The 72,089-nt window shown below is 50.0% G+C and overlaps 1 protein-coding gene across 1 annotated transcript; it reads left to right on the plus strand.

Moving 5' to 3' along the window:
* Positions 1-3,894: 3,894 nt before the first annotated feature.
* On the plus strand, positions 3,895-56,930 carry LOC144486384 (uncharacterized). Its single transcript, XM_078204418.1, has 4 exons — positions 3,895-4,201; positions 5,754-5,902; positions 11,101-11,270; positions 55,772-56,930. The coding sequence occupies exon 4, from the start codon at positions 55,819-55,821 to the stop codon at positions 56,635-56,637; it is 819 nt and encodes a 272-aa protein (XP_078060544.1). The 5' UTR covers positions 3,895-4,201; positions 5,754-5,902; positions 11,101-11,270; positions 55,772-55,818; the 3' UTR covers positions 56,638-56,930.
* Positions 56,931-72,089: the final 15,159 nt, after the last annotated feature.

Genomic DNA, 72,089 nt, shown 5'->3' on the forward strand with positions numbered 1-72,089 from the left:
CCTCTACACTGTCCCCATCAAACACTCCCAGGACAGGTACAGCACGGGGTTAGATACAGAGTAAATCTCCCTCTACACTGTCCCCATCAAACACTCCCAGGACAGGTACAGCACGGGGTTAGATACAGAGTAAAGCTCCCTCTACACTGTCCACATCAAACACTCCCAGGACAGGTACAGCACGGGGTTAGTTACAGAGTAAATCTCCCTCTACACTGTCCCCATCAAACACTCCCAGGACAGGTACAGCACGGGGTTAGATACAGAGTAAAGCTCCCTCTACACTGTCCCCATCAAACACTCCCAGGACAGGTACAGCACGGGGTTAGATACAGAGTAAATCTCCCTCTACACTGTCCCCATCAAACAGTCCCAGGACAGGTACCGCATGGGGTTAGATACAGAGTAAAGCTCCCTCTACACTGCCCCCATCAAACACTCCCAGGACAGGTACAGCACGGGGTTAGATACAGAGTAAAGCTCCCTCGACACTGTCCCCATCAAACACTCCCAGGACAAGTACAGCACAGGGTTAGATACAGAATAAACCTCCCTCTACACTGCCCCCATCAAACACTCCCAGGACAGGTACAGCACGGGGATAGATACAGAGTAAAGCTCCCTCTACACTGTCCCCATCAAACACTCCCAGGACAGGTACAGCACGGGGTTAGATACAGAGTAAAGCTCCCTCAACACTGTCCTTATCAAACACTCCCAGGACAGGTACAGCACAGGTTTAGATATAGAGTAAAGCTCCCTCTACACTGTCCCCATCAAACACTCCCAGGACAGGTACAGCACGGAGTTAGATACAGAGTAAAGCTCCCTCTACACTGCCCCCATCAAACACTCCCAGGACAGGTACAGCACAGGGTTAAATACAGAGTGAATCTCCCTCTGCACTGTCCCCATCAAACACTCCCAGGACAGGTACAGCACGGGGTTAGATACAGAGTAAAGCTCCCTCTACACTGTCCCCATCAAACTCTCCCAGGACAGGTACAGCATGGAGTTAGATACAGAGTAAATCTCCCTCTGCACTGTCCCCATCAAACACTCCCAGGACAGGTACAGCACGGGGTTAGATACAGAGTAAAGCTCCCTCTACACTGTCCCCATCAAACTCTCCCAGGACAGGTACAGCATGGAGTTAGATACAGAGTAAATCTCCCTCTGCACTGTCCTTATCAAACACCCCCAGGACAGGTACAGCACAGGTTTAGATATAGAGTAAAGCTCCCTCTACACTGTCCCCATCAAACACCCCCAGGACAGGTACAGCACGAGGTTAGATACAGATTTGATTTGATTTGGTTTATTGTTGTCGTATGTATTAGTATAAAGTGAAAAGTATTGTTTCTTGAACACTATACAGACGAAACATACTATTCATAGTGAAGGAAACGAGAAAGTGGAGAATTTCGTGTTACAGTCATAGTTCGAGTGTAGAGAAAGATCAACTTAATGAAAAGTAAGTCCATTCAAAAGTCTGACGGCAGCAGGGAAGAAGCTGTCGTTGAGTCGGTTGGTACGTGATCTTAGACTTGCATATCTTTTTCCTGATGGAAGAAGGTGGAAGAGGGAATGTCCGGGGTGCGTGGGGTCCTTAATTATGCCGCCTGCTTTGCCGAGGCAGCAGGAAGTGTAGACAGAGTCAATGGATGGGAGGCTGGTTTGTGAGATGGATTGGGCTTCATTCACGAATTTTATAATTTCTTGCGGTCTTGGGCAGAGCAGGAGTCATACCAAGCTGTGATACAACCAGAAAGAATGCTTTCTTTGGTGCATCTGTAAAAGTTGGTGAGTGTCGTAGCTGACATGCCAAATTTCCTTCGTCTTCTGAGAAAGTAGAGGCATTGGTGGGCTTTCTTAACTATAGTGTCGGCATGGGGGGACCAGGACAGGTTGTTGGTGATCTGGACACCTAAAAACATGAAGCTCTCGACCCTTTCTACTTTGTCCCCATTGATGTAGAAAGGGGCATGTTCTCCTTTGCACTTCCTGAAGCCGATGACAATCTCCTTAACATTGAGGGAGAGATTATTGTTGCCGCACCAGTTCACCAGATTCTCTATCTCATTCCTGTACTCTGTCTCGTCATTGCTTGAGATCCGACCCACTAAGGTGGTGTTGTCAGCAAACATGAAAATCGAGTTGGAGGGGAATTTGGTTACACAGTCAGAGGTGTATAAGGAGTATAGTAGGGAGCTGAGATTAGATACAGAGTAAATGTCCCTCTACACTGTCCCATCAAACAATTCCAGGACAGGTACAGCATGGGGCAAGATACAGAGAAAAGCTCTCTCTATACTGTCCCCATCAAACGCTCCCCGGGCAGGTACAGCAGGGCTTAGATACAGAGTAAAGCTCCCTCTACAATGTTCCCATCAAACTCTACCAGGACAGGTACAGCAAGGGGTTAGTTACAGAGTAAAGCTCCCTCTACATGTCTCTATCAAACACTCCCAGGACAGGAAGAGCACAGAGTTAGATACGGAGTAAATCTCCCTATAAACTGTCCCCACCCAGCACTCCCAGAACAGGTACAGCACAGGGTTAGATACAGAGTAAATCTCCTTCTACACTGTCCCCATCAAACACTCCCAGGATAGGTACAGCACGGGGTTAGATACAGAGTAAATCTCCCTCTACACTGTCCCCATCAAACACTCCCAGGACAGGGACAGCACGGGTTTAGATACAGAGTAAATCTCCCTCTATACTGTCCCCATCAAACACTCCCAGGACAGGTCCAGCATGGGGTTAGATACAGATTAAAACACCTTCTACACTGCCCCCTTCAAACACTCCCAGGACAGGTACAGCACGGGGTTAGATACAGATTAAAGCTCCCTCCACACTGTCTCCATCAAACACTCTCAGGACACTGAGAGCCCAGGGTTAAATGCAGAGTACAGCACCCTCGACACTCTACACATCAAACATTCCCGGGGCAGACACAGCACGTAGTTAGATACAGAGTAAATCTCCCTCTACGCTGTTCCCATCAAACACTCCCAGGACAGGTACAGCACGGGGTTAGATACAGAGTAAAGCACCCTCTACACTGTCCCCATCAAACACTCCCAGGACAGGTACAGCACGGGGTTAGATACAGAGTAAAGCAGCCTCGACAATGTCCCCATCAAACACTCCCAGGACAGGGACAGCACGGGGTTAGATACAGAGTAAACCCCCTCTACACTGTCCCCATCAAACACTCCCAGGACAGATGCAGAATGGGGTTAGATACAGAGTAAAGTTCCCTTTACACTGTCCCCAAGAAGCAGTCGCGGCACGGATACAGCATGCAGTTTGATAAAGTGCAAAGCTCCCTCTCCACTATCCAGTCAAACATATCCAGGACACTTAGAGCAAGGGGATGAATACAGAGTTTAAGAACCCACTACACTTTCCCCATTAAACAGTCCCAGGACAGGTATAGCACGGGGTTAGATACAGAGTAAAGCTCCCTCTCCACTGTCCCCATCAAACTCCCCCAGGGCAGGTACAGCACGGGGTTAGATACAGAGTAAAGCTCCCTCTGCACTGTCCCCATCAAACACTCCCAGGACAGGTACAGCACGGGGTTAGATACAGAGTAAATCTCCCTCTCAACTGTCCCCATCAAACACTCCCAGGACAGATACAGCACGGCGTTAGATACAGAGTAAAACTCCCTCTACACTGTCCCCACCAAAAACTCCCAGGACAGGTACAGCACGGGGTTTGATACAGAGTAAAGCTCCCTCTACACTGTCCTCATCAAACACTCAGTATGCATTGTGTAGATGGAATCTGCTGATTTGGACTGTGCCTTTGAGAAATGGAGGTTGCCATCTCCCACAATGCCAGTGGGATGTGCAAGTGCCCTATCAGTTTGCTGGAGCAGACAGTGACTCTGCAGATTGGTCTGTGTGTGTGTCTGGAAGCCATTTGCTGATTCTTTCTCTGCCTCTCTGCACTGCTGCTTCGAGTGAATCACTGCAGCCAGTCTCTGGAGGCAACATTTACAATCTGGCCTCTTCTCTCGCAGGAGGGAGAGTGAGGGGGAGAGGGAGGGAGAGTAGAGCAGAGGTGTAGGGTGAAGCGGCTTGCACACACACAGCAGGCGGATAGAGAGAGGGAGAGAGCAGGGAGCTGCTGCATTGAAGAGGCCTGGAGCTAACAAAGGGCACAGGGAGCCTGCACATTGCTGGTAGGTTAGCTTTCCCTTAACCACCGACACTGGTACAGGCAGACAGAGAGAACCTCTACCCTGTCTTCCTTATCTCTCTGCAGCTGTCCCGCTCTCTCTCTCCTTCCCTTTCTGCGACTGTCTGTCTCTCTCTTTACAACCCTGTCTCCTCTCTCTCCTTCCCTCGCTGCAACTGTCTGTCTGTCTCTCTCTCTCTTTACTGCCCTCTCCCTCTTTCTCTGCGTCTCTCCTCTGGAACTGTCTAACTCTCTCTCTCTCTCCACCTCCCTCTATCTTCTTACCTCCGTAGAACTGTCTGTCTCTCTCCTTCCATCCATTGAGATGTCTCTCCGCCTCTCACTTTTTCTCTCTCCTTTCCTCTGTTGAACTCTTGGTTTTCTCCTCTACATTGTTGTCTCTCTCTCTCTCTCACCCACCCTGCTCTACAACACTTTGCCTCTCTCACTATCTGTCTCCCATCACCTTCACTATCTCTCTCTGTCCCTCTCTATTTCTCGGAAGTCCCACCAGAACTGTCTCTCTCTCCGTCACCCCATTTCCCTTCATCACCATGTCCTTCCTTCGCGTGCTTCCTTCTCTCACACTTCTGCTCTCGCTCTCTCCCCTTCCCTATGTTACTCTCTCTCATTCCCTCCATCTCTCTAACATTCCCTCCATCTCTCTCTTTCTCCTTCCTTCCATCGCCGTGTCCCCCTCCTTCCCTCCATTGCCCTGACTCTCTCTCTCTCTCTCTCTCCTTCCCTTCATCGTCCCGTCTCTCTCTCGTTCCCTCCATCGTCCTGTCTCTCTCTCGTTCCCTCCATCGTCCTGTCTCTCCATCTCTCCTCTCCATCACCCCATCTCTCTCTCCTTCCCTCAATCGCCCCCGTCCCTCTCTCTCTCTCCCTCCAACGCTCTATCTCTCTCTCTCCTTCCCTCCATCTCTCTCTCCTTCCCTCCATCTCTCTTGCTCTCCATCTCCTTTCCATCATCAAGTTGACTCTCTCTTCCCCCCGATCCTCGTCTCTCTCGCTCAGCCCTCCCTCTGGTGCTCTCATTCTATCTGTGACAAATAACCTGTTGTTAAACTTTGCTGGAGTGTTGATTCTAGTGAATATCTCCATATCTCCCTGTTGATAATTGTTCCCTTGCTGTGGTACTGTTGGAATTGGCGGAGGATTGGATATTTGTGCTATATTGTTCTAAAGCGGAGATTGATTCCCCCTCTGAGAACTAACACCGAAATACCCAAAAAGGACTACCTCACCTGATAATCTGTGAAAAGCGTGTCTGAAGTGGTGTGACCTGATCTTCAGCAACTCCTAGTGGTTAAATAGAAAATAAATCCCTAACACTCACTCTAAAATCAATGAGTAACAACTTATTTATCTAACTAACAGTGAACAAGTTAACTAAACTATTAACAAACTGAATAAATCCCTTCTAGCTATTTACTGTTCCCGGATAAAACAAGATTCTCATGGAATGCTGTTCCAATACTACAATTCCCACTCATTAACAAAAATTGAATTTAGTCACTCTCTAAATTACAACCTTGTTTTGTGTCTTCCAGAATATTTGGCGCTTTCTCTGTTGATTCTTCTGTCTGGAACTCCTCTCTTCTTTGGTACCTTTGCTATCGAGATGGTGCTTACCTTAAGACATAGATGAAGCTATGAGAGCCAGCGATTCTCTCTTGAGAGTTGAGAGTTGTTAGCTCTGGTAAGTAGCAGTTGATCTCCCCTCTTTGCCCCACTGCCCCCCTCTTTTATACCCGTGATGACATGTCAATATTTCCTACAATAGGATTGGTTCTAAGTTGTCAAAACCATCAGATTTAACTTTAATAGATTTTTGGTATCAAAGTGCTTGATTCAAATTGATAGGCTAAATTCCAAAGCCGACTGTCTTGTTAAAAACTGCTGCTTGGCCTTTTGACACTGATGTTTCCGTTTGGGCTCTCTATTGTTACAACACAGAGGTTAATCCCCGTTACCTTGCGTCGTAATCTGGTAAAATATTTGGGAAGGTGTTAACTGTTCTTAATTAACATTTAGAGGTTCATTGACATAAAGGCCTGACACTTGCTTTAAGTGAATAATTAACAAAGTACCTTAATTAATATGTTCCTTGTTTAGTTACAGTTCGACTGAAATGTTGTTGGAATAATACAGGAATCTTCCTTACCAAAACAGGAATAACAGAATTTTAGTCACTCTCAAAGAAATTATGCAACCAGGCTCAGAAACATAGAAAAACTACAGCACAAAACAGGCCCTTCGGCCCCACAAGTTGTGCTGAACATATCCCTACCTTTTAGGCCTACCTATAACCCTCCATCCTATTAAGTCCCATGTACTCATCCAGGAGTCTCTTAAAAGACCCTATTTTGTTTGCCTCAACCACCACTGACGGCAGCCGATTCCACTCGCCCACCACCCTCTGTGTGAAAAACTTCCCCCTAACGTTTCCCCTGTACCTACACCCCAGCACCTTAAACCTGTGTCCTCTCATAGCAGCCATTTCCACCCTGGGAAAAAGCCTCCGAGAGTCCATCCGATCTATGCCTCTCAACATCTTATATACCTCTATTAGGTCTCCTCTCATCCTACGTCTCTCCAAGGAGAAAAGACCGAGCTCCCTCAGCCTATCCTCATAAGGCATGCCACTCAATCCAGGTAACATCCTTGTAAATCTCCTCTGCACCCTTTCAATCTTTTCCACATCCTTCCTATAATGAGGCGACCAGAACTGAGCACAGTACTCCAAGTGGGGTCTGACGAGGGTCTTATATAGCTGCATCATTATCCCCGGACTCCTAAACTCAATCCCTCGATTGATAAAGGCCAGCACACCATACGCCTTCTTAACCACCTCCTCCACCTGCGGGGCTGATTTTAGAGTCCTATGGACCCGGACCCCAAGATCCTTCTGATCCTCTACAGTACTAAGAGTCTTTCTCTTTATATTGTACTCCTTCATCCCATTTGACCTGCCAAAATGGACCACTACGCATTTACCTGGGTTGAAGTCCATCTGCCACTTCTCCGCCCAGTCTTGCATCCTATCTATGTCCCTCTGTAACTTCTGACATCCCTCCAGACTATCCACAACCCCACCAACCTTCGTGTCGTCGGCAAACTTACCAACCCATCCCTCCGCTTCCTCATCCACGTCATTTATGAAAATGACAAACAGCAAGGGTCCCAGAACAGATCCCTGGGGCACACCACTGGTGACCGACCTCCATTTCGAAAAAGACCCATCTATACCCACTCTCTGCCCCCTTTGGGCAAGCCAGTTCTGGATCCACAGGGCAGCAGCCCCTTGGATCCCATGCCCTCTCACTTTTTCTAGAAGCCTTGCATGGGGGACCTTATCGAACGCCTTGCTAAAATCCATAGAAACCACATCTACCGCTTTCCCTTCGTCAATGTGTTTAGTCACATTTTCGAAGAACTCCACCAGGCTCGTAAGGCACGATCTGCCATTGACAAAGCCATGCTGAGTATTCTTGAGCATACTAAACCTCTCGAAATGCTCATAAATCTTGTCCCTCAGGATCTTCTCCATCAGCTTACCAACCACTGAGGTTAGACTCACCGGTCGGTAATTTCCTGGGCTATCCCTATTCCCCTTCTTGAAAACAGGAACCACATCCGCAATCCTCCAATCCTCCGGCACCTCTCCCATCTCCATCGACGATGCAAAGATCATCGCCAGAGGCTCTGCAATCTCTTCCCTCGCCTCCCACAGTAACCTGGGGTACATCCCATCCGGACCCGGCGACTTATCTATCTTGATGCCATTCAAAGATTCCAGCACAACCTCTTTGTTAAAGTCCACATACTCAATCTTTTCAGTCCACCGCACACCCACAGTACATCCACCCAGGTCCTTCTCCTCTGTGAAAACTGAGGCAAAATACTCATTAAGCACCTCTGCCATTTCTACTGGTTCCGTACAGACTTTCCCGCCTTCACCTTTTATAGGCCCTATTCCTTCACGTCTCATCCTTTTACCCTTCACATATTTATAGAACACCTTGGGGTTTTCCTTAATCCTACCTGCCAAGGCCTTCTCGTGACCCCTTCTGGCTCTCCTAATTTCCTTCTTTAGTCCCTTCCTACAAGCCGTATACTCATCTAGACCCCTATCTTTGCCAAGCTCTCTGAGCCTTTTGTACGCTTTCCTTTTCTTCTCGACTAGGTCCCTCACAGCTTTCGTGCACCACGGTTCCTTTAACCTACCAACTCCTCCCTGTCTGCTCGGAACGTTGTCCTGTAGAACTCTAGACAGACATTCCTTGAAAAACTGCCACCTCTCTTCAGTACATTTCCCTGAGAATACCTCCTTCCAATTTACTCCTCTAATTTGCTGCCTTATGTCTTCATATTTCCCCTTACTCCATATAAACGCTTTCCTAGGTTGCCTGATCCTCTCTTTTTCCAATGCAAGCATAAAGGAGATAGAGTTATGATCGCTATCCCCAAGATGCTTTCCCACTGAGAGATCTGACACCTGTCCAGGTTCATTGGTCAGTATCAGATCAAGTACAGCCTCTCCTCTTGTAGGCTTGTCCACATGCTGTGTCAGGAAACCCTCCTGAACACACCTAACGAACTCCTCCCCATCCAATCCCCTTATCCTAGGGATATTCCAATCTATGTTTGGGAAATTAAAGTTTCCCATCACAACAACTCTGCTATTATTGCAACTCTCCAGGATCTGTTTCCCTATCTGCTCCTCCACCTCCCTGTTACTATTGGACAGCCTATAGAAAACTCCCAGCAAAGTGACCGGCCCCTTCCCACTCCGAACTTCCACCCACAGAGACTCTGTGGACAATCCCTCCACAGCATACACCTTCTCTACAGCTGTGACACTATTCCTGATCAGCAGTGCCACTCCACCCGCTCTCTTGCCTCCCTCCCTGTCCTTCCTGAAACATCTGAATCCCGGCACCTGGAGTATCCAGTCCTGTCCCTGAGACATCCAAGCCTCCATAATGGCCACCACATCACACTTCCAGGCATCGATCCACGCTCTGAGCTCATCCCCTTTATTCACTATACTCCTGGCATTAAAGTAAACACATCTCAATCCTTTGATCTGAGCTCTCCCCTTCTCTATCCCCTGTCCATCCTCCCTCTTGCACTGTCTATAACCCTCTTCTGTTTGCGAGCTAACTTCCTCACTCCCAGTCACCTCGTCTCGATCCCCTCCCCCCAACCTATCTAGTTTAAACTCTCCCCAGTAGCCTTAGCCAACCTTCCCGCCAGGATATTGGTCCCCCTGGGATTCGAGTGCCACCCGTTTTTTGTGTACAGGTCACACCTGCCCCTAAAGAGGTCTCAATGGTCCAGGAACCTGAATCCCTGCCCCCTGCACCAGTCCCTCAGCCACACATTCATCCTCCACCTCACTCCATTCCTGCCCTCACCCTCCCGTGGCACAGACAGCAATCCTGAGATTACTACCTTTGCTTTCCTCCTCCTCAGCTGTCTCCCTAATTCCCTATACTCTCTTTTCATGACCCCTTCCCCCTTCCTTCCCACATCAGCGGTACCAATATGTACCGCTACCTCTGGCTCCTCTCCCTCCCACCTCAGGATTTCTGGGACTCGACGGGTGACATCCTGGATCCCGGCCCCAGGGAGGCAGACCACCATGCGAGAATCCCGCCTACCTCTGCAAAAACGCCTGTCTGACCCCCTTACTGTCGAGTCCCCGATTAACACTGCCTTCCTCCTCTTTTCCTTGGCCCTCTGAGTTACAGGGCCGGACTCCACTCCGGAGACACGGCCACTGCTGCTCCCCCCAGGCGGGCTGTCCCCCCCAGCAGTACTCAGGCAGGAGTACTTGTTGTGTAGGGACACATCCACCTTGATGGAACTTGCAAGCTTTTGGAGTTTTTCTGTAGTTGTCCGCTGTCTATAAGATCTTTCTGACTCGGTATCCCTTCTGTTAGATAGCTGGATAATTTTCTTAAGAGATATTTAAACTGGCACAGTGGAGAGCTGCTCTTAGAGATGAATGCTGGCTGCCCTGACCTCCGAGATGTTCTCCCTGGAAATGGCTGTTGCTTTGGCCTTTATACCTGCCATGATCTTGCAATTTTCTCATACCAGGATTAGTTTGATGCTATCAAATTCAAATCTGATAGGCTCATAATAGTTGATGGTTCTTTTTAAACTGATAGGCTGGCAGAATTCAAAAGCCTGTTACCAAGTCAACCCTGATGCTTGGTCCTTTTGAAATAAATATTGCAATCTGGAGTCTTTGGTACCCTGCATTTTAGCACAGAACTCAAAAACAGCTTTTAAGGGGACCACGCACTGTTTTCTTTCCCTCTAACATTTTTTACAATTCTTTCATATCTTTACAACCTCAACTTCACTGTGTACTTGCATTTTAAATCTCTTAAGCGCAGAAAAAGCACCACCTTTTAACAGGACCTCGCAATACTTTCCCCCCTAGCATTGTACAAACACCAATCTAACGTCCTACCTCCCAATCTACCATTACTCTACCCTACTTCGCAACACAATGGTGTTGTCCCTATTGCTGACACGTTTGTAGTTGAATTGAGTGTTTACGATTCTTTCTTCATCTCCCGGGGAGAGGCCTGGTCACTTCCCCGCACCGATTAACCCTTCACTTGTACGGCAGGCAGCTGGCCATTCGGGAATCTGCAAGGCCTGGCATTCGCTGCTGCTGTCACAATGGACAGCATGTTTGCGGTTGAATTGAGTGATTCTTGGTTTTCTCTCCAGTGAATAGACCTGCCAGGGGGCAATGGGAGTTGAGGGAGATGTAAGCCTCGATAACTTTGGTGTTAACACTGGGATTGAGGCTGCACTGGGAGACAGGGGGGTCAGCATGGCTTATAATTGTGATCTTTCTGCTCTGACCCACAGGGTGTCTTGCTTTGAACTCCTGGCAAGAAACCCTTCCTTCAGCACCCCTGGAGCGGAAAGTTGCTCAGCTGGAGGAGACAGGACTGTGGACGGCTTGGAACCCCCAGATCAAATTTGGGGTTCATAGTTCTTTGGGAGAAACACCAGATTGCAGACATCCCGCCTTCCAGGTACGGACACACTGCCAACAGATTCAGAAGCTGCATCTATCCCCAGACTAACCCCACTGCCCCACTCTGTCCCCATAGCCCTGTATCAATCCCCAAACTAACCCCACTGCCCCACTCTCCCCATAGCCCTGTATCAATCCCCAAACTAACCCCACTGCCCCACTCTCCCCATAGCCCTGTATCAATCCCCAGGCTAATCCCACTGCCCCACTCTGTCCCCATAGCCCTGTATCAATCCCCAAACTAATCCCACTGCCCCACTCTGTCCCCATAGCCCTGTATCAATCCCCAAACTAACCCCACTGCCCCACTCTGTCCCCACAGCCCTGTATCAATCCCCAAACTAATCCCACTGCCCCACTCTCCCCGTAGCCCTGTATCAATCCCCAAACTAACCCCACTGCCCCACTCTGTCCCCACAGCCCTGTATCAATCCCCAAACTAATCCCACTGCCCCACTCTGTCCCCATAGCCCTGTATCAATCCCCAAACTAACCCCACTGCCCCACTCTCCCCATAGCCCTGTATCAATCCCCAAACTAACCCCACTGCCCCACTCTCCCCATAGCCCTGTATCAATCCCCAAACTAACCCCACTGCCCCACTCTCCCCATAGCCCTGTATCAATCCCCAGACTAATCCCACTGCCCCACTCTGTCCCCATAGCCCTGTATCAATCCCCAAACTAACCCCACTGCCCCACTCTCCCCATAGCCCTGTATCAATCCCCAGACTAATCCCACTGCCCCACTCTGTCCCCATAGCCCTGGATCAATCCCCAAACTAACCCCACTGCCCCACTCTCCCCATAGCCCTGTATCAATCCCCAAACTAATCCCACTGCCCCACTCTCTCCGCATAGCCCTGTATCAATCCCCAAACTAACCCCACTGCCCCACTCTGTCCCCACAGCCCTGTATCAATCCCCAAATTAATCCCACTGCCCCACTCTCCCCGTAGCCCTGTATCAATCCCCAAACTAACCCCACTGCCCCACTCTGTCCCCACAGCCCTGTATCAATCCCCAAACTAATCCCACTGCCCCACTCTGTCCCCATAGCCCTGTATCAATCCCCAAACTAACCCCACTGCCCCACTCTCCCCATAGCCCTGTATCAATCCCCAAACTAACCCCACTGCCCCACTCTCCCCATAGCCCTGTATCAATCCCCAAACTAACCCCACTGCCCCACTCTCCCCATAGCCCTGTATCAATCCCCAGACTAATCCCACTGCCCCACTCTGTCCCCATAGCCCTGTATCAATCCCCAAACTAACCCCACTGCCCCACTCTCCCCATAGCCCTGTATCAATCCCCAAACTAACCCCACTGCCCCACTCTCCCCATAGCCCTGTATCAAACCCCAAACTAATCCCACTGCCCCATTCTCCCAATAGCCCTGTATCAATCCCCAAACTAATCCCACTGCCCCACTCTCCTCACAGCCCTGAATAAATCCCCAAACTAATCCCACTGCCCCACTCTCCTCACAGCCCTGAATAAATCCCCAAACTAATCCCACTGCCCCACTCTCCCAATAGCCCTGTATCAATCCCCAAACTAATCCCACTGCCCCACTCTCCCCAAAGCCCTGTATCGATCCCCAAACTAACCCCACTGCGCCACTCTCCCCATAGCCCTGTATCAATCCCCAAACTAATCCCACTGCCCCACTCTCTCCCCATAGCCCTGTATCAATCCCCAAACTAATCCCACTGCCCCACTCTCCCCATAGTCCTGTATCAATCCCCAAACTAATCCCACTGCCCCACTCTCCCCGTAGTCCTGTATCAATCCCCAAACTAATCCCACTGCCCCACTCTCCCCATAGTCCTGTATCAATCCCCAAACTAATCCCACTGCCCCACTCTCCCCATAGCCCTGAATAAATCCCCAAACTAACCCCACTGCCCCACTCTCCCCATAGCCCTGTATCAATCCCCAAACTAACCCCACTGCCCCACTCTCCCCATAGCCCTGTATCAATCCCCAAACTAACCCCACTGCCCCACTCTCCCCATAGGCCTGAATAAATCCCCAAACTAATCCCACTGCCCCACTCTCCCCATAGCCCTGTATCAAACCCCAAACTAATCCCACTGCCCCATTCTCCCAATAGCCCTGTATCAATCCCCAAACTAATCCCACTGCCCCACTCTCCTCACAGCCCTGAATAAATCCCCAAACTAATCCCACTGCCCCACTCTCCTCACAGCCCTGAATAAATCCCCAAACTAATCCCACTGCCCCACTCTCCCAATAGCCCTGTATCAATCCCCAAACTAATCCCACTGTCCCACTCTCCCCAAAGCCCTGTATCGATCCCCAAACTAACCCCACTGCCCCACTCTCCCCATAGCCCTGTATCAATCCCCAAACTAATCCCACTGCCCCACTCTCCCCATACCCTTGTATCAATCCCCAAACTAATCCCACTGCCCCACTCTCCCCATAGCCCTGTATCAATCCCCAAACTAACCCCACTGCCCCACTCTCCCCATGGCCCTGTATCAAACCCCAAACTAACCCCACTGCCCCACTCTCTCCATAGCCCTGCATCAAACCCCAAACTAACCCCACTGCCCCACTCTCTCCATAGCCCTGTATCAATCCCCAAACTAACCCCACTGCCCCACTCTCCCCATAGCCCTGTATCAAACCCCAAACTAACCCCACTGCCACACTCTCTCCCCACAGCCCTGAATAAATCCCCCAAATTATCCTACTGCCCCACTCTCTCCCTGTATCAATCCCAAATTAATCTCACTACTCTGCTCTCTCCAAAACTCTGCATCAATCCCCAAACTAACCCGGCTGCCCCAATCTCTCCCTATGGCTTTGTAAGAATCGCCAAACCAACCCCACTGCCCCACTCTCTTCCCATAGCCCTGTACCAATCTCCAAACTAATCTCACTGTCCCAATCTCTCCCCATAGCCCTGTACCAATCTCCAAACTAATCTCACTGTCCCAATCTCTCCCCATAGCCCTGTACCAATCTCCAAACTAATCCCACTGCCCCACTCTCCCCATAGCCCTGTACCAATCTCCAAACTAATCTCACTGTCCCAATCTCTCCCCATAGCCCTGTACCAATCTCCAAACTAATCTCACTGTCCCAATCTCTCCCCATAGCCCTGTATCAATTCCCAAACTAATCTCACTGTCCCAATCTCTCCCCATAGCCCTGTACCAATCTCCAAACTAATCTCACTGTCCCAATCTCTCCCCATAGCCCTGTACCAATCTCCAAACTAATCCCACTGTCCCAATCTCTCCCCATAGCCCTGTACCAATCTCCAAACTAATCTCACTGTCCCAATCTCTCCCCATAGCCCTGTACCAATCTCCAAACTAATCTCACTGTCCCAATCTCTCCCCATAGCCCTGTACCAATCTCCAAACTAATCTCACTGTCCCAATCTCTCCCCATAGCCCTGTACCAATCTCCAAACTAATCTCACTGTCCCAATCTCTCCCCATAGCCCTGTACCAATCTCCAAACTAATCTCACTGTCCCAATCTCTCCCCATAGCCCTGTACCAATCTCCAAACTAATCTCACTGTCCCAATCTCTCCCCATAGCCCTGTACCAATCTCCAAACTAATCTCACTGTCCCAATCTCTCCCCATAGCCCTGTACCAATCTCCAAACTAATCTCACTGTCCCAATCTCTCCCCATAGCCCTGTACCAATCTCCAAACTAATCTCACTGTCCCAATCTCTCCCCATAGCCCTGTACCAATCTCCAAACTAATCCCACTGTCCCAATCTCTCCCCATAGCCCTGTACCAATCTCCAAACTAATCTCACTGTCCCAATCTCTCCCCATAGCCCTGTACCAATCTCCAAACTAATCTCACTGTCCCAATCTCTCCCCATAGCCCTGTACCAATCTCCAAACTAATCTCACTGTCCCAATCTCTTCCCATAGCCCTGTACCAATCTCCAAACTAATCTCACTGTCCCAATCTCTCCCCATAGCCCTGTACCAATCTCCAAACTAATCTCACTGTCCCAATCTCTCCCCATAGCTCTGTATCAATTCCCAAACTAATCTCAATACCTCTTTCTTTCACAACAATCCGATATCGATCCAAAAGTCATCCCACTCTCCATCCCACTCTCCATCCCACTCTCCATCCCACTCTCCATCCCACTCTCCATCCCACTCTCCATCCCACTCTCCATCCCACTCTCCATCCCACTCTCCATCCCACTCTCCATCCCACTCTCCATCCCACTCTCCATCCCACTCTCCATCCCACTCTCCATCCCACTCTCCATCCCACTCTCCATCCCACTCTCCATCCCACTCTCCATCCCACTCTCCATCCCACTCTCCATCCCACTCTCCATCCCACTCTCCATCCCACTCTCCATCCCACTCTCCATCCCACTCTCCATCCCACTCTCCATCCCACTCTCCATCCCACTCTCCATCCCACTCTCCATCCCACTCTCCATCCCACTCTCCATCCCACTCTCCATCCCACTCTCCATCCCACTCTCCATCCCACTCTCCATCCCACTCTCCATCCCACTCTCCATCCCACTCTCCATCCCACTCTCCATCCCACTCTCCATCCCACTCTCCATCCCACTCTCCATCCCACTCTCCATCCCACTCTCCATCCCACTCTCCATCCCACTCTCCATCCCACTCTCCATCCCACTCTCCATCCCACTCTCCATCCCACTCTCCATCCCACTCTCCATCCCACTCTCCATCCCACTCTCCATCCCACTCTCCATCCCACTCTCCATCCCACTCTCCATCCCACTCTCCATCCCACTCTCCATCCCACTCTCCATCCCACTCTCCATCCCACTCTCCATCCCACTCTCCATCCCACTCTCCATCCCACTCTCCATCCCACTCTCCATCCCACTCTCCATCCCACTCTCCATCCCACTCTCCATCCCACTCTCCATCCCACTCTCCATCCCACTCTCCATCCCACTCTCCATCCCACTCTCCATCCCACTCTCCATCCCACTCTCCATCCCACTCTCCATCCCACTCTCCATCCCACTCTCCATCCCACTCTCCATCCCACTCTCCATCCCACTCTCCATCCCACTCTCCATCCCACTCTCCATCCCACTCTCCATCCCACTCTCCATCCCACTCTCCATCCCACTCTCCATCCCACTCTCCATCCCACTCTCCATCCCACTCTCCATCCCACTCTCCATCCCACTCTCCATCCCACTCTACCACTCTCTCCCCATAGGCCTTAACAATCCCAAACTAATTCCACTGCCCTGCGCTCTCTCCATAGCCCTGTTTCATTCCCAAACTAATCCCAATTCCTGCTCTCTCCCCATAGCCCTGTCTGAATCCCCAAACTGATCCCACTTCCCGCTCTTTTACCATAGCCCTATATCAATCCCTAAACTAATCCCACTGCCCACTCTCTCCCCATAGCCCGGTATCAAACGCCAAACTAATCCCACTTCCCGCTCTCTCCCCATAGCCCTATATCGATCCCAAACTAATCCCACTGCCCCACTTTCTCCCCATAGCCCTGTATCAATCCTCAAACTAATACAACTACCCTGCTCTCTCTCCATAGCTCTGTAGCAATCCCCACACTAATCCCACTGCCCCACTCTCTCCCCTTAGTCCTGTATCAATCCCAAAACTAATCCCATTGCTCTGCGCTCTCCCCATAGTCCTGTATCAATTGCCAAACTATTCCCTCTGCCCCACTCTCTCCCCATGGCCCTGTATCAATCCCAAACTAATCCCACTACCCCAGTCGCTCCCCGTATCAATCCCAAATTAATCTCACTACCCTGCTCTCTGCAAAACTCTGCATCAAACCCGAAACTAATCCCACTACTCTGCTCTCTCCCAATAGCCTTGTATCAAACCCCAAACTAATCCCACTGCCCCAATCTCTCCCCATAGCCCTGTATCAATCATAAACTAATTCCACTGCTCTGCTCGCTCCCCTTAGTCCTGTATCAATCCCAAACTACGCCCACTGCCCCACACTCTCCCCATCGCCCTGTGTCAATCCCAAACTAATCCCACTGCCCCAATCTCTCCCAATAGCTCTGTATCAATTCCAAAACTAATCCCACCAACAACTTTCTCCCCACAGCCCTGTATCAATCCCAAACAATCCCACTGCCCCACTTTCTCCCCATAGCCTTGTATTAATGCCCAAACTAATCCCACAACCTCACCGTGTCCCCACAGCCCTGTATTAGTGCCCAAACTAATCCCACTGCCTTACTCTCTCCCCGAGCCCTGCATCAATCCCAAATTAATCCCATTGCCTCAATCTCTTCCCCTGGCTCTGTATCAATCGCCAAACTAATCTCACTGGCCCTCTCTCCCCTCAGCTCTGTATCAATCCCAAACTAATTCCATTGCCCCACGCTCTCCACACAGCCCTGTATCTATCCCAAATTAATCCCACTGCTCCATGCTCTGCCCATCGCCCTGTATCAATTCCAAACAGTCCCACTTCCCACTCTCTCCCCATAGCCAAGTATCGATCCCAAACTAAATCCACTGCCCCACCCTCTCCCCACAGCCCTGTATCAATCCCAAATTAATCTCACTGCCCCATGCTCTTCCCATTGCCCTGTATCTATCCCAAATTAATCCCACTGCCCCATGCTCTTCCCATTGCCCTGTATCAATCCCAAACACTCCCACTTCCCACTCTCTCCCCATAGCCAAGTATCGATCCCAAACTAAATCCACTGCCCCACCCTCTCCCCATAGCTCTGCATCAATCAGCAAACTAATCCCACTGTCGCACTCTCTCCCCTGAGCCCTGCATCAATCCACAAACTAATCCCACTGTCTCACTCTGTCCCCATAGCCCTGTATCAATCAGCAAACTAATCCCACTGTCTCACTCTCTCCCCTTAGCCCTGCATCAATCCCAAACTAATCCCACTGCCCCACTCTCCCCGTATCAATCCCAAATTAATCTCACTACGCTGCTCTCTGCAAAACTCTGCATCAAACCACAAACTAATCTCACTGTCCCACTCTCTCTCCTTAGCCCTGTATCAATCCTGAAACTAATCCCATTGCCCTGCGCTCTCCCCATAGTCCTAAATCAATCCCAAACTAATCTCACTGTCCCACTCTCTCTCCTTAGCCCTGTATCAATCCTGAAACTAATCCCATTGCCCTGCGCTCTCCCCATAGTCCTAAATCAATCCCAAACTAATCCCTCTGCCCCACTCTCTCCCCACAGCCCTGTATCAATCCCAAACTAATCCCACTGCCCCAATCTCTCCCCATGGCCCTGTATCAAACCCCAAACTAATTCCACTGCCTCAATCTCTTCCCATGGCTCTGCATCAATCCCCAAACTAATTCCACTGCTCTGCTCTCTCCCCTTAGTCCTGTATCAATCCCAAACTATGCCCACTGCCCCACACTCTCCCCATCGCCCTGTGTCAATCCCAAACTAGTCCCACTGCCTCACTCTTTCGTCACAGCCCTGTATCAATTGCCAAACTAATCCCACTGCCCAGTTCTCCCCATATTGATCCCCAAACTAATCCGACTGCCCCACTCTCTCCCCATAGTCCTATATCAATCCCGAACAGCCCCACTTCCCAGTCTCTCCCCATAGCCCTGTATCAATCCGCAAACTAATCCCACTGCTCCACTCCCCCGATAGCCCTGTATCAATCCCCAAACTAATCCCACTGCTCTGAGCTCACCCATAGCCCCGCGTAAACCCCAAACTAATTCCACTGCCCCACTCTGTCCCCATAGCCCTGTATCAACCCCCAAACTAATCCCACTGCCTCACTCCCTCCCCATAGCCCTGTATCAATCCCAAATAGTCCCACTTTCCACTCTCTCCCCATATCAATCCCAAGTTAATCTCACTATCCTGGTCTCTCCAAAACTGTATCAATCCACAAACTAATCCAACTGCAACAATCTCTCCCCATAGCCCTGAATCAATCTGCAAACTAATCCCACTGCTCCACTCCCCCGATAGCCCTGCATCAATCCCACTGCCCCACTCTCCCCGTATCAATCCCAAATTAATCTCACAACCCTGCTCTCTCCAAAACTCTGTATCAATCCCCAAATTAATCCCACTGCCCCGCACTCTCTCCATCGCGCTGTACCAATCCCCAAACTAATCCCACTGCTCTGCGCTCACCCGTAGCCCTATATAAACCCCAAACTAATTCCACTGTCCCACACACTCCCCATAGCCCTGTATCAATCCCCAAACTAATCCCACTACCTCAGTCCCTCCCCAAAGCCTTGTATCGATCCCAAACTAATCCCACTGCCCCACTCTCCCTGTATCAGTCCCAAATTAATCTCACTATCCTGGTATCTCCAAAACTGTATCAATCTCCAAACTAATCCCATTGCCCCACTCTGTCCCCATAGCCCTGTATCAATCTCCAAACTAATCCCATTGCCCCACTCTCTCCCCATAGTCCTGTATCAATCCCCAAACTAATCACATTGCCCCACTCTGTCCCCATAGCCCTGTATCAATCTCCAAACTAATCCCATTGCCCCACTCTCTCCCCATAGTCCTGTATCAATCCCCAGACTAATCCCATTGCCCCACTCTGTCCCCATAGCGCTATATCAATCTCCAAACTAACCCCACTGCCCCACTCTGTCCCCATAGCCCTGTATCAATGCCCAAACTAATCCCACTGCCCCAGTCTGTCCCCATAGCCCTGTATCAATCCCAAACTAATCCCACTGCCCCAGTCTCCCCGTATCAATCCCAAATTAATCTCACTTCCCTGCTCTCTCCAAAACTGCATCAATCCCCAAACTAATCCAACTGCCCCGCTCTCTCCCCATAGTTTTGTATCAATCCCCAAATGAATCCCACTTCCCCACTCTCTCCCCATAGCCCTGTATCAATTCCCAATCTAATCTCACTGCCCCAGTCTGTCCCCATGGTCCTCTATTAATTCCCAATCTAATCTCACTACCTCTTTCTTTCACGATAGCCCAGTATCAATCCCCAAAGTCATCCCACTCTCTCCCCGTAGCCTTTAACAATCCCAAACTAATTCCACTGCCCTGCACTCTCCACCTAGCCCAGTATCAATCCCCAAACTAATCCCACTCTCTCTCCATAGCCCTGTCTCAATCCCAAACTAATCCCACTTACCCCTCTTTCCCCATAACCCTGTCTCAATCCCAAAGAAATCCCACTTGCTGTTGTCTCCTCATAGCCCTGGTATCAATCCTCAAACTAATACAATTGCCCTGATCTCTCCCCATAATCTGTATCCATCCCCAAACTAATCTCACTGTCCCACTCTCTCTCCTTAGCCCTGGTATCAATCCTGATACTAATCCCATTGCCCTGCGCTCTCCCCATAGTCCTGAATCAATACCAAACTAATCCCTCTGCCCCACTCTCTCCCCACAGCCCTGTATCAATCCCAAACTAATCCCACTGCCCCAGTCTCTCCCTGTATCAATCCCAAATTAATCTCACTACACTGCTCTCTTCAAAGGTCTGTAGCAATCCCCAAATGAATCCCACTACTCTGCTTCTCCCCAGAGCCCTGTATCAAACCGCAAACTAATCCCACTGCCTCAATCTCTCCCCATGGCCCTGCATCAAACTCCAAAATAATTCCACTGTCTCAATCTCTCCCCATAGCTCTGCATCAATCCCCAAACTAATCCCACTGCTCTGCTCTCTCCCCTTAGTCCTGTGTCAATCCCAAACTATGCCCACTGCCCCACACTCTCCCCATCGCCCTGTGTCAATCCCAAACTAGTCCCACTGCTCCGTTCTCCCCATATCGATCCCCAAACTAATCCGACTGCCCCATTCTCTCCCCATAGCCCTTAATCAATCCCCAAACTAACCCGACTGCCCCACTCTCTCCCCATAGTCCTGTATCAATCAAGAACAGTCCCACTTCCCACTCACTCCCCACAGCCCTGTATCAATCCCAAACTAATCCCACTACCCCACTCTCCCCGTATCAATCCCAAATTAATCTCACTGCCCCGCAGTCTCTCCATCGCCCTGTATCAATCCCCAAGCTAATCCCACTGCTCTGAGCTCACCCATAGCCCTGCATAAACCCCAAACTAATTCCACTGCCCCACACTCTCCCCATCGCCCTGTGTCAATCCCAAACTAGTCCCACTGCTCCGTTCTCCCCATATCGATCCCCAAACTAATCCGACTGCCCCATTCTCTCCCCATAGCCCTTAATCAATCCCCAAACTAACCCGACTGCCCCACTCTCTCCCCATAGTCCTGTATCAATCAAGAACAGTCCCACTTCCCACTCACTCCCCACAGCCCTGTATCAATCCCAAACTAATCCCACTACCCCACTCTCCCCGTATCAATCCCAAATTAATCTCACTGCCCCGCAGTCTCTCCATCGCCCTGTATCAATCCCCAAGCTAATCCCACTGCTCTGAGCTCACCCATAGCCCTGCATAAACCCCAAACTAATTCCACTGCCCCACAGTCTCCCCATAGCCCTGTATCAATCCCCAAACTAATCCCACTGCCTCACTCCCTCCCCATAGGCCTGTATCAATCCCAAACAGTCCCACTTTCCACTCTCTCCCCATATCAATCCCAAATTAATCTCATTACCCTGGTCTCTCCAAAAATGTATCAATCCCCAAACTAACACAACTGCCCCAATCTCTCCCCATAGCCCTGTATCAATCTCCAACGAATCCCACTGTCCCACTCTCTCCCCATAGCCCTGTATCAATCTCCAAACTAATCCCACTGTCCCGCACTCTCCCCAAAGCCCTGTATCAATCCCCAAACCAATCCACTGCCCCAATCTCTCCCCATGGCTGTGTATCAATCCCCCAACTAATCCCACTGCCCCACTCTCCCCATGTCTATCACCAAACTAACCCGACTGCTCCACTCTCTCCCCATAGCCCTGTATCAATCCCAAACTAATCCCACTGCCCCACCTTCTGCCCATAACCCTATATCAATCTGCAAACTAATCCCACTGCTCCACTCCCCCGATAGCCCTGCATCAATCCCACTGCCCCACTCTCCCCGTATCAGTCCCAAATTAATCTCACTACCCTGCTCTCTCCAAAACTCAGTATCAATCCCCAAATTAATCCTACTGCCCCGCACTCTCTCCATCGCGCTATATCAATCCCCAAACTAATCCCACTGCTCTGCGCTCACCCGTAGCCCTATATAAACCCCAAACTAATTCCACTGCCCCACTCTGTCCCCATAGCCCTGTATCAATCCCCAAACTAATCCCACTGCCTCACTCCCTCCCCAGAGCCCTGTATCAATCCCAAACAGTCCCACTTTCCACTCTCTCCCCAAAGCCTAGTATCGATCCCAAACTAATCCCACTGCCCCACTCTCCCTGTATCAGTCCAAAATTAATCTCACTATCCTGGTCTCTCCAAAACTGTATCAATCCACAAACTAATCCAACTGCCCCAATCTCTCCCCATAGTCCTGTATAAATCTCCAAACTAATCCCACTGCCCCACTCTCTCCCCATAGCCCTGTATCAATCTCCAAACTAATCCCACTGCCCCACTCTCCCCATAGTCCTGCATCAATCCCCAAACTAATCCCACTGCCCCACTCTCTCCCCATAGCCCTGTATCAATCTCCAAACTAATCCCACTGCCCCATTCTGTCCCCAGAGCCCTGTATCAATCCCCAAACTAATCCCACTGCCCCATTCTGTCCCCATAGCCCTGTATCAATCCCCAAACTAATCCCACTGCCCCGCTCTCTCCCCATCGCCCTGTATCAATCTCCAAATTAATCCCACTGCCCCACTCTCTCCTCATAGCCCTGTATCAATGCCCAAACTAATCCCACTGCCCCACTCTATCCCCATAGCCAGTATCAATCTCCAATCTAATCCCACTGCCCCACTCTGTCCCCATAGCCCTGTATCAATCCCAAACTAATCCCACTGCCCCACTCTGTCCCCATAGCCCTGTATCAATCGCCAAACTAACCCCACTGCTCCGTTCTCCCCATATCGAACCCCAAACTAATCCGACTGCCCCACTCTCTCCCCATAGTCCTATATCAATCAAGAACAGTCCCACTTCCCACTCACTCCCCACAGCCCTGTATCAATCCCAAACTAATCCCACTGCCCCACCCTCTCCCCATAGCCCTATGTCAATCCGCAAACTAATCCCACTTCCCCACTCCCCCGATAGCCCTGCATCAATCCCAAACAAATCCCACTGCCCCACTCTCCCCGTATCAATCCCAAATTAATCTCACTACCCTGCTCTCTCCAAAACTCTGTATCAATCCCCAAATTGATCCGACTGCCCCGCACTCTCTCCATTGCCCTGTATCAATCCCCAAACTAATCCCACTGCTCTGCGCTCACCCGTAGCCCTATATAAACCCCAAACTAATTCCACTGTCCCACACTCTCCCCATAGCCCTGTATCAATCCCAAACAGTCCCACTTTCCACTCTCTCCCCATATCAATCCCAAATTAATCTCACTATCCTGGTCTCTCCAAAAATGTATCAATCCCCAAACTAACGCAACTGCCCCAATCTCTCCCCATAGGCCTGTATCAATCTCCAAACTAATCCCACTGCCCCACTCTCTCCCCATAGCCTTGTATCAATCCCAAACTAATCCCACTGCCCCACCTTCTGCCCATAGCCCTATATCAATCTGCAAACTAATCCCACTGCTCCACTCCCCCGATAGCCCTGCATCAATCCCACTGCCCCACTCTCCCCGTATCAATCCCAAATTAATCTCACTACCCTGCTCTCTCCAAAACTCTGTATCAATCCCCAAATTAATCCTACTGCCCCGCAGACGCTCCATCGTCCTGTATCAATCCCCAAACTAATCCCACTGCCTTACTCCCTCCCCGAGCCCTGCATCAATCCCAAATTAATCCCACTGCCTCAATCTCTCCCCATAGCCCTGCATCAAACTCCAAAATAATTCCACTGCCTCAATCTCTCCCCATGGCTCTGCATCAATCCCCAAACTAATCCCACTGCTCTGCTCTCTCCCCTTAGTCCTGTATCAATCCCAAACTATGCCCACTGCCCCACACTCTCCCCATCGCCCTGTATCAATCCCAAACTATGCCCACTGCCCCACACTCTCCCCATCGCCCTGTATCAATCGCCAAACTAATCCCACTGCTCTGTTCTCCACATATCGATCCCCAAACTAATCCGACTGCCCCACTCTCTCCCCATAGTCCTGTATCTATCAAGAACAGTCCCACCGCCCACTCACTCCCCACAGCCCTGTATCAATCCCAAACTAATCCCACTACCCCACCCTCTCCCCATAGCCCTATATCAATCCGCAAACTAATCCCGCTGCTCCACTCCCCCGACAGCCCTGCATCAATCCCACTGCCCCACTCTCCCCGTATCAATCCCAAATTAATCTCACTACTCTGCTCTCTCCAAAACTCTATCAATCCCCAAATTAATCCCACTGGCCCGCACTCTCTCCATCGCCCTGTATCAATCCCCAAACTAATCCCACTCCCCCACCCTCTCCCTATAGCCCTATATCAATCCGCAAACTAATCCCGCTGCTCCACTCCCCCGATAGCCCTGCATCAATCCCAAAGAAATCCCACTGCCCCACTCTCCCCGTATCAATCCCAAATTAATCTCACTACCTTGCTCTCTCCAAAACTCTGTATCAATCCCCAAACGAATCCCACTGCTCTGAGCTCACCCATTGCCCTGCATAAACCCCAAACTAATTCCACTGCTCCACACTCTCCCCATAGCCCTGTATCAATCCCCAAACTAATCCCACTACCTCAGTCCCTCCCCAAAGCCTTGTATCGATCCCAAACTAATCCCACTGCCCCACTCTCCCTGTATCAGTCCAAAATTAATCTCACTATCCTGGTATCTCCAAAACTGCACCAATCCACAAACTAATCCCACTGCCCCACTCTGTCCCCATAGCCCTGTATCAATCTCCAAACTAATCCCACTGCCCCACTCTGTCCCATAGCCCTGTATCAATGCCCAAACTAATCCCACTGCCCCACTCTGCCCCATAGCCCTGCATCAATCCCCAAACTAATCCAACTGCCCCGCTCTCTCCCCATAGCTTTGTATCAATCCCCAAATGAATCCCACTTCCCCACTCTCTCCCCACAGCCCTGTATCAATTCCCAATCTAATCTCACTGCCCCAGTCTGTCCCCATGGTCCTCTATTAATTCCCAATCTAATCTCACTACCTCTTTCTTTCACGATAGCCCAGTATCAATCCCCAAAGTCATCCCACTCTCTCCCCATAGCCTTTAACAATCCCAAACTAATTCCACTGCCCTGCACTCTCCACCTAGCCCAGTATCAATCCCCAAACTAATCCCACTTCCCCCTCTTTCCCCATAACCCTGTCTCAATCCCAAACTAATCCCACTGCCCCACATTCTCCTCATAGCCCTGGTATCAATCCTCAAACTAATACAATTGCCCTGATCTCTCCCCGCAATCTGTATCCATCCCCAAACTAATCTCACTGTCCCACTCTCTCTCCTTAGCCCTGTATCAATCCTGAAACTAATCCCATTGCCCTGCGCTCTCCCCATAGTCCTAAATCAATCCCAAACTAATCCCTCTGCCCCACTCTCTCCCCACAGCCCTGTATCAATCCCAAACTAATCCCACTGCCCCAATCTCTCCCCATGGCCCTGTGTCAAACCCCAAACTAATTTCACTGCCTCAATCTCTCCCCATAGCTCTGCATCAATCCCCAAACTAATCCCACTGCTCTGCTCTCTCCCCTTAGTCCTGTATCAATCCCAAACTATGCCCACTGCCCCACACTCTCCCCATCGCCCTGTATCAATCCCAAACTAGTCCCACTGCCTCACTCTTTCGTCACAGCCCTGTATCAATCGCCAAACTAATCCCACTGCCCCGTTCTCCCCATATTGATCCCCAAACTAATCCGACTGCCCCACTCTCTCCCCATAGTCCTATATCAATCCCGAACAGCCCCACTTCCCAGTCTCTCCCCATAGCCCTGTATCAATCCGCAAACTAATCCCACTGCTCCACTCCCCCGATAGCCCTGTATCAATCCCCAAACTAATCCCACTGCTCTGAGCTCACCCATAGCCCTGCGTAAACCCCAAACTAATTCCACTGCCCCACTCTGTCCCCATAGCCCTGTATCAACCCCCAAACTAATCCCACTGCCTCACTCCCTCCCCATAGCCCTGTATCAATCCCAAATAGTCCCACTTTCCACTCTCTCCCCATATCAATCCCAAGTTAATCTCACTATCCTGGTCTCTCCAAAACTGTATCAATCCACAAACTAATACAACTGCCCCAATCTCTCCCCATAGCCCTGAATCAATCCCCAGACTAATCCCACTGCTCCACTCCCCCGATAGCCCTGCATCAATCCCACTGCCCCACTCTCCCCGTATCAATCCCAAATTAATCTCACGACCCTGCTCTCTCCAAAACTCTGTATCAATCCCCAAATTAATCCTACTGCCCCGCACTCTCTCCATCGCGCTGTACCAATCCCCAAACTAATCCCACTGCTCTGCGCTCACCCGTAGCCCTATATAAACCCCAAACTAATTCCACTGTCCCCCACACTCCCCATAGCCCTGTATCAATCCCCAAACTAATCCCACTACCTCAGTCCCTCCCCAAAGCCTAGTATCGATCCCAAACTAATCCCACTGCCCCACTCTACCTGTATCAGTCCCAAATTAATCTCACTATCCTGGTATCTCCAAAACTGTATCAATCTCCAAACTAATCCCATTGCCCCACTCTGTCCCCATAGCCCTGTATCAATCTCCAAACTAATCCCATTGCCCCACTCTCTCCCCATAGTCCTGTATCAATCCCCAAACTAATCACATTGCCCCCTCTGTCCCCATAGCCCTGTATCAATCTCCAAACTAATCCCATTGCCCCACTCTCTCCCCATAGTCCTGTATCAATCCCCAGACTAATCCCATTGCCCCACTCTGTCCCCATAGCTCTATATCAATCTGCAAACTAACCCCACTGCCCCACTCTGTCCCCATAGCCCTGTATCAATGCCCAAACTAATCCCACTGCCCCAGTCTGTCCCCATAGCCCTGTATCAATCCCAAACTAATCCCACTGCCCCAGTCTCCCCGTATCAATCCCAAATTAATCTCACTTCCCTGCTCTCTCCAAAACTGCATCAATCCCCAAACTAATCCAACTGCCCCGCTCTCTCCCCATAGTTTTGTATCAATCCCCAAATGAATCCCACTTCCCCACTCTCTCCCCATAGCCCTGTATCAATTCCCAATCTAATCTCACTGCCCCACTCTCTCCCCACAGCCCTGTATCAATTCCCAATCTAATCTCACTGCCCCAGTCTGTCCCCATGGTCCTCTATTAATTCCCAATCTAATCTCACTACCTCTTTCTTTCACGATAGCCCAGTATCAATCCCCAAAGTCATCCCACTCTCTCCCCATAGCCTTTAACAATCCCAAACTAATTCCACTGCCCTGCACTCTCCACCTAGCCCAGTATCAATCCCCAAACTAATCCCACTGTCCCACTCTCTCTCTATAGCCCTGTCTCAATCCCAAACTAATCCCACTGCCCCACATTCTCCTCATAGCCCTGGTATCAATCCTCAAACTAATACAATTGCCCTGATCTCTCCCCGCAATCTGTATCCATCCCCAAACTAATCTCACTGTCCCACTCTCTCTCCTTAGGCCTGGTATCAATCCTGATACTAATCCCATTGCCCTGCGCTCTCCCCATAGTCCTGAATCAATCCCAAACTAATCCCTCTGCCCCACTCTCTCCCCACAGCCCTGTATCAATCCCAAACTAATCCCACTGCCTCAATCTCTCCCCATGGCCCTGCATCAATCCCCAAACTAATCCCACTGCTCTGCTCTCTCCCCTTAGTCCTGTATCAATCCCCAAACTATGCCCACTGCCCCACACTCTCCCCATCGCCCTGTGTCAATCCCAAACTAGTCCCACTGCCTCACTCTTTCGTCACAGCCCTGTATCAATCGCCAAACTAATCCCACTGCCCCGTTCTCCCCATATCGATCCCCAAACTAATCTGACTGCCCCACTCTCTCCCCATAGTCCTGTATCAATTCCAAACAGCCCCACTTCCCACTCTCTCCCCATAGCCCTGTATCAATCCGCAAACGAATCCCACTGCTCCACTCCCCCGATAGCCCTGTATCAATTGCCAAACTAATCCCACTGCTCTGAGCTCACCCATAGCCCTGCATAAACCCCAAACTAATTCCACTGCCCCACTCTGTCCCCATAGCCCTGTATCAACCCCCAAACTAATCCCACTGCCTCACTCCCTCCCCATAGTTCTGTATCAATCCCAAACAGTCCCACTTTCCACTCTCTCCCCATATCAATCCCAAATTAATCTCATTACCCTGGTCTCTCCAAAAATGTATCAATCCCCAAACAATCCAACTGCCACAATCTCTCCCCATAGCCCTGTATCAATCTCCAAACTAATCCAACTGCCACAATCTCTCCCCATAGCCCTGTATCAATCTCCAAACGAATCCCACTGTCCCACTCTCTCCCCATAGCCCTGTATCAATCTCCAACGAATCCCACTGTCCCGCACTCTCCCCATAGCCCTGTATCAATCTCCAAACTAATCCCACTGCCCCACTCTCTCCCCAAAGCCCTGTATCAATCCCCAAACCAATCCACTGCCCCAATCTCTCCCCATGGCTGTGTATCAATCCCCCAACTAATCCCACTGCCCCACTCTCCCCATATCTATCACCAAACTAACCCGACTGTTCCACTCTCTCCCCATAGCCCTGTATCAATCCCAAACTAATCCCACTGCCCCACCTTCTGCCCATAACCCTATATCAATCTGCAAACTAATCCCACTGCTCCACTCCCACGATAGCCCTGCATCAATCCCACTGCCCCACTCTCCCCGTATCAGTCCCAAATTAATCTCACTACCCTGCTCTCTCCAAAACTCAGTATCAATCCCCAAATTAATCCTACTGCCCCGCACTCTCTCCATCGCGCTATATCAATCCCCAAACTAATCCCACTGCTCTGCGCTCACCCGTAGCCCTATATAAACCCCAAACTAATTCCACTGCCCCACTCTGTCCCCATAGCCCTGTATCAATCCCCAAACTAATCCCATTGCCCCACTCTGTCCCCATAGCCCTGTATCAATCCCCAAACTAATCACATTGCCCCCTCTGTCCCCATAGCCCTGTATCAATCTCCAAACTAATCCCATTGCCCCACTCTCTCCCCATAGTCCTGTATCAATCCCCAGACTAATCCCATTGCCCCACTCTGTCCCCATAGCTCTATATCAATCTCCAAACTAACCCCACTGCCCCACTCTGTCCCCATAGCCCTGTATCAATTCCCAATCTAATCTCACTGCCCCAGTCTGTCCCCATGGTCCTCTATTAATTCCCAATCTAATCTCACTACCTCTTTCTTTCACGATAGCCCAGTATCAATCCCCAAAGTCATCCCACTCTCTCCCCATAGCCTTTAATAATCCCAAACTAATTCCACTGCCCTGCACTCTCCACCTAGCCCAGTATCAATCCCCAAACTAATCCCACTTCCCCATCTTTCCCCATAACCCTGTCTCAATCCCAAACTAATCCCACTGCCCCACATTCTCCTCATAGCCCTGGTATCAATCCCCAAACTAATACAATTGCCCTGATCTCTCCCCGCAATCTGTATCCATCCCCAAACTAATCTCACTGTCCCACTCTCTCTCCTTAGGCCTGGTATCAATCCTGAAACTAATCCCATTGCCCTGCGCTCTCCCCATAGTCCTAAATCAATCCCAAACTAATGCCTCTGCCCCACTCTCTCCCCACAGCCCTGTATCAATCCCAAACTAATCCCTCTGCCCCACTCTCTCCCCACAGCCCTGTATCAATCCCAAACTAATCCCTCTGCCTCAATCTCTCCCCATAGCTCTGCATCAATCCCCAAACAAATCCCACTGCTCTGCTCTCTCCCCTTAGTCCTGTATCAATCCCCAAACTATGCCCACTGCCCCACACTCTCCCCATCGCCCTGTATCAATCGCCAAACTAATCCCACTGCCCCGTTCTCCCCATATCGATCCCCAAACTAATCTGACTGCCCCACTCTCTCCCCATAGTCCTGTATCAATTCCAAACAGCCCCACTTCCCACTCTCTCCCCATAGCCCTGTATCAATCCGCAAACGAATCCCACTGCTCCACTCCCCCGATAGCCCTGTATCAATCCCCAAACTAATCCCACTGCTCTGAGCTCACCCATAGCCCTGCATAAACCCCAAACTAATTCCACTGCCCCACTCTGTCCCCATAGCCCTGTATCAATCCCCAAACCAATCCCACTGCCTCACTCCCTCCCCATAGTTCTGTATCAATCCCAAACAGTCCCACTTTCCACTCTCTCCCCATATCAATCCCAAATTAATCTCACTACCCTGGTCTCTCCAAAAATGTATCAATCCCCAAACTAATCCAACTGCCCCAATCTCTCCCCATAGCCCTGTATCAATCTCCAACGAATCCCACTGTCCCGCACTCTCCCCATAGCCCTGTATCAATCTCCAACGAATCCCACTGTCCCGCACTCTCCCCATAGCCCTGTATCAATCTCCAAACTAATCCCACTGCCCCACTCTCTCCCCAAAGCCCTGTATCAATCCCCAAACCAATCCACTGCCCCAATCTCTCCCCATGGCTGTGTATCAATCCCCCAACTAATCCCACTGCCCCACTCTCCCCATATCTATCACCAAACTAACCCGACTGCTCCACTCTCTCCCCATAGCCCTGTATCAATCCCAAACTAATCCCACTGCCCCACCTTCTGCCCATAACCCTATATCAATCTGCAAACTAATCCCACTGCTCCACTCCCACGATAGCCCTGCATCAATCCCACTGCCCCACTCTCCCCGTATCAATCCCAAATTAATCTCACTACCCTGCTCTCTCCAAAGCTCAGTATCAATCCCCAAATTAATCCTACTGCCCCGCACTCTCTCCATCGCGCTATATCAATCCCCAAACTAATCCCGCTGCTCTGAGCTCACCCATAGCCCTGCATAAACCCCAAACTAATTCCACTGCCCCACTCTGTCCCCATAGCCCTGTATCAATCCCCAAACTAATCCCACTGCCTCACTCCCTCCCCAGAGCCCTGTATCAATCCTAAACAGTCCCACTTTCCACTCTCTCCCCATATCAATCCCAAATTAATCTCACTACCCTGGTCTCTCCAAAACTGTATCAATCCCCAAACTAACGCAACTGCCCCAATCTCTCCCTATAGCCCTGTATCAATCTCCCAACTAATCCCATTGCCCCACTCTCTCCCCATCGCCCTTTATCAATCTCCAAACAACTCCCACTGTCCCACACTCTGCCCATAGCCCGATATCAATCTGCAAACTAATCCCACTGCTCCACTCCCCCGATAGCCCTGCAACAATCCCACTGCCCCACTCTCCCCGTATCAATCCCAGATTAATCTCATGACCCTGCTCTCTCCAAAACTCTGTATCAATCCCCAAATTATTCCTACTGCCCCGAACTCTCTCCATCGCGCTGTACCAATCCCCAAGCTAATCCCACTGCTCTGCGCTCACCCGTAGCCCGATATAAACCCCAAACTAATTCCACTGTCCCACACTCTCCCCATAGCCCTGTATCAATCCCCAAACTAATCCCACTACCTCACTCCCTCCCCATAGCCCTGTATCAATCCCAAACTGTCCCACTTTCCACTCTCTCCCCAAAGCCTTGTATCAATCCCAAACTAACCCCAATGCCCCACTCTCCCTGTATCAATCCCAAATTAATCTCACTATCCTGGTCTCCACAAAACTGTATCAATCCCCAAACTAATCCCACTGCCCCACTCTGTCCCCATAGTCCTGTATCAATCCCCAAACTAATCCCACTGCCCCACTCTGTCCCCACAGCCCTGTATCAAACTCCAAACTAATCCCACTGCCCCACTCTGTCCCCATAGCCAGGTATCAATCCCGAACAGTCCCACTTCCCACTCTCTCCCCATGGCTGTGTATCAATCATGATGTGGAGATATCCACTCCATCTGACGAAGGAGCTCCGAAAGCTTATGGTATTTGCTACCAAATAAACATGTTGGACTTTAACCTGGTGTTGTGAGACTTCTTACTGTGTGTATCAGTCACCAAACTAATCCCACTACCGCACCTTCTCCCAATTACCCGATATCAATCTGCAAACTAATCCCACTGCTCCACTCCCCCGATAGCCCTGCATCAATCCCACTGCCCCACTATCCCCGTATCAATCCCAGATTAATCTCACGACCCTGCTCTCTCCAAAACTCTGTATTAATCCTACTGCCCCGCACTCTCTCCATCGCGCTGTATCAATCGCCAAACTATTCCCACTGCTCTGCGCTCACCCGTAGCCCTGTATAAACCCCAAACTAATTCCACTGTCCCACACTCTCCCCATAGCCCTGTATCAATCCCCAAACTAATCCCACTGCCTCACTCCCTCCCCATAGCCTTGTATCAATCCCAAACAGTCCCACTTTCCACTCTCTCCCCAAAGCCTAGTATCGATCCCAAACTAACCCCACTGCCCCAATCCCGCTGTATCAGTCCCAAATTAATCTCACTATCCTGGTCTCTCCAAAACTGTATCAATCCACAAACTAATCCAACTGCCCCAATCTCTCCCCATAGTCCTGTATCAATCCCCAGACTAATCCCACTGCCCCACTCTCCCCATATCCTAGTATCAACCTCCAGACTAATCCCACTGCCCCACACTCTCCCCATAGCCCTGCATCAATCCCAAACTAATCCCACTGCCCCACTCTGTCCCCATAGCCCTGTATCAATCCACAAACTAATCCCACTGCCCCACTCTCTCCCCATAGCCCTGTATCAATCTCCAAACTAATCCCACTGCCCCACTCTCTCCCCATAGCCCTGTATCAATCCCAAACTAATCCCACTGCCCCAGTCTCCCCGTATCAATCCCAAATTAATCTCACTTCCCTGCTCTCTCCAAAATTCTGCATCAATCCCCAAACTAATCCAACTGCCCCGCTCTCTCCCCATAGCTTTGTATCAATCCCCAAATGAATCCCACTTCCCCACTCTCTCCCCACAGCCCTGTATCAATTCCCAATCTAATCTCACTGCCCCAGTCTGTCCCCATGGTCCTCTATTAATTCCCAATCTAATCTCACTACCTCTTTCTTTCACGATAGCCCAGTATCAATCCCCAAAGTCATCCCACTCTCTCCCCGTAGCCTTTAACAATCCCAAACTAATTCCACTGCCCTGCACTCTCCACCTAGCCCAGTATCAATCCCCAAACTTCTCCCACTCTCTCTCCATAGCCCTGTCTCAATCCCAAACTAATCTCACTTACCCCTCTTTCCCCATAACCCTGTCTCAATCCTCAAACTAATCCCACTTCCTGCTGTCTCCCCATAGCCCTGTATCAATCCCAAACTAATCACACAGCCCCACATTCTCCTCATAGCCCTGGTATCAATCCTCAAACGAATACAATTTCCCTGATCTCTCCCCGCAACTCTGTATCCATCCCCAAACTAATCTCACTGTCCCACTCTCTCTCCTTAGCCCTGGTATCAATCCTGAAACTAATCCCATTGCCCTGCGCTCTCCCCATAGTCCTGAATCAATCCCAAACTAATCCCTCTGCCCCACTCTCTCCCCACAGCCCTGTATCAATCCCAAACTAATCCCACTTCCCCAGTCTCTCCCTGTATCAATCCCAAATTAATCTCACTACACTGCTCTCTCCAAAGGTCTGTTGCAATCCCCACATGAAGCCCACTACTCTGCTTCTCCCCAGAGCCCTGTATCAAACCCCAAACTAATCCCACTGCCTCAATCTCTCCCCATGGCCCTGTATCAAACCCCAAACTAATCCCACTGCCTCATTCTCTCCCCATGGCCCTGTATCAAACGCCAAACTAATCCCACTGCTCTGAGCTCACCCATAGCCCTGCATCAAACTCCAAAATAATTCCACTGCCTCAATCTCTCCCCATAGCTCTGCATCAATCCCCAAACTAATCCCACTGCTCTGCTCTCTCCCCTTAGTCCTGTATCAATCCCAAACTATGCCCACTGCCCCACACTCTCCCCATCGCCCTGTATCAATCCCAAACTAATCCCACTGCTCCGTTCTCCCCATATCGATCCCCAAACTAATCCGACTGCCCCACTCTCTCCCCATAGCCCTGTATCAATCCCGAACAGTCCCACTTCCCACTCTCTCCCCATAGCCAGGTATCAATCCCGAACAGTCCCACTTCCCACTCTCTCCCCATAGCACTATATCAATCCCAAACTAATCCCACTGCTCCACTCCCCCGATAGCCCTGCATCAATCCCAAACTAATCCCACTGCCCCAATCTCTCCCCATGGCTGTGTATCAATCATGATGTGGAGATATCCACTCCATCTGATGAAGGAGCAGTGCTCCGAAAGCTTATGGTATTTTCTACCAAATAAACATGTTGGACTTTAACCTGGTGTTGTGAGACTTCTTACTGTGTGTATCAGTCACCAAACTAATCCCACTACCGCACCTTCTCCCAATTACCCGATATCAATCTGCAAACTAATCCCACTGCTCCACTCCCCCGATAGCCCTGCATCAATCCCACTGCCCCACTCTCCCCGTATCAATCCCAGATTAATCTCACGACCCTGCTCTCTCCAAAACTCTGTATCAATCCCCAAATTAATCCTACTGCCCCGCACTCTCTCCATCGCGCTGTATCAATCGCCAAACTATTCCCACTGCTCTGCGCTCACCCGTAGCCCTGTATCAATCCCCAAACTAATCCCACTGCCACACTCCCTCCCCATAGCCTTGTATCAATCCCAAACAGTCCCACTTTCCACTCTCTCCCCAAAGCCTAGTATCGATCCCAAACTAATCCCACTGCCCCACTCTCCCTGTATCAGTCCCAAATTAATCTCACTATCCTGGTCTCTCCAAAACTGTATCAATCCACAAACTAATCCAACTGCCCCAATCTCTCCCCATAGCCCTGTATAAATCTCCAAACTAATCCCATTGCCCCACACTCTCCCCATAGCCCTGTATCAATCTCCAAACTAATCCCATTGCCCCACACTCTCCCCATAGCCCTGTATCAATCCCCAAACTAATCCCACTGCCCCACTCTGTCCCCATAGCCCTGTATCAATCCCCAGACTAATCCCATTGCCCCACTCTCTCCCCATAGCCCTGTATCAATCTACAAACTAATCCCACTCCCCCACTCTCTCCCCATAGCCCTGTATCAATCTCCAAACTAATCCCATTGCCCCACACTCTCCCCATAGCCCTGTATCAATCCCCAAACTAATCCCACTGCCCCACTCTTTCCCCATAGCCCTGTATCAATCTCCAATCTAATCCCATTGCCCCACACTCTCCCCATAGTCCTGTATCAATCTCCAAACTAATCCCACTGCCCCACTCTCTCCCCATAGTCCTGTATCAATCTCCAAATTAATCCCATTGCCCCACTCTGTCCCCATAGCCCTGTATCAATCCCCAGACTAACCCCACTGCCCCACTCTGTCCCCATAGCTCTATATCAATCTCTAAACTAACCCCACTGCCCCACTCTGTCCCCATAGCCCTGTATCAATGCCCAAACTAATCCCACTGCCCCACTCTGTCCCCATAGCCCTGTATCAATGCCCAAACTAACCCCACTGCCCCACTCTGTCCCCATAGCCCTGTATCAATGCCCAAACTAATCCCACTGCCCCAATCTCTCCCCATAGCCCTGTATCAATCCCCAAACTAATCCCACTGCCCCACTCTGTCCCCATAGTCCTGTATCAATCCCCAGACTAATCCCACTGCCCCACTCTGTCCCCATAGCCCTGTATCAATCCCCAATCTAATCCCACTGCCCCACACTCTCCCCATAGCCCTGTATCAATCCCCAGACTAATCCCACTGCCCCACTCAGTCCCGATGTGGAGATGCCGGCGTTGGACTGGGGTAAACACAGTAAGAAGTTTAACAACACCAGGTTAAAGTCCAACAGGTTTATTTGGTAGCAAAAGCCACACAAGCTTTCGGAGCTCCAAGCCCCTTCTTCAGGTGAGTGGGAATTCTGTTCACAAACAGGGCATATAAAGACACAGACTCAATTTACATGAATAATGGTTGGAATGCGAATACTTACAGCTAATTAAGTCTTTAAGAAACAAACAACGTGAGTGGAGAGAGCATCAACACAGGCTAAAAAGATGTGTATTGTCTCCAGACAAGACAGCCAGTGAAACTCTGCAGGGTTTCAAATAGTGTGACATGAACCCAATATCCCGGTTGAGGTGAATGAGGCTGCAGGAGTTCTTCCACAAACCCCAAGAGGCCAATAGCGAACACAATGAGACAGCCAATGAACCGGAACAGCCGACAGAGAGATCCGCAGTGCATCCGAAGAGGAAGGAGTCGAATTGGACTCCTCCGGAAGGCCGCTGCCCTCGACTTGACATGTATGCCCAAGCTGTCAGGAGGTGCATCAACACCAAATTCATCAGCCGCACTCACAAGACAGCCCCGAACATCACCCAAGCACAACGCAACGCCATCTGCGCTTTCAAGACCAACCGCAACATTGTCATCAACCCAGCAGACAAAGGAGGGGCCATCGTCATACTGAACAGAACGGATGACTGCAAAGACGTGTACCGACAACTAAACAACGAGGAACACTGCAGACAGTTACCCGCAGATCCGACCAAAGAACACACCCATCAACTCAACACTCTGATCAAGACCTTTGATCCGGACCTTCAGAGCACCCTCCGTGCTCTCATCCCACATACTCCCCGCGTTGGAAATCTCTACTGCCTCCCAAAGATACTCAAGGCAAACACACCCGGCCGTACCATCATATCGGGCAATGGAACTCTGTGCGAGAACCTCTCCGGCTATGTCGAGGGCATCTTGAAACTCATTGTACAAAAACCCCCAGCTTTTGTCGTGACACGACGGACTTCCTACAGAAACTCGGCACACATGGAGCAGTTGAACCAGGAGCGCTCCTCGTCACAATGGATGTCTCGGCACTCTACACCAGCATCCCCCACGATGATGGCATTGCTGCAACGGCCTCAGTGCTCAACGCTGACAACTGCCAGTTTCCAGATGCAATTCTACAGCTCATCCGCTTCATCCTGGACCACAATGTCTTCACCTTCAACAACCAGTTCTTCATCCAGACACACGGAACAGCCATGGGGACCAAATTCGCACCTCAATATGCCAACATCTTCATGCACAGGTTCGAACAAGACTTCTTCACCGCACGGGACCTTCAACCGATGCTATACACTAGATACATCGATGACATTTTCTTCCTTTGGAGTCATGGTGAACAATCACTGAAACAACTATATGATGACATCAACAAGTTCCATCCCACCATCAGACTCACCATGGACTACTCTCCGGAATCGGTTGCATTCTTGGACACACGCATCTCCATTAAGGACGGTCACCTCAGCACCTCACTGTACCGCAAGCCCACGGATAACCTCATGATGCTCCACTTCTCCAGCTTCCACCCTAAACACGTTTAAGAAGCCGTCCCCTACGGACAAGCCCTCCGAATACACAGGATCTGCTCGGATGAGGAGGATCGCAACAGACACCTCCAGACACTGAAAGATGCCCTCATAAGAACAGGATATGGCGCTCGACTCATTGATCAACAGTTCCAACGCGCCACAGCGGAAAACCGCACCGACCTCCTCAGAAGTCAAACACGGGACACAGTTTACAGAGTACCCTTCGTCGTCCAGTACTTCCCCGGAGCGGAGAAGCTACGGCATCTCCTCCGGAGCCTTCAACATGTCATTGATGAAGACGAACATCTCGCCAAGGCCATCCCCACACCCCCACTTCTTGCCTTCAAACAACTGCACAACCTCAAACAGACCATTGTCCGCAGCAAACTACCCAGCCTTCAGGAGAACAGTGACCACGACACCACACAACCCTGCCACAGCAACCTCTGCAAGACGTGCCGGATCATCGACACAGATGCCATCATCTCACGTGAGAACACCATCCACCAGGTACACGGTACCTACTCTTGCAACTCGGCCAACGTTGTCTCCCTGATACGCTGCAGGAAAGGATGTCCCGAGGCATGGTACATTGGGGAGACAATGCAGACGCTACGACAACGGATGAATGAACACCGCTCGACAATCACCAGGCAAGACTGTTCTCTTCCTGTTGGGGAGCACTTCAGCGGTCACGGGCATTCGGCCTCTGATATTCGGGTAAGCGTTCTCCAAGGCAGCCTTCACGACACACGACAGCGCAGAGTCGCGGAGCAGAAACTGATAGCCAAGTTCCGCACACACGAGGACGGCCTCAACCGGGATATTGGGTTCATGTCACACTATTTGTAACCCCCCAGTTTGCCTGGATCTGCAGAGTTTCATTGGCTGTTTTGTCTGGAGACAATACACATCTTTTTAGCCTGTCTTGATGCTCTCTCCACTCACGTTGTTTGTTTCTTAAAGACTTGATTAGTTGTAAGTATTCGCATTCCAACTATTATTCATGTAAATTGAGTCTGTGTCTTTATATGCTCTGTTTGTGAACAGAATTCCCACTCACGTGAAGAAGGGGCTTGCAGCTCCGAAAGCTTGTGTGGCTTTTGCTACCAAATAAACCTGTTGGACTTTAACCTGGTGTTGTTAAACTTCCCACTCTGTCCCCACAGCCCTGTATCAATCCCCAAACTAATCCCATTGCCCCACACTCCCCCATAACCCTGTATCAATCTCGAAACTAATCCCACTGCCCCACTCTCTCATCCATAGCCCTGTATCAATCGCCAAACTAATCCCACTGCCCCACTCTCTCCCCATAGCCCTGTATCAATCCCCAAACCAATCCCACTGCCCCACTCTCTCCCCATAGCCCTGTATCAATCCCCAAACTAATCCCACTGCCCCACTCTCCCCATATCTATCACCAAACTAACCCGACTGCTCCACTCTCTCCCCATAGCCCTGTATCAAAGCCAAACTAATCCCACTACCTCACCTTCTCCCCATAGCCCAATATCAATCTGCAAACTAATCCCACTGCTCCACTCCCCCGATAGCCCTGCATCAATCCCACTACCCCACTCTCCCCGTATCAATCACAAATTAATTTCACTGCCCTGCTCTCTCCAAAACTCTGTATCAATCCCCAAATTAATCCTACTGCCCCGCACTCTCTCCATCGCGCTGTATCAATCCCCAAACTAATCCCACTGCTCTGCGCTCACCCGTAGCCCTATATAAACCCCAAACTAATTCCACTGTCCCACACTCTCCCCATAGCCCTGTATCGATCCCCAAACTAATCCCACTGCCTCACTCCCTCCCCATAGCCTTGTATCAATCCCAAACAGTCCCACTTTCCACTCTCTCCCCAAAGCCTAGTATCGATCCCAAACTAATCCCACTGTCCCACTCTCCCTGTATCAGTCCCAAATTAATCTCACTATCCTGGTCTCTCCAAAACTGTATCAATCCACAAACTAATCCAACTGCCCCAATCTCTCCCCATAGTCCTGTATCAATCTCCAAACTAATCCAACTGCCCCACTCTCTCACCATAGCCCTGTATCAATCTCCAAACTAATCCCACTGCCCCACTCTGTCCCCATAGCCCTGTATCGATCCCCAAACTAATCCCACTGCCCCACTCTCTCCCCATAGCCCTGTATCAATCTCCAAACTAATCCCACTGCCCCACTCTCTTCCCATAGCCCTGTATCAATCTCCAAACTAATCCCACTTGCCCACTCTGTCCCCATAGCCCTGTATCAATCTCCAAACTAATCCCACTGCCCCACCTCTGTCCCCATAGCCCTGTATCAATCCCCAAACTAATCCCACTGCCCCACTCTGTCCCCATAGCCCAGTATCAGTCCCCAGACTAATCCCACTGCCCCACTCTGTCCCCACAGCCCTGTATCAATCCCCAGACTAATCCCACTGCCCCACTCTGTCCCCATAGCCCTGTATCAATCCCCAAACTAATCCCACTGCCCCACTCTGTCCCCACAGCCCTGTATCAATCCCCAGACTAATCCCACTGCCCCACTCTGTCCCCATAGCCCTGTATCAATCCCCAGACTAATCCCACTACCCCACTCTGTCCCCATAGCCCTGTATCAATCCCCAAACTAATCCCACTGCCCCACTCTGTCCCCACAGCCCTGTATCAATCCCCAGACTAATCCCACTGCCCCACTCTGTCCCCATAGCCCTGTATCAATCCCCAGACTAATCCCACTGCCCCACTCTGTCCCGATGTGGAGATGCCGGCGTTGGACTGGGGTAAACACAGTAAGAAGTTTAACAACACCAGGTTAAAGTCCAACAGGTTTATTTGGTAGCAAAAGCCACACAAGCTTTCGGAGCTCCAAGCTCCTTCTTCAGGTGAGTGGGAATTCTGTTCACAAACAGGGCTTATAAAGACACAGACTCAATTTACATGAATAATGGTTGGAATGCGAATACTTACAACTAATCAAGTCTTTAAGAAACAGACAACGTGAGTGGAGAGAGCATCAAGACAGGCTAAAAAGATGTGTATTGTCTCCAGACAAGACAGCCAGTGAAACTCTGCAGGTCCAGGCAAACTGTGGGGGTTTCAAATAGTGTGACATGAACCCAATATCCCGGTTGAGGCGAATGAGGCTGCGGGAGTTCTTCCACAAACCCCAAGAGGCCAACAGCGAACACAATGAGACAGCCAATGAACCGGAACAGCCGACAGAGACCCCCGCAGTGCAACCGAAGAGGAAAGAGTCGAATTGGACTCCTCCGGAAGGCCGCTGCCCTCGACTTGACATGTATGCCCAAGCCATCAGGAGGTGCATCAACACCAAATTCATCAGCCGCACTCACAAGACAGCCCCGACCATCACCCAAGTACAACGTAACGCCATCCACGCTCTCAAGACCAACCGCAACATTGTCATCAACCCAGCAGACAAAGGAGGGGCCATCGTCATACTGAACATAAGAACATAAGAACATAAGAACATAAGAAATAGGAGCAGGAGTAGGCCATCTAGCCCCTCGAGCCTGCCCCGCCATTCAATAAGATCATGGCTGATCTGACGTGGATCAGTACCACTTACCCGCCTGATCCCCATAACCCTTAATTCCCTTACCGATCAGGAATCCATCCATCCGCGCTTTAAACATATTCAGCGAGGTAGCCTCCACCACCTCAGTGGGCAGAGAATTCCAGAGATTCACCACCCTCTGGGAGAAGAAGTTCCTCCTCAACTCTGTCTTAAACCGACCCCCCTTTATCCTGAGGCTGTGTCCTCTAGTTTTAACTTCCTTACTAAGTGGAAAGAATCTCTCCGCCTCCACCCTATCCAGCCCCCGCATTATCTTATAAGTCTCCATAAGATTCCCCCATCATCCTTCTAAACTCCAACGAGTACAAACCCAATCTCCTCAGCCTCTCCTCATAATCCAAACCCCTCATCTCCGGTATCAACCTGGTGAACCTTCTCTGCACTCCCTCCAATGCCAATATATCCTTCCTCATATAAGGGGACCAATACTGCACACAGTATTCCAGCTGCGGCCTCACCAATGCCCTGTACAGGTGCATCAAGACATCCCTGCTTTTATATTCTATCCCCTTCGCAATATAGGCCAACATCCCATTTGCCTTCTTGATCACCTGTTGTACCTGCAGACTGGGCTTTTGCGTCTCATGCACAAGGACCCCCAGGTCCCTTTGCACGGTAGCATGTTTTAATTTGTTTCCATTGAGATAGTAATCCCATTTGTTATTATTTCCTCCAAAGTGTATAACCTCGCATTTATCAACGTTATACTCCATTTGCCATATCCTCGCCCACTCACTCAGCCTGTCCAAATCTCTCTGCAGATCTTCTCCGTCCTCCACACGATTCACTTTTCCACTTATCTTTGTGTCGTCTGCAAACTTCGTTACCCTACACTCCGTCCCCTCCTCCAGATCATCTATATAAATGGTAAATAGTTGCGGCCCGAGTACCGATCCCTGCGGCACGCCACTAGTTACCTTCCTCCAACCGGAAAAACACCCATTTATTCCGACTCTTTGCTTCCTGTCGGATAGCCAGTCCCCAATCCACTTTAACACACTACCCCCAACTCCGTGTGCCCTAATCTTCTTCAGTAGCCTTTTATGGGGCACCTTATCAAACGCCTTTTGGAAATCCAAAAACACCGCATCCACCGGTTCTCCTCCATCAACCGCCCTAGTCACATCTTCATAAAAATCCAACATGTTCGTCAAGCACGACTTTCCCCTCATGAATCCATGCTGCGTCTGATTGATCGAACCATTTCTATCCAGATGCCCTGCTATCTCCTCTTTAATAATGGATTCCAGCATTTTCCCTACTACAGACGTTAAGCTGACCGGCCTATAGTTACCCGCCTTTTGTCTCCTTCCTTTTTTAAACAGCGGCGTAACATTAGCCGTTTTCCAATCAACCGGCACTACCCCAGAATGCAACGAGTTTTGATAAATAATCACTAACGCATCCACTATTACCTCTGACATTTCTTTCAATACCCTGGGATGCATTCCATCCGGACCCGGGGACTTGTCCACCTTCAGTCCCATTAGTCTACCCAGCACTGCCTCTCTGGTAACATTAATCGTATTAAGTATTTCTCCTGCTGCCAACCCTCTATCGTTAATATTTGGCAAACTATTTGTGTCCTCCACCGTGAAGACCGACACAAAAAACTTATTTAAAGACTCAGCCATATCCTCATTTCCCACTATTAACTCCCCCCTCTCGTCCTCCAAGGGTCCAACATTCACTCTAGCCACTCTATTCCTTTTTATATATTTATAAAAACTTTTACTATCATTTTTTATATTAATTGCTAGCCTAGCTTCATAGTCTATCCTTCCTTTCTTTATCGCTTTCTTAGTCTCTCTTTGTTGTTTCTTAAATTTTTCCCAATCACTTGTTTCTCCACTATTTTTGGCCACTCTGTACGCAGCTGTTTTTATTTTAATACTCTCCTTTATTTCCTTCGTTATCCACGGCTGGTTCTCCCTTTTCTTGCAATCCTTGTTTTTTGCTGGAATATATTTTTGCTGAGAACTGAAAAGGATCTCCTTAAAAATCCTCCACTGTTCCTCAGCTATCCTACCTGCCAGCCTGCTCTCCCAGTCTACCTTAGCCAATTCATCCCTCATCCTATCATATTTCCCTCTGTTCAAACAGAGGACACTGGTTTGGGACCAAACTTTCTCCTCTTCCATCTGAATCAGAAATTCGACCATATTGTGGTCACTAGACCCAAGAGGGGCCTTCACAATAAGATCCTTAATTCTACCTACCTCGTTACACAATACCAGATCCAAAATAGCTCGTTCCCTCGTCGGTTCCGTAACATGCTGTTCAAGGAAACTATCCCGACAGCATTCTAAGAACTCTTCCTCCATTCCACCCTTACCGACTTGAGTCTGCCAGTCAATGTGCATGTTGAAGTCCCCATGATTATTGCCGTTCCGTTTTTACACGCATCCCTTATCTGCTTGTTTATAGCCCTCCCCACCTCAACATTATTATTTGGGGGCCTATATACCACACCTACTAGTGTCTTTCTCCCTCTACTATTCCTCATCTCTCCCCATAACGATTCCACGTTTTGTTCCTCAGAGCCTATGTCATCCCTCAGTACTACCCTGATATTATCTCTTATTAATAGCGCGACCCCACCACCTTTTCCTTCCTGTCTATTCTTCCTAAACGCCTGATACCCCTGGATATTCATCTCCCAGTCCTGGTCACCTTTCAGCCACGTTTCTGTAATGGCCACTAGATCGTACCCACTCGTGCTGATTTGCACCATCAACTCATTTACCTTGTTCCGAATGCTTCGTGCATTCAGGCAAAGTGTCCTTATTCCAGCTTTTATCTGGACCCGCTTTGATGAGTCGCGAACACCCTCTCCCTCTACTCCCTTATCTAAATTACCGCCTTCATTCACTTGCACCCTCTCCTCTACCATTAATTTTGTAATTCCCCTTACCCCTGCATCCTCCACCCCATCAATTAGTTCCTTGATCCTAGTCAACTCTTCTAGCTCCCCTCCCCCCAACCTATCTAGTTTAAATTCTCCCCAGTAACTTTAGCCAACCTACCGGCCAGGATATTGGTCCCCGTGTGATTCAAGTTCCACCCGTTTTTTGTATACAGATCACCCCTGCCCCTAAAGAGGTCCCAATGGTCCAGGAACCTGAATCCCTGCCCCCTGCACCAGTCCCTCAGCCACACATTCATCTTCCACCTCACTCCATTCCTGCCCTCACCTTCCCGTGGCACAGGCAGTAATCCTGAGATTACTACCTTTGCTTTCCTCTTTCTCAGCTGTCTCCCTAATTCCCTGTACTCCCTTTTCATGACCCCTTCTCCCTTCCTACCCACATCAGCGGTACCAATATGTACCGCTACCTCAGGCTCCTCTCCCTCCCACCTCAGGATTTCCGGGACGCGACTAGCGACATCCTGGATCCCGGCCCCAGGGAGGCAGACCACCATGCGAGAATCCCGCCTACCTCCGCAGAAACGCCTGTCTGTCCCCTTCACCATCGAGTCCCCGATTAATACCGCCTTCCTCCTCTTTTCCTGAGCCCTCTGAGTTACAGGGCTGGACTCCACTGCGGAGACACGGCCACTGCTGCTTCCCCCAGGCGGGCTGTCCCCCCCAGCAGTACTCAAGCAGGAGTACTTGTTGTGCAGGGGCAAATCCACTGGGGTGCTCTCAACCACCCTAGCCTTACCCTTCCTGGCCATCACCCACTTGGCCTCCTCCCGTTGCCCTGGTGTGACCACCTGATGATAGCTCTTGTCTATCACTTCCTCATTCTCCCTCATCAGCCTAAGATCCTCGAGCTGCAGTTCCAGCTCCCTAACACGGTCCCTCAGGAACCGCAGCTCGACACACCCCTCACAGATGTGGATGTCCGGGAGGCCAGATGCCTCCAGGACCTCCCACATCCTACACTGGGAACAACACACTGGTTTCACACTCATACTGGACACTTTATGTCAAGTAAGACAGTGAAAAGTTAATAAGAGTGTAAGGAAACAAAAAAATAAATAATTAATTAAAGTCAGAAAACCCACTCTCTTACCCTCAGCCTGCTCCTGGGAACAAATCCCTGATATTAACAACTGATATTAAACCCAAACAACTGAGATTAAACCCAAACAACTGAGATTAAACCCAAACAACTGAGATTAAACCCAAACAACTGATATTAAACCCAGAACAACTGAGATTAAACCCAAACAACTGAGATTAAACCCAAAACAACTGAGATTAAACCTAAACAACTGATATTAAACCCAAACAACTGATACTAAATCCAAACAACTGATATTAAACCCAAACAACTGATACTAAATCCAAACAACTGATATTAAATCCAAACAACTGAGATTAAACCCAAACAACTGATACTAAATCCAAACAACTGATATTAAACCCAAACAACTGAGATTAAACCCAAACAACTGAGATTAAACCCAAACAACTGATATTAAATCCAAACAACTGAGATTAAACCCAAACAACTGAGATTAAACCCAAACAACTGATACTAAATCCAAACAACTGAGATTAAACCCAAACAACTGAGATTAAACCCAAACAACTGATACTAAATCCAAACAATTGATATTAAACCCAAACAACTGAGATTAAACCCAAACAACTGATATTAAATCCAAACAACTGATACTAAATCCAAACAACTGATATTAAACCCAAACAACTGAGATTAAACCCAAACAACTGAGATTAAACACAAACAACTGAGATTAAACCCAAACAACTGAGATTAAACCCAAACAACTGATACTAAATCCAAACAACTGATACTAAATCCAAACAACTGATACTAAATCCAAACAACTGATATTAAACCCAAACAACTGAGATTAAACCCAAACAACTGATACTAAACCCAAACAACTGAGATTAAACCCAAACAACTGATACTAAATCCAAACAACTGATATTAAACCCAAACAACTGAGATTAAACCCAAACAACTGATACTAAACCCAAACAACTGAGATTAAACCCAAACAACTGAGATTAAACCCAAACAACTGATACTAAATCCAAACAACTGATACTAAATCCAAACAACTGATATTAAACCCAAACAACTGAGATTAAACCCAAACAACTGAGATTAAACCCAAACAACTGATACTAAATCCAAACAACTGATACTAAATCCAAACAACTGATATTAAACCCAAACAACTGAGATTAAACCCAAACAACTGAGATTAAACCCAAACAACTGAGATTAAACCCAAACAACTGAGATTAAACCCAAACAACTGAGATTAAACCCAAACAACTGATACTAAATCCAAACAACTGATACTAAATCCAAACAACTGATATTAAACCCAAACAACTGATATTAAACCCAAACAACTGATATTAAATCCAAACAACTGATATTAAACCCAAACAACTGATATTAAATCCAAACAACTGATATTAAATCCAAACAACTGATATTAAACCCAAACAACTGAGATTAAACCCAAACAACTGAGATTAAATCCAAACAACTGATACTAAATCCAAACAACAGAACGGATTACTGCAAAGACGTGTACCGACAACTAAACAACGAGGAACACTGCAGACAGTTACCCACAGATCCGACCAAAGAACACACCCATCAACTCAACACTCTGATCAAGACCTTTGATCCGGACCTTCAGAACACCCTCCGTGCTCTCATTCCACGTACTCCCAGCGTTGGAGATCTCTACTGCCTCCCGAAGATACACAAAGCAAACACACCCGGCCGTCCCATCGTATCGGGCAATGGGACCCTGTGCGAGAACCTCTCCGGCTATGTCGAGGGCATCCTGAAACCCATTGTACAAAGAACCCCCAGCTTCTGTCGCGACACGACGGACTTCCTACAGAAACTCGGCACACATGGAGCAGTTGAACCAGGAGCGCTCCTCGTCACAATGGATGTCTCGGCACTCTACACCAGCATCCCCCACGATGATGGCATTGCTGCAACGGCCTCAGTGCTCAGCGCCGACAACTGCCAATCTCCAGATGCAATTTTACAACTCATCCGCTTCATCCTGGACCACAATGTCTTCACCTTCAACAACCAGTTCTTCATCCAGACACACGGAACAGCCATGGGGACCAAATTCGCACCTCAATATGCCAACATCTTCATGCACGGGTTCGAACAAGACTTCTTCATCGCACGGGACCTTCAACCGATGCTATACACTAGATACATCGATGACATTTTCTTCCTTTGGAGTCATGGTGAACAATCACTGAAACAACTATATGATGACATCAACAAGTTCCATCCCACCATCAGACTCACCATGGACTACTCTCCGGAATCAATTGCATTCTTGGACACACACATCTCCATCAAGGATGGTCACCTCAGCACCTCACTGTACCGCAAGCCCACGGATACCCTCACGATGCTCCACTTCTCCAGCTTCCACCCTAAACACGTTAAAGAAGCCATCCCCTACGGACAAGCCCTCCGAATACACAGGATCTGCTTGGATGAGGAGGATCGCAACAGACACCTCCAGACGCTGAAAGATGCCCTCATAAGAGCAGGATATAGCGCTCGACTCATTGATCAACAGTTCCAACGCGCCACAGCGAAAAACGGCACCGACCTCCTCAGAAGACAAACACGGGACACGGTGGACAGAGTACCCTTCGTCGTCCAGTACTTCCCCGGAGCGGAGAACCTATGGCGTCTCCTCCGGAGCCTTCAACATGTCATTTATGAAGACGAACATCTCGCCAAGGCTATCCCCACACCCCCACTTCTTGCCTTCAAACAACCGCACAACCTCAAACAGACCATTGTCCGCAGCAAACTACCCAGCCTTCAGGAGTACAGTGACCACGACACCACACAACCCTGCCACAGCAACCTCTGCAAGACGTGCCGGATCATCGACACGGATGCCATCATCTCACGTGAGAACACCATCCACCAGGTACACGGTACATACTCTTGCAACTCGGCCAACGTTGTCTACCTGATACGCTGCAAGAAAGGATGTCCCGAGGCATGGTACATTGGGGAAACCATGCAGACGCTGCAACAACGGATGAATGAACACCGCTCGACAATCACCAGGCAAGACTGTTCTCTTCCTGTGGGGGAGCACTTCAGCGGTCACGGGCATTCGGCCTCTGATCTTCGGGTAAGCGTGCTCCAAGGCGGCCTTCACGACACACGACAGCGCAGAGTCGCTGAGCAGAAACTGATAGCCAAGTTCCGCACACATGAGGACTGCCTAAACCGGGATATTGGGTTCATGTCACACTATTTGTAACCCCCACAGAGTTTCACTGGCTGTCTTGTCTGGAGACAATACACATCTCTTTAGCCTGTCTTGATGCTCTCTCCAGTCACGTTGTTTGTTTGTTAAAAACTTGATTAGTTGTAAGTATTCGCATTCCAACCATTATTCTGTAAATTGAGTTTGTGTCTTTATATGCCCTGTTTGTGAACAGAATTCCCACTCACCTTAAGAAGGGGCTTGGAGCTCCGAAAGCTTGTGTGGCTTTTGCTACCAAATAAACCTGTTGGACTTTAACCTGGTATTGTTAAACTTCCCACTCTGTCCCCACAGCCCTGTATCAATCCCCAAACTAATCCCATTGCCCCACACACTCCCCATAGCCCTGTATCAATCTCAAATCTAATCCCACTACCCCACTCTCTCATCCATAGCCCTGTATCAATCTCCAAACTAATCCCACTGCCCCACACTCTCCCCATAGCAATGTATCAATCTCCAAACTAATCCCACTGCGCCACTCTCCCCATAGCCCTGTCTCAATCCCCAAACCAATCCCACTGCCCCAATCTCTCCCCATGGCTGTGTATCAATCCCCAAACTCATCCCACTGCCCCACTCTCCCCATATCTATTACCAAACTAACCCGACTGCTCCATTCTCTCCCCATAGCCCTGTATCAATCCCAAACGAATCCCACTAACCCACCTTCTCCCCATAGCCCAATATCAATCTGCAAACTAATCCCACTGCCCCACTCTCCCCGTATCAATCCCAAATTAATCTCACTACCCTGCTCTCTCCAAAACTCTGTATCAATCCCCAAATTAATCCGACTGCCCCGCACTCTCTCCATCGCCCTGTATCAATACCCAAACTTATCCCACTGCTCTGCGCTCACCCGCAGCCCGATATAAACCCCAAACTAATTCCACTGGCCCACACTCCCCATAGACCTTATTCAATCCCCAAACTAATCCCACTGCCTCACTCACTCCCCATAGCCCTGTATCAATCCCAAACAGTCCCACTTTCCACTCTCTCCCCATAGCCTAGTATCGATCCACAAACTAATCCCACTGCCACACTCTGTCCCCATATCCCTGTATCAATCCACAAACTAATCCAACTGCCCCAATCTCTCCTCATAGCCCTGTATCAATCTCCAAACTAATCCCACTGCCCCACTCTGTCCCCATAGCCCTGTATCGATCCCCAGACTAATCCCACTGCCCCACTCTGTCCCCATAGCCCTGTATCAATCCCCAGACTAATCCCACTGTCCCACTCTCTCCCCATATCCCTGTATCAATCCCCAAACTAATCCAACTGCCCCACGCTATCCCCATAGCCCTGTATCAATCTCCAAACTAATCCCATTGCCCCACTCTGTCCCCATAGCCCTGTATCAATCCCCAGACTAATCCCACTGCCCCACACTCTCCCCATAGCCCTGTATCAATCCCAAACTCATCCCACTGCCCCGCTCTCTCCCCATAGTCCTGTATCAATCCCCAAACTCATCCCACTGCCCACTCTGTCCCCATAGCCCTGTATCAATCCCAAACTCATCCCACTGCCCCACTCTCTCCCCATAGCCCTGTATTGATTCCCAGACTAATCCCACTGCCCCACTCTCTCCCCGTAGCCCTGTATCAATCCCCAGACTAATCCCACTGCCCCACTCTGTCCCCATAGCCCTGTATCAATCCCAAACTAATCCCACTGCCCCACTCTGTCCCCATAGCCCTGTATCAATCCCCAGACTAATCCCACTGCCCCACACTGTCCCCATAGCCCTGTATCAATCCCCAGACTAATCCCACGGCCCCACTCTGTCCCCATAGCCCTGTATCAATCCCCAGACTAATCCCTCTGCCCCACTCTGTCCCCATAGCCCTGTATCCATCCCAAAATCATCCCACTGCCCCACTCTCTCCCCATAGCCCTGTATTGATTCCCAGACTAATCCCACTGCCCCACTCTCTCCCCGTAGCCCTGTATCAATCCCCAGACTAATCCCACTGCCCCACTCTGTCCCCATAGCCCTGTATCAATCCCAAACTAATCCCACTGCCCCACTCTGTCCCCATAGCCCTGTATCAATCCCCAGACTAATCCCACTGCCCCACACTGTCCCCATAGCCCTGTATCAATCCCAGAGACTAATCGCACTGCCCCACTCTGTCCCCATAGCCCTGTATCAATCCCCAGACTAATCCCACTGCCCCACTCTGTCCCCATAGCCCTGTATCAATCCCCAGGCTAATCCCACTGCCCCACTCTGTCCCCATAGCCCTGTATCAATCCCCAGACTAATCCCACTGCCCCACTCTCTCCCCATAGCCCTGTATCAATCCCAGACTAATCCCACTGCCCCACTCTGTCCCCATAGCCCTGTATCAATCCCCAGACTTATCCCACTGCCCCACTCTGTCCCCATAGCCCTGTATCAATCCTCAAACTAATCCCACTGCCCCACTCTCTCCCCATAGCCCTGTATCAATCCCCAAACTAATCCCACTGCCCCACTCTGTCCCCATAGCCCTGTATCAATCCCCAATCTCATCTCACCGCCTCTTTCTTTTACAACAGCACAGTATCAATCCCCGAAGACATCCCACTTTCCCACACTCTTCCCATAGCCTTTATCAATCCCAAACTAATCCCACTTCCCGTGCTCTCCCCATAACCCTGTCTCAATCCACAAACTGATCCCACTCTTGCCATAGCCCTGTATCAATCCCAAACTAATCCCACTGCCCCACTCTCGCCCTTTAGTCCTGTATCAATCCCCAAATTAATCCGAATGCCCCAATCTCTCCACAGAGCTCTGTATCAATCTCCGAACTAATCCCACTGACCCCTCTATCCCCTTAGTCCTGCATCAATCTCCAAACTAATCCCACTGCCCCACTCTCTCCCCATAGCACTGTATGAACCTCAAACTAATTCCACTGCTCCAATCTCTTCCCGTGGTCCTGAACCAATCCCCGACACCCTCACTATCTCTGTAACCTCCTCCAGCTCCTACAACCTGGACTTGCAAATAGTGAGGAACATTATCAGAGGCTACAGGAGGATATCGATAGGCTGGAAATTTGGGCAAAGAAATGGCAGATGGAGTTCAATCCAGATAAATGCGAAGTGATGCATTTTGGTAGAACTAATGTAGGGAGGAGCTATACGATAAATGGCAGAACCATAAAGGGTGTAGATACGCAGAGGGACCTGGGTGTGCAAGTCCACAGATTCTTGAAGGTGATGTCACAGGTGGAGAAGGTAGTGAATAAGGCATATGGCATGCTTGCCTTTATAGGACGGGGCATAGAGTATAAAAGTTGGGGTCTGATGTTGCGGTTGTATAGAACGTTGGTTCGGCCGCATTTGGAATACTGCGTCCAGTTCTGGTCACCACACTACCAGAAGGACGTGGAGGCTTTAGAGAGAGTGCAGAGGAGGTTTACCAGGATGTTGCCTGGTATGGAAGGGCTTAGTTATGAGGAGAGATTGGGTAAACTGGGGTTGTTCTCACTGGAAAGACGGAGGATGAGGGGTGACCTAATAGAGGTGTATAAAATCATGAAAGGCATAGGTAGGGTGAACGGTGGGAAGTTTTTTCCCAGGTCGGTGGTGACGTTCACGAGGGGTCATAGGTTCAAGGTGAGGTTTAACACGGATATCAGAAGGACGTATTTTACACAGAGGGTGGTGGGGGCCTGGAATGCGCTGCCGGGCAAGGTGGTGGAGGCGGGCACACTGGGAACGTTTAAGACTTATCTAGATAGCCACATGAACGGAGTGGGAATGGAGGGATACAAAAGAATGGTCTAGTTTGGACCAGGGAGCGGCGCGGGCTTGGAGGGCCGAAGGGCCTGCTCCTGTGCTGTATTGGTGTTTGTTAACCCTCCCTATCTCTGTAACCCCTACAACCCACACTATCTCTGTAACCTCCTCCAGCCTCTACAACGTCCTATCCCTGTAATCTCCTGCTGACGCTGCACCCCTCCCTGTCTCCGTAACCACCTTCAGTCCCTACAATCATAGAATCTATACAGTGCAGAAGATGCCATTCAGCCCATCGAGTCCGCACTGACTCTCTGATAGGTTACCTTACCCAGGCCCCCTCCCTGCCACGTCTAATTCCGGTCTCTTTGAGCATTCCCTGATTCCCATCTCTCCACCATTGGATGTCATGCCTTCTGCTGCCTGGTGCCCTAAATTCTGGAATTCTCACCCTGAACCTCTCTGCTTTTCCCTCTGTCCTGCTCTCTCTCTCTCACTTTCTCTCTGACCAATCTTTTGATCATCTGTTTCCGGTATTTCCTCGTGGTTCGGTGTCAGATTCCGTTTGATGACACTCCCATGACGTTGCTCGGGGCATGTTTATGGTATTTTCTAAATGTACATTATCACAAGCTCTTTCTGAAATTGCATCAATGTTGGACTAAAATCACAGACTTGCATTCAACAGACTTACTTCAACAATAAAACTTTACATTAAATATATTTTTTTAAGGTGAAGTTTGACTTTGTGAGGTGCTAATTTCCTACAGTGCTCCTAGTGTGGTTTAACCAAGGAATATGGAGACCAAAACTGTGCACAGTGCTTCAAGTGTGGTTTAACCAAGGAATATGGAGACCAGAACTGTGTACAGTGCTCCTAGTGTGGTTTAACCAAGGAATATGGAGACCAAAACTGTGCAGAGTGCTTCAAGTGTGGTTTAACTAAGGGATATGGAGACCAAAACTGTGCACAGTGCTCCAAGTGTGGTTTAACCAAAGAATATGGAGACCAAAACTGTGCACAGTGCTCCAAATGTGGTCTAACCGAGGGATATGGAGACAAAAACTGTGCACAGTGCTTCAAGTGTGGTCTAACTGAGGGATATGGAGACCAGAACTGTGCACAGTGCTATAACAAAGAATATATGAGTCTACTCTCTGTTGTCTTAGCGAAAATTCTTTTGGATATCTAAATATATTGCCTCAACGTCATTACCCTGAACTATCCTCTCCATTCCTTCTGGTCAGGCAAGACTTCACCATTTGTGAGCAGTGATGGGCTTTTTTTAATTGTAGCTTCCTCCTGTTTGAAGCTGCACCTGGCATGTTGTATACAGTTTGTTTCCTTGGCAGACGAAGGATAGACTTCCCTGAGAGAGAGTGTGCTGGGATATACTGGCTTGATTCCTGGACTGTGAGGGTTGCCCGGTGTGGCGAGATTGAGGCAGCTGGGTCTGTACCCTCTGGCCTTTGGTAGAGGCGATCTCATTGAAATATTTAAACTGTTTTGCACGTACCCTCTTGAATTCTCGAGGAAGATGTTTGTCCCCTGGCAGGAGTGTCTAGAACTGAGGGAGGGTTCGTTGTGTCGGATAAGAGGGTGGCCATTTTGGGCTGAAATGAGGAGACGTTTGTTCACTTTGAAGGTTTGTGAATATTTGGGATTCTCTACCCCCAGAGCTGTGGACGCTCACGCACAAGCAACAGAAGCAGGAGTGGGCCTCCAGGCCCTTCACGCCTGCTCTGCCATTCAATACAATCCTAGCTGGTCTATGGCGGCCTCAACTCCTTTTCTGTACCTTTTCCCCATAGCCCACAATTCCTCGATCTATCAAATATTTATCCACCTCCACTTTAAATGATTCTAATGATCCAGCCTCCACCACCCTTTGGGCAGAGAATTCCAGAGATTCACCACCCTCTGCAAAATGAAATTGCTATGCATCTCCGTTTTAAATGGCTGACCCTTTATCTTGGAGCAACGTCCCCTTGTTCAAGTCTCTCCCACTAGTGAAAACATCTCAGCATCTACCCTGGAAAATCTCAGCAGGTCCGGCAGCATCTGTAAGGAGAGAAAAGAGCTGAGGTTTCGAGTCCAGATGAAGCTTTGTCACAGCTTTGACAGATGCTGCCAGACCTGCTGAGACCCTCCTGCATTTTCTCTTTTGGTTTCAGATTCCAGCATCTGCAGTCATTTGCTTTTAACATAGAACATAGAACATTACAGCGCAGTACAGGCCCTTCGGCCCTCGATGTTGCGCCGACCAGTGGAACCAATCTAAAGCCCCTCTAATCTACACTATTCCAATATCATCCATATGTTTATCCAATAACCACTTGAACGCTCTCAACGTTGACGAGTCCACCACTGATATTATTTTATTATATTATATTATTTTAACGAGGTTTTTTCATTATCTATCCTGTCAATCCCCCTCAGGATCCAATATGTTTGAATAAGGGCACCCCTCACTTTTCTAAACTCCAAGGAAGACAAACTTAGACTATTTAGCCTCTCTTGATGGGAAGCCCTCTCATCCCAGGAATTAGCCTGGTGAATCTCCTTTGGACTGCCTCCAATGTTACTATATCCTTTGTAAGGTAAGGGGACCAAAACGGGACACAGTGTTCCAGGTGAGGCCTCACCAACACCCGGTACAATTATAACAAAACCTCCCTATTTTTAACAAAATTTGGAAAGCTTTTGTATGTGTAGGCAGCAGTGTATCCTCATTGTCAATGTGTGACAAAGAGGGAGATTTATTGGATATTGAGAGGATTGAGGGAGAGGAGGAGCGGGGTGGGAAGTGGAGAGGAGGAAGATCAGCCACGGGCTCCTCGAGGGGCTGAATGGTCTCACAGCAGCACCTAACCTCTCGCACCTTCTTATTCTTTGTCCATTCTGTATGGACACTGTGATTGGAGGGGGTGGCTGGGGTAGGGGGAGAGGGTGGCAGGAGGAGGGGGTAGCAGGGGGAGGGGGTGGCAGGAGAGGTGGGAAGGGGAGGGGGTGGTGGGGGGAGGGGTTGGTGGGGGGCTCAGAGGGGGAAGGGGAGGGGGTGGTTGGGGGAGGGGGATGGGGAATTGGAGGGGAAAGGGGAGCGGTGGGAGGGGGTGGCAGGGGGAGGGGCTGACGGGTTAGGGGGGAGGGGGTGGCAGGGTTAGCGGTGGGGGAGGGATGGAAATCTGCGCTCGACACTAACTTTGTTTTTGTGCTCTCAGGCGGAAGAAGACAGTCGACCCTGGGAGGCGTCGCGCGGCCCCCGAGGATGGAGCTGGAGCGGGAGCGGATGGAGGCGGAGGAGGAGGAGGAGGAGGAGGAGGACGATGAGGGGGTTCCCGAGATGGGAGGTGGCGGAGAGGATGATGACGATGAAGGGGGGGTGGGGGTGCCCTTTGGGTTGGCAGCACCGCCGTGCCACTGTGCCGTGTGTGAGAAGGGCTTCAGCTGCCGGTCGCACCTGGAGCGCCACCTGCGGGTACACACCGGGGAGCGGCCTTTCGAGTGCGGCATCTGTGGCAACCGCTTCAACCGAGCCAGTAACCTGCGGCGGCACCAGCAACACCGGGCAGCGGCCGGAGGGCAGGGCCCCCTGGAGTGCCCGGTCTGCCACCGCCTCTTCTGCGTGACGGGGGACCTGGTGAGGCACCGACGGGCACACGCTGGCGAGAGGCCCTTCGAGTGCGGTGTCTGCGGCAAGCGCTTCTGTCGCCTGGCGGTGCTGGAGATCCACCAGCGCTACCACACGGGGGAACGACCCTACCAGTGCCCGCTCTGCGCCAAGTGCTTCTACACATCCAGCGAGCTGAACCGTCACTCACGCACCCACACCGGCGAACGGCCGTACGCCTGCCCGCTCTGCCCCAAGCGCTTCTACACGGCCAGCAAGCTGGCAGTCCACCGGCAGATCCACACTGGCGAGCGCCCCTTCCCCTGCCCTGACTGCCCCAAGCGCTTCTACACGGCGGGCAAGCTCCGGCGACACCAGCGCACCCACGGCGCCATCAGCCAGTTCATCTGCGGCGTGTGTGGCAAGACATTCGCCCGCACCAGTCACCTCACCAATCACCAGCGCACCCATCGTTGAGGCCAGCAGAGGGCAGCGGGGAGCTTGGCCAGGGTGAAAGTGCACAGTCTGACTGTCCCTGTGTGTGCCCAGGAACAAAGGGTCCAGAGCCCCCAGGCTGGCTGGCACAGGCTGAGTGGAAGGGGGTGTGTTTCCAAGTGACGAGTGTGCACGAGGGGGCTTTGGAGACCGGGTGTTGTCTGCTCTCTCCCTCTCCCTCTCTCACTTTCACACTCGGTTGCCCTGAATCTCTCCCTCTCTCTCACTTGTCTGCGTGCGTGGAACAGAATCTCAATAAACTATCAGGAAAGATACTGTTGCTGCTGACCTGTTACTGACTCCACATTCTCTCTCTCTGTCTCCTTCCCTCTCGTGCTCTCTCTCCCCTGCACTCTCTCATGCTCTTTTTCCCCAAATCTTTCCCTCACTCCCTCCTGCTCGCTCTCCCTGTCACTCTCCATTCTCTCTCTCTTTCTCTCCTTTTTCTCACTCTCTATTTGCCCCAATCTCACACTCCCTCTCTCCTGCTTGCACTCTCTATTCTCTCTGACTCCTCTCTCCTTCCTGCCTCCCCATACTCTCTATCTCCATCACTCTATCTCCCTGTTCTCTCTTTTGCTCCCCACTGCTCATTGTTTCTCCACGTACTCTCTCCCTCCTGTTATAAATTTCATAGAAACCCTACAGCACAGAAGGAGGCCATTCGGCCCATCGAGTCTGCACCGACCACAATCCCACCCAGGCCCTACCCCCATATCCCTACATATTTTTACCTGCTAATCCCTCTAATCTACGCGTCTCAGGACTCTAAGGGGCATTTTTTATCATGGCCAATCAACCGAACCCGCACATCTTTGGATGTCCAAAGTCCAAAGATGTGCGGGTTAGGTTGATTGGCCAGGTTAAAAATTGCCCCTTAGAGTCCTGAGATGCGTAGGTTAGAGGGATTAGTGGGTAAATTTGTGGGATTGTGGTCGGTGCAGACTCGATGGGCCGAATGGCCTCCTTCTGCACTGTAGGGTTTCTATGATTCTATGACTGTGGGAGGAAACCGGAGCACCCGGAGGAAACCCACGCAGACATGAGGAGAATGTGCAAACTCCACACAGACAGTGACCCAAGCCGGGAATCGAACCCAGGTCCCTGGAGCTGTGAAGCAGCAGTGCTAACCACTGTGCTACCGTGCCGCCCACATAAAGCGGAGAAACTAACACCGAAATACCCAAAGAGGAGGACTTCAATTTCCCTGGTATAGACTGGAAATCGCTGAGGGCAGGGACTCTGGATGGGGAGGAATTTGTAAAATGTGTACAGGAGGGTTCGTTGGAACAATATGTAGACAGCCCGACTAGAGAGGGGGCTATACTGGACCTGGTGCTGGGGAATGAGCCCGGTCAGGTCTTCAAAGTTTTGGTTGGGGAACATGTGGCAAATAGTGACCACAATTCCGTTAGCTTTAGGATAGTGATGGAAAAGGATGAGTGGTGTCCCAAGGGTAAGGTGTTGGATTGGGGGAAGGCTAACTTTATTGGGATCAGGCAGAAATTGGCAGCTCTTGATTGGGAGAGGCTGTTTGAGGGTAAATCCACATCTGGTATGTGGCAGTCTTTTAAGGAACAGTTGTTAGGGCTGCAGGACAAGCATGTGCCTGTAAAAAAAAAGGATAGGAAGGGTAGGATTAGAGAACCGTGGATAACCAGGGAAATTGAGGGACTGGTCAAAAAGAAAAGAGAGGCGTATGTTAGGTCCAAGCAGCTAAAAACGGAGGGAGCTCTGGAGGAGTACAATGAAAGTAGGAAAGTACTCAAACGGGGAATTAGAAGAGCAAAAAGGGGTCACGAAATGTTCTTGGCAGACAGGATTAAGGAGAATCCCAAGGCATTTTATTCATACGTTAGGAACAAAAGGGTTGTTAGGGAAAAAATCGGACCTCTCAGGGACAAAAGTGGGGACTTATGCTTGGAGCCCAAAGAAGTAGGGGAGATCCTAAATGAATACTTTGCGTCGGTATTCACAAAGGAGAGGGATGTGTTGACTGGGAGTGTCTCGGAGGGGAGTGTTGAACCGTTGGAGAAAATCTCCATTACAAAGGAGGAAGTGTTAGGTTTGTTAGAGAATATAAAGACTGACAAATCCCCAGGGCCTGATGGAATCTATCCAAGGCTGCTCAGGGAGACGAGAGGTGAAATCGTTGGGCCTCTGACGCAAATCTTTGTCTCGTCACTGGACGCAGGTGAGGTCCCAGAGGATTGGAGGATAGCTAATGTGGTCCCGTTCTTTAAGAAGGGTAGGAAGGATAACCCAGGTAATTATAGGCCGGTGAGCTTGACGTCCGTGGTGGGGAAGTTGTTGGAGAGGATTCTTAGAGATAGGATGTATGCGCATTTAGAAAGGAATAAACTCATTAACGATAATCAGCATGGTTTTGTGAGAGGGAGGTCATGCCTCACTAACCTGGTGGTGTTTTTTGAAGAAGTGACCAGAATGGTTGACGAAGGAAGGGCCGTGGATGTTGTCTATATGGACTTTAGTAAAGCATTTGACAAAGTCCCTCATGGTAGGCTAGTGAAAAAGTTTGGATCTCATGGGATAAAGGGGGAGGTGGCTAGATGGGTGGAGAACTGGCTTGGTCATAGAAGACAGAGGGTGGTAGTGGAAGGGTCTTTTTCCGGCTGGAGGCCTGTGACTAGTGGTGTTCTGCAGGGCTCTGTATTGGGACCTCTGCTGTTTGTGATTTATATAAATGATCTGGAAGAAGGAGTAACTGGGGTGATCAGTAAGTTTGCGGACGACACAAAACTGGCAGGACTTGCAGATAGTGAGGAACATTGTCAGAGGCTACAGAAGGATATTGATAGGCTGGAAATTTGGGCAAAGAAATGGCAGATGGAGTTCAATCCTGATAAATGCGAAGTGATGCATTTTGGTGGGAATAATGTAGGGAGGAGCTACACGATAAATGGAAGAACCATAAAGGGTGTAGAGACGCAGAGGGACCTGGGTGTGCAAGTCCACAGATCTTTGAAGGTAATGTCACAGGTGGAGAAGGTGGTGAAGAAGGCATATCGCATGCTTGCCTTTATAGGACGGGGCATAGGGTATAAAAGTTGGGGTCTGATGTTGCAGATGTATAGAACGTTGGTTCGGCCGCATTTGGAATACTGCGTCCAGTTCTGGTCGCCACACTACCAGAAGGACGTGGAGGCTTTGGAGAGAGTACAGAGGAGGTTTACCAGGATGTTGCCTGGTATGGAGGGGCTTGGTTATGAGGAGAGATTGGGGAAACTGGGGTTGTTCTCCTTGGAAAGACGGAGGATGAGGGGAGACTTAATAGAGTTGTATAAAATTATGAAAGGCATAGATAGGGTGAACGGTGGGAAGCTTTTCCCCGGGTCGGTGGTGACGTTCACGAGGGGTCATAGGTTCAAGGTGAAGGGGGGAGGTTTAACACAGATATCAGAAAGACATATTTTACACAGAGGGTCGTGGGGGCCTGGAATGTGTTGCCGGGCAAGGTGGTGGAGGCGGACACACTGGGAACGTTTAAGACTTATCTAGACAGCTATATGAACGGAGTGGGAATGGAGGGATACAAAAGAGTGGTCTAGTTTGGACCAGGGAGCGGCGCGGGCTATTTGTTCTTTGTTTCTCGTTTCAAGGCTTCATTCTATGATCATCTTGCTGGTGCCAGTACAGAGTGAGACTGCGGATAGTTGGGAACCTGTCTCGGGAGCAGGGAATTCAGATGGTGTTCGTAAAGCAGAAGTGGAAATGAATAGGGTTGGGAAGCATTTTCTGATCAGGGCCAGTGTGATCTCCTGGACTCGTTTCGATCGCCACAGGGGATCGGAGAGGAATTTCCCAGATTTTTTTTTCCCCATATTGGCCCTGGGGTTTTTCACTCTGGGTTTTTGCCTCTCCCTGGAGATCACATGGTCTGGAATGGGGGGGTGGGGGTGAGTTAATAGGTTGTGATGAACAAAGCATCGTAGCTGTGAGGGACAGCTCGGTGGATAGGATATTAGGATGTAGATAGGCTGGAAAATTGGGCGGGGATCCTGGATTCAGGATTCAATCCTGGACCGGGGAGCGGCGCGGGCTTGGAGGGCCGAAGGGCCTGTTCCTGTGCTGTATTGTTCTTTGTTCTTTGTTCTTTGACCTCGCCCGATAATCTGTAAAAAGCGTGTGTGAACTGGTGTGACCTGATCTTCAGCAACTCCTAGTGGTTAAATAGAAAATAAATCCCTGACACTCACTCCAAAATCAACACGTAACAATTTATCTAACAGTGAACAAATTAACTAAACTATTAACAAACCGAATAAAACAAGATTCTAATGGAATGCTATTCCAATAAATACAATTCTCACTCATTAACAAAAATAGAATTTAGTCACTCTCTAAATTACAACAGGTTTTGTGTTTTCAAGAATACTCTGGGCCTTCCCTGTTGATTCTTCTGTCTGGAACAAAGAACAGTACAGCACAGAAACAGGTCCTTCGGCCCTCCAAGCCTGTGCCGATCATGTTATCTCGAACAACCGCTTATATCCCTCTATTCCTTGTTTGTTCATGTGTCTGTCCAGATAAGTCTTAAATGTCACTAACGTGTTTGCCTCAGCTTCCTCACTTGGTAGTACATTCCAGGCCCCCACCACTCTGTGTAAAAAAACTTCCCCGCACACCTCCACTGAACCTTTCCCCCTTTATCTTGAACTTGTGCCCCCTTGTAATTGTCATTTCTGCCCTAGGAAAAAGCTTCCAACTGTTCACCCTATCTATGCCCGTCATAATTTTATAAACTTCTATCAGGTCGCCCCTCAGCCTGCGTCTTTCCAGGGAGAACAATCCCAGTTTATTCAATCTCTCCTCATAGCTAATACCCTCCATACCAGGCAAGTACCTCCATCGGGCGGCACGGTAGCACAGTGGTTAGCACTGCTGCTTCACAGCTCCAGGGTCCTGGGTTCGATTCCCGGCTCGGGTCACTGTCTGTGTGGAGTTTGCACATTCTCTCCGTGTCTGCGTGGGTTTCCTCCGGGTGCTCCGGTTTCCGCCCACAGTCCAAAGATGTGCGGGTTAGGTTGATTGGCCGTGCTAAATTGCCCCTTAGTGTCCGGAGATGCGTAGGTTAGAGGGATTAGCGGGTAATATGTGTAGGGATATGGAAGTAGGGCCTGGGTGGGATTGTGGTCGGTGCAGACTTGATGGGCCGAATGGCCTGTTTCTGCACTGTAGGGTTTCTATGATTTCTATGAACATCCTGGTAAACCTTTTCTGTATTCCCTCCAAAGCCTCCACATCCTTCTGATAGTGTGGTGACCAGAATTGGACACAGTATCCCAAATGTGGCCAACCTACATTTTATACAACTGTAACTCAATACCCCGGCCGATGAAGGCAAGCACGCCATATGCTTTCTTCGCCACCTTTTCCAACTGTGCTGCCACTTTTAAGAATCTGTGGATCTGTACCCCCAGATCTTTCTGTGCGTCTACGCTCCTGATGGTTCTGCCATTTATTTTATAGCTCCCAGCTGAATTGGATCTACCAAAATGCATCACCTCGCATTTGTCTAGATTAAATTCCATCTGCCCTTTCTCTGCCCAATCTTCCGGCCTATCTATATCCTGCTGTATTCTCTGACAATCTTCATCGCTATCCGCAGCTCCACCAATCTTAATACCATCCGCAAACTTGTTAATCAGACCAGCTATGTTTTCTTCCAAGTCATTTATATATATCACAAACAGCAGAGGTCCCAGCACTGATCCCTGCGGAACACCACGAGTTACAGACCTCCATTCAGAAAAACACCCTTCCACCGCTACCCTCTGTCTATGGCCAAGCCAGTTCTGAATCCATCCAGCTAGTTCACCCTGGTCCTGTGAGATTTAATTTTTTGCACCAGCCTGCCATGGGAACTTCTTTCTTCTTTGATACCTTTGCTATCTAGATGATGCTTTCAGTATTTCCCACAATAGGATCGGTCCCAGGTTGTCAAAACCATCAGATTTAAATTTAATAGGTTTTTGGTATCCAAGTGCCTGATTCAAGCCTGTTGTCTTGGTAAAAACTGCTGCTTGGCCTTTCGATATTAATGTTTCAGTTTGGACTCTCTATGTAAGTGCATTTTAAACTCTAGCACCACCTTTTAAAGGGACTGTGCAATGCTTTCTCCCCAGCATTCTATAACTTTACAACACCAATCTACAATTACTCTATCCAATCTCGCAACACTCCCAAACCCTGATCTTTCAAAGAACAAAGAACAGTACAGCACAGGAAACAAGCCCTTCGGCCCTCCAAGCCTGTGCTGCTTATTGGTCCAACTAGACCATTCGTTTGTATCCCTCCATTCCCAGACTGCTCATGTGACTATCCAGGTAAGTCTTAAACGATGCCAGCGTGTCTGCCTCCACCACCCTACTTGGCAGCGCATTCCAGGCCCCCACCACCCTCTGTGTAAAAAACGTCCCTCTGATATCTGAGTCATACTTCGCCCCTCTCACCCTGAGCCCGTGACCCCTCGTGATCGTCACCTCCGACCTGGGAAAAAGCTTCCCACTGTTCACCCTATCTAGACCCTTCATAATTTTGTACACCTCCATTAGATCTCCCTTTATTCTCCGTCTTTCCAGGGAGAACAACCCCAGTCTACCCAATCTCTCCTCATAACTAAGACCCTCCATACCAGGCAACATCCTGGTAAACCTTCTCTGCACTCTCTCTAACACCTCCACGTCCTTCTGGTAGTGCGGCGACCAGAACTGGACGCAGTACTCCAAATGTGGCCTAACCAGCGTTCTATACAGCTGCATCATCAGACTCCAGCTTTTATACTCTATACCCCGTCCTATAAAGGCAAGCATACCATATGCCTTCTTCACCACCTTTCACTCTTCACTTCTCTCTCTCATCCCAGCCCATCGTAATCTCTCCCACCCCACTGCCACAATCTCACTCTCTTTCCCCACCCTCCTGTGTCCCTCTCCATGGTCTCTCTCTCTCTCTCACTCTCCTCACACACTCACTTGCTCTCTCCCCTCCACCCTGATCACTCGTTCCCCACTGCTCACTCTCTCTCACTCTCTTCCCACTCTCTCTCATTCTCCCTCTTTCTGTCCTCCCAATTCCCCCTCCCCTCAAGGTTGAGGGATCGGAGAGAAGGTGGGTCGGTGGGATTGAGTGAATTGGGGAGGAGATGGGTCAGAGGAATTGAGGAGATGGTCTCCTCCACATTAATAGCCTTCGGCGAGTAGCTGGAGGGAGTTGGAGGTTGTTTACTTACACTGTGAGGTAATGAGACTGAAACACCAGAGATTGAACAGATATCTTTAATTGTGGTTTCAAAAAAAAGCTCAACAATATTGGGAAAGGGTGGTGGAGACAGCAAGGGAAAAAGTGGCCTCTGAACAAGTTTACAGGTGACGGAAAACTCCAGTGAGGAATGAAGACCTGTGGTGTTTGAGCAATTGACTGGAGGTGGGTGGAGGCGCAGTATTGACGTGGGAGTGAATAGGCATCACAGTCTCACTGGGTCTCAGAGGGTCCGCTGGGTGGCTGGAAAGGATGCTGCATTGAGATCCGGAGGGATACCTGTCTCCTGAAAAATACCAAATGATGATAGGTTAGGCAGACCAAGAGTGGGAGAAAGATGGATATTGGCCTACGCTCCCTCCACTATAGCTCCTCGCACACACAAACCCAATCCTTCATACCTCGGACACCTCCAGAATTGACTTATCCAACAGCTAACCAAACTCTGTCCTCCATTCCCTCTGCCCTCAATAACTCAATAGTCTCCCTGTCCTGTAAACCCAATAAATCTCATTCACCCAGAATCCCCCTTCCTTGGCTAACATACATTGACTCTAGTTTGATGAACACCATAATTTTCAAATCATAATTCATGTAGTCCTCACCCCCCTCCCTATCTCTGTAACATCCTACAACCCTTCTTATCTTCGTAACCTCCTCCAACCCCTACAACCCTCCCTATCTCTGTAACCTCCTCCAGCCCCTACAACCCTCCCTATCTCTGTAACCTCCTCCAGCCCCTACAACCCTCCCTATCTCTGTAACCTCCTCCAGCCCCTACAACCCTCCCTATCTCTGTAACCTCCTCCAGCCCCTACAACCCTCCCTATCTCTGTAACCTCCTCCAGCCCCTATAACCCTCCCTATTGCTGTAACTTCCTCCAGCCCCTATAACCCTCCCTATTGCTGTAACCTCCTCTAGCCCCTACAACCCTCCCTATCTCTGCAACCTCCTCCAGCCCCCAGAACCCCCCTATCTCTGTAGCCCCCTCCAATGCCTACAACCCTTTATTTATTCATTCATGGGACATGGGCGTCACTGGCTGGCCAGCATTTATTGCCCATCCCTAGTTGCCCGAGAGCAGTTGAGAGTCAACCACATTACTGTGGCTCTGGAGTCACATGATGGCCAGACCAGGTTAAGGTGGCAGATTTCCTCCCCTAAAGGATATTAGTGAACCAGATGGGTTTTTCTGACAATCGGCAATGGTTTTATGGTCATCGGTAGATTCTTAATTCCAGATATTTTTTATTGAATTCAAATTCACCCACCTGCAGTGGTGGGATTTGAACCTGGGTCCCCAGAACACCAGCTGAGTTTCTAGATTAATAGTCGGGCGATGATACCACCAGGCCATTGCCTACATCCCGACAGCTCTCCCGACCTGAACTCTCCTCCAACCTCTACAACCATCCCTATCTCTCTAGCCTCCTCCAGACACTACCCTGCTTCGGTTCACTCTAACCTTCTCTTAACCCTACAACCCACCCTTTCTCTGTAACTACCTTCAGCCCCTACTAACCTCCATATCTCTGCAACCTCTTACAACCCTCCTTATCTCTTAAACGTTGTCTAGACCCTACAACCCTCCCTATCTCTGTAATCCTCTGCAGACCCAACAACCCTCCATATCTCTGCAATCTCCAGTCCCTACCTCTGTAACCTCCTCCAGACCTAACAACTCTCCCTAGCTCTGTAACCTCCTCCAGCCCCAACAACACTCCATATCTCTGCAACCTTCACTAGTCCCTACCTCCCTATCTCTGTAACCTCCTCCAGCCCCTACAATCCTCCCTATCTCTGTAACCTCCTCCAATCCCGACAGCCCTCCCTATCTCTGTAATCTTCTCCAGCCCCTGCAAACTACACCAGTCCCTACCTCTGTAACCTTCTCCAGTCTAGACAACACACCCTATCTCTGGAACCTCCACCACTCTCTACCTCCCTATTTCTGCAATTTCCTCCAGTGCCCACAACCCTCCCTATCTCTGTAATCTCCTCCAGCGCCTACAACCCTCCCTATCCTGCAACCTCCTCCAGCACATACAACACTCCCTATTTCTGTAACCTTCTCCAGCCCCCAAAACACACTCTACCGCTGTAACCTCCTCCAGCGCTTACAACACACCCTATCTCTGTAACTTCCTCCAGGCCCTACAACTCTCTCTGTTTCTGTAACCTCCTCCAGCCCCTACAACCCTCCCTATCTCTGTAACCTCCTCTAGCCCCTACAACCCTCCCTATCTCTGTAACCTCCTCCAGCCCCTACAACCCTCCCTATCTCTGTAACCTCCTCTAGCCCCTACAACCCTCCCTATCTCTGTAACCTTCTCCAGCCCCTACAACCCTCCCTATCTCTGTAGCCTCCTCCAGTCCCTACAACCCTTCCTAATTCTGTAACCTCCTCCAGCCCATACAATCCTCCCTATCTCTGTAACCTCCATCGCCCCTACAACCCTCCCTATCTCTGTAACCTCCTTCAGCCCCTACAACTCTCCCATTTTCTGGAAGCTTCTCCAGCCCTTACAATCCCATCTCTGGAACCTCCTCCAGCTCCTACAACCCTCCCTTTCTCTGGAGCCTCCTCCAGTCTCTAAAATATTCTCTATCGTCCCTAGTGGGCGACACAGTGGTTAGCACTGCTGCCTCCCAGCACCAGGATCCAGGTTCAATTCCGGCCTTGGGTCACTGTGTGTGTGGAGTTTGCACGTCCTCCCCGTGTCTGCGTGAGTTTCCTCCGGGTGCTCCGGTTTCCTCTCTGTACCCTCCACCAGTTCCTACACTCCTCCCTATCTCTATAATCTCCTCCAGTGCCGACAACACTCCCTATCTCTGTAACCTCCCGCAGCCCCAACAACCCCGACATCTCTGTAACCTTCTCCAGCCCCTACAACGCCCCCGAGTGTTAGGGCGGCTCGGTAGCACAGTGGTTAGCACTGCTGCTTCACAGCTCCAGGGACCTGGGTTCGATTCCTGGCTTGGGTCACTGTCTGTGTGGAGTTTGCACATTCTCCTCGTGTCTGCGTGGGTTTCCTCCGGGTGCTCCGGTTTCCTCCCACAGTCCAAAGATGTGCGGGTTAGGTTGATTGGCCATGCTAAAATTGCCCCTTAGTGTCCTGGGTAGTGTAGATTAGAGTGAATTGTGGGTAAATATGTAGGGATATGGAGGTAGGGCCTGGGTGGGATTGTGGTCGGTGCAGACTCGATGGGCCGAATGGCCTCTTTCTGTGCTGTAGGGTTTCTAAGTTTCATCTCTGTAACCTTCTCCAGCCCCGACAGCCCTCCTTATCTCTGTAACCTCCTCCAGCCTTGACAACCCTCCCTATCTCTGTAACCTCCTCCAGCCCCCACAACCCACCCTATCTCTGCAATCTCCACAAGTACCTACCTTCCTCTCTCTGCAACGTCCTCCAGCCCCTAAAACACTCCCTATCTCTGTAACCTCCTCCAGTCCCTACAACCCTCCCTATCTCTGCAATCTCCTCCAGTCCCTACACCCTCCCTATCTCTGTAACCTCCTCCAGTGCCGACAACACTCCCTATCCTCAAACCTCCTTCAGAGCATACAACACACCCTATCTCTGTAACTCCTCCACCCCAACAACACTCCCTACCTCTAACCTCCTCCATCCCTTATAACACTCCCTATCTCTGTAACCTCCTCCACCCCAACAACACTCCCTACCTCTAACCTCCTCCATCCCTTATAACACTCCCTATCTCTGTAACCTCCTCCAGACTGTACAACCCTCCCTACCTCTGTAACCTTCTCCAGCCCCTACTACCCTCACTATCTCTGTCACATTCTCCAGCCCCCAAAACACTCCCTACCTCTGTGACCTCTTCCAGCGCTTACAACACTCCATCTCTGTAACTTCCTCCAGGCCCTACAACCCTCCCTATTTTTGTAACCTCCTCCAGTCCCCACAACAATCCTTATTGCTGTAACCTCCAGCCCTCCTTATCTCTGTAACCTCTTCCACCCCTCACAACACTCCCTATCTCAGTAACCTCCTCCAGCCCCTACAAAGTTCCCTATCTCTCTAGCCTCCTCCAGCTCCTACAACCCTCCCTATCTCTGGAACCTCCTCCAGTCCCTACAACCCTCCCTATCTCTATAGCCTCCTCCAATCCCTACAACCCTCCCTATCTCTAGAACCTACTCCAGCCCCTACAACCCTCCCTATCTCTGTAACCTCCTCCAGCCCCGACAACCCTCCCTATCTCTGTATCCTCCAGCCCCGACAACACTCCCTAGCTCTATAACCTCCACCACCCCTACAACCGTCCCTAATTCCGTAACCTCCTCCAGCGCCTACAACCCTCACTATCTCTGTAGCCTCCTCCAGCCCCTACAACCCTCCCTATCTCTGTAACCTCCACTCCATAACCCTCCCTCGCTCTGTAACCTCCTTCAGCCCCTACAACTCTCTCTTTCTCTGGAACCTTCTCCAGCCCTTACAACCCTCCTTATCTCTGTAACCTCCTCCAGCCTTGACAACCCTCCCTATCTCTGTAACATCCTCCAGCCCCTACAACTCACCCTATTTCTGTAACCTCCTCCAGCCCCTACAACACTCCCTATCTCTGTAACCTCCTCCAGCCGCTACAACCCTCCCTATCCCTGTAACATCCTCCAGTGCCAACAACACTCTCTATCCTGTAACCTCCTTCAGAGCATGCAATACTATGGACTATTATTTAAATGGTGAAAAATTACAACATGCTACTGTGCAGAGGGACCTGGGGGTCCTTGTGCATGAATCACAAAAACTCAGTCTGCAGGTGCAGCAGGTAATCAAGAAGGCGAATGGAATGTTGGCCTTTATCGCGAGAGGGATGAAGTATAAAAGCAGGGAGGTCTTGCTGCAACTGTACAAGGCACTGGTGAGGCCGCAACTAGAGTACTGTGTGCAGTTTTGGTCCCCTTATTTGCGGAAGGATGTATTGGCCTTGGAGGGAGTACAGAGAAGGTTCACCAGGTTGATACCGGAGATGAGGGGTTAGCTTATGAGGAGAGATTGAGTAGATTGGGCCTGTACTCATTGGAGTTTAGAAGGCTGAGGGGGGATCTTTTAGAGACATATAAGATAATGAAGGGGCTGGATAGGGTAGAGGCGGAGAGATTCTTTCCACTTAGAAAGGAAACAAGAACCAGAGGACACAGTCTCAAAATAAGGGGGAGTCAGTTTAGGACAGAGTTGAGGAGGAACTTCTTCTCCCAGAGGGTAGTGAATCTCTGGAATTCTCTGCCCATTGAAGCAGTGGAGGCTACCTCGTTAAATATGTTTCAGTCACAGGTAGATAGATTTCTGATCAATAAGGAAATTAAGGGTTATGGGGAGCGGGCGGGTAAGTGGAACTGAACCACTATCAGATCAGCCATGATCTTATTGAATGGCGGGGCAGGCTCGAGGGGCTAGATGGCCTACTCCTGCTCCTATTTCTTATGTTCTTACTCCCTATCTCTGAAACTCCTCCACCCCAACAACACTCCCTATCTCTGAAACTCCTCCACCCCAACAACACTCCCTATCTCTAAGCTCAACCATCCCTTATAACACTCCCAATCTCTGTAACCTCCTCCAGCCCCGACAACCCTCCCTATTTCTGTAACCTCCTCCAGCCCTGACAATCCTCCCTACCTCTGTAACCTCCTCCAGACCCGACAACCCACCCTATCACTGTAATCACCTCCAGTCCCTACAACCATCCCTATCTCTATAGCCTCCTCCAGTCCCTACAACCCTCTCGACCTCTGTATCCTCCAGCTCGGACAATCCTCACTATCTCTGTAACCTCCACCACCCCTACAACACCTCCTTCAGCCCCTACAACCCTCCCTTTCTCTGGAACCTTCTCCAGCCCCTACAACCCTCCCTTTCTCTGGAACCTTCTCCAGCCCCTACAACCCTCCCTATCTCTGGAACCTCCTCCAGTCTCTAAAATATTCTCTATCATCCCTAGTGGGCGACACAGTGGTTAGCACTGCTGCCTCCCAGCACCAGGATCCAGGTTCAATTCCGGCCTTGGGTCACTGTCTGTGTGGAGTTTGCACGTCCTCCCCGTGTCTGCGTGAGTTTCCTCTGGGTGCTCCGGTTTCCTCTCTGTAACCTCCTCCAGTTCCTACACTTCTCCCTATCTCTGTAATCTCCTCCAGTGCTGACAACACTCCCTATCTCTGTAACCTCCCGCAGCCCCTACAACCCCTATATCTCTGTAACCTTCTCCATCCCCTCCAAAAACCCCATTTCTGTAACCTCCTCCAGCCTTGACAAACCTCCCTATCTCTGTGCCATCCTCCAGCCCCTACAATCCTCCCTATCTCTGTAACCTCCTCCAGCCCCTACAACCCTCCCTATTTCTGTAACCATCTCCAGCCTCTACAACACTCCCTATCTCTGTAACTTCCTCCAGTCCTAACAACACTCCCTATCGCTGTAACCTCCTCCAGCCCCCTCACTATCTCTGTCACCTTCTCCAGCCCTCAAAACAATCCCTACCTCTGTAACCTCCTCCAGGCTCGACAACCCTCCCTATCTCTGTAGCCCCCTCCAGCCCCCACAACCCTCCCTATCTCTGTAGCCCCCTCCAGCCCCCACAACCCTCCCTATCTCTATAGCCTCCTCCAGTCCCTACAAGACTCCCTATCTCTATAATCTCCTCCAGCCCCTACCTCCCTAGCTCTGGACCTCCTCCAGCCCCTACAACCCTCCCTATTTCTGGAATCTCTCCAGTCCGTACAACCCTCCCTATCTCTGCAACCTCCTCCAGCCCCGACAACCCTCCCTATCTCTGCAACCTCCTCCAGCCCCGACAACCCTCCCTATTTCTGTATCCTCCAGCCCTGACAACACTCCCTATCTCTATAATCTCCTCCAGCCCCTACAACCCTCCCTGTCTCTGTAACCTCCTCCAGCCCCTACAAGACTCCCTATCTCTATAATCTCCTCCAGCCCCTACAACCCTCCCTATCGCCTCCTCCAGTCCCTACATGCCTCCCTGTCTCTGTAACCTTCTCGAGCCCCCACAAGACTCCCGATCTCTATAATCTCCTCCAGCCCCTACAATCCTCCCTATCTCTATAACCAACACCACCCCTACAACCCTCACTAATTCTGTAACCTCCTCCAGCCCCTACAACACTCCCTATCTCTGTAGCCCCGGGCAGCACGGTAGCACAGTGGTTAGCACTGCTGCTTCACAGCTCCAGGGTCCCAGGTTCAATTCCCGGCTCGGGTCACTGTCTGTGTGGAGTTTGCATATTCTCCTCGTGTCTGCGTGGGTTTCCTCCGGGTGCTCCGGTTTCCTCCCACAGTCCAAAGATGTGCGGGTTAGGTTGATTGGCCAGGTTAAAAATTGCCCCTTAGAGTCCTGAGGTGTGTAGGTTAGAGGGATTAGCGGGTAAATATGTGGGGATAGGGCCTGGGTGGGATTGTGGTCGGTGCAGACTCGATGGGCCGAATGGCCTCCTTCTGCACTGTAGGGTTTCTATGATTCTATGAACCCACCCTATCTCTATAAGCTCCTCCAGCCCCTACAACCCTCCCTATCTCTGGACCTCCTCCAGTCCTTACAACCCTCCCTATCTCTGCAACCTCCTCCAGCCCCTACAACCATCCCTATCTCTGTAACCTCCTCCAGCCCCTGCAACCTTCACTATCTCTGTAACCTCCGCCAGCCCCCACAACCCTCCCTATCTCTGTAACCTCCTTCAGCCCCTACAACCCTCCCTATCTCTGTCACCTTCTCCAGCCCCCAAAACACTCCCTACCTCTGTAACCTCCTCCAAGGCTTACAACACTCCCTATCTCTGTAACCTCCTTCAGTCCCTACAACCGTCCCTATCTCTGTAACATCCTCCAGCCCCTACAACACTCCCTATCTCTATAACCTCCACCACCCCTACAACCCTCCCTATCACTGTAACCTGCTCCAGACTGAACAAGCCTCCCTACCTCTATAACCTCCTCCAGACCCAATATCCCTCCCTATCTCTACAACCTCCTCCAGCCCCGACAACCCACCCTACCACTGTAAACTCCTCCAGCCCCTACTACCCTCACTATCTCTGTAACCTTCTCCAGCCCCCAAAACACTCCCTACCTCTGTAACCTTCTCCAGTGCTTACAACACTCCCTATCTCTGGAAC

Source organism: Mustelus asterias, unplaced genomic scaffold, assembly GCF_964213995.1.
Source record: "Mustelus asterias unplaced genomic scaffold, sMusAst1.hap1.1 HAP1_SCAFFOLD_328, whole genome shotgun sequence".
Classification (NCBI taxonomy): domain Eukaryota; kingdom Metazoa; phylum Chordata; class Chondrichthyes; order Carcharhiniformes; family Triakidae; genus Mustelus; species Mustelus asterias.

What these genes read in the sequence shown, in the direction of transcription:
- LOC144486384 (XM_078204418.1), top strand. Translation starts at nt 55,819, where the DNA reads ATGGAGCTGGAGCGGGAGCGGATGGAGGCGGAGGAGGAGGAGGAGGAG.